The sequence below is a fragment of the Zea mays genome, chromosome 2 (assembly GCF_902167145.1).
Source record: "Zea mays cultivar B73 chromosome 2, Zm-B73-REFERENCE-NAM-5.0, whole genome shotgun sequence".
NCBI lineage: Eukaryota > Viridiplantae > Streptophyta > Magnoliopsida > Poales > Poaceae > Zea > Zea mays.
In genome coordinates, this window is record NC_050097.1 from 194,893,763 (window position 1) to 194,963,725 (window position 69,963).

A 69,963-nucleotide genomic window follows, 5' to 3' on the forward strand; every position below is an offset into this window, starting at 1 on the left:
GTACGTTACCGCCATCACGGCAGCAGGTGGAAACACCGTTGTGATGGCAACATATTTTCATGTGGCCTTGTCCGGACCTGCCCGGACCTGGCTCATGAACCTCACCCCAGGGTCAGTCTATTCCTAGGAATAGCTCTGCACGCGGTTCGTTGCGAACTTTGCCAGTGCTTACCAATAGCACGGCGTGGAGGCCCACCTCCATGCGGTGAGGCAGGAACCCGGGGAGACCCTCCGAAAGTTCATCTCCCGCTTCACCAAGGTGCGAGGTACGATACCTCATATTTCTGATGCTTCCATCATCACGACCTTCCGACAAGGAGTACATGATGAAAAAATGTTGGAGAAGTTGGCCACACATGACGTAGAAACTGTCCCCACGCTCTTCGCTCTGGCCGACAAGTGCGCCAGAGCCGCCGAGGGCCATGCATGGCACTCGACCCCACAAACTAGAGCTGCCCAGTCGGGCGGCTCGGGGGCCGTCCTCCGGGACGGAAAGAAGAAAAAGAAGAAAGACCGCGACTACCAGAGGCCGCGGTCCACCGCTATGGTGGTCGCAGCCGCGACCGGAGGCCAGCGCGATCGCAACAAACGCTCGCGGCCGCAAAAAGGTAGTATCGGTTCATGCCCCATACACCCGAACGGTCGCCACAAGCGCCGCGGAGTGCCGTGAGATCATTGACCTCGCAAAACGCGTCAGCAAGCGACACGAGCAGTCTTCCAAAGACGGCTCCTCGCCTCGCCGTCGTCCCGGCAAGGAAAAGGTGGACGACGGTGAGGCGGCCGCGGCTGAGCAGGACCTCGGGTATCAGTCGCCCGAGGGGGACTTGAAGTATATCTTCACCGGAGGCTCCCACTCCGGTGAAGACAACTAGACGGACCCCAGAGGGACCCCGGGTTCCTCGGTCCACAACACTGAAGCACACCTTCCTCCAGAGGCCCTTCCGGATCCCCCGCAGATCCGGGCTACAGACAGATACATGCAGAAGTAACCACAACTAGGGACGAGGGCTCCCGTGTCAAATGCAGGAGGGAACCCTAGGTTGGGAGCCAGTCCCACGGCAGGTACCGTACCAAGGAGGGCTCCGCAACTCTCCCCCAGCTGGGAAGGACCCTTCGAAGTAGCGGGAGTGCACCGACCCAGGGGAAACCATCTAGCTGTGACAAGAGGAATACCTTACTCCGATCCCAAACATCTCTGTAAGTTCTATCCATAGAGCAAGCTAAGGGGTCGAGTCTGTTTCCCCTTTTTTGTAACTAGATAATGCATACGTGTATGACAACCCGGTGGGGTCTGCCCCCATGAACCCGGTCTATTGATCTGCACACATGCACGACAAGTTATAATAAGGAACTACCCCCCTCAGCTGTGCTCTTGTGATAGTTCCATCTTGCTGCACCATGGTCCTACCCTGCAGTCTTTCAAATAATACTTTTTAGCTAACCCACCCGTACGGTTTCCATCTGTCTGACATGGCGACGTCCGAATTGAACAGCCAGGCTTGCAGTTTAGGACCCCTGATACGAAAGTAGGGAGGTCCGGCAGCCTAGGGGCCGGCTCTAGAGAATGGGGGCCCGTTCCATAAGGTGGTCCGGAGCCCGTGTAGCCGCTCAGCCAGGTCCTGTACCGTGGGCCTACATGCTCTGCCACCCTGTGACGGGAACTTTGTACCTAGAGTTATAAGTCCTGCGGATCCGACAACCTTGGGACCGGAGCTAGAGAACGGACATTAGTCTCCTGGGGTGGTCCGGAGCCCATGCAGCCGCTCAGCCTGGTCCCATACCGTGGGCCTGCACGCTCCACCGCCTGCGACAGGTGTCCTAGTATCTAGAGCCGCGACCCAAGGGGGTCCGGACACGCAACTTGGCCACCTGGACTAAAACCTGCAGGTCCTGAGCACGTATCAAAGTGCGACTAATATCAGACGGAGAACCCTATGAGGTGTACTACTAATGCCTCCTAGCTAAAAGTTGTGTACAGATCCAGATCCTGGCGAGTTTGCCTCCCAATGATTGTTGACAACCTTCTCAGAAACGCTGGTATCCAACCTCAATACATCAGGCCTGCATCCCAGGCGAGGGGTCAGGTACAAAGAAGAAGTCAACAACATCGCACACAACAGTAACAGGCGTTACACAGATAAGTGTTAAATGCTGCTTAAAAGACAAATATTTATTTATTTACAAAAACAGGGGAAGGCCTGGGGGCCTATTCTAAAGAACGGATGCCCGTCCCACAGGGTGGTCCGGAGCCTGTGTGGCCGGTTAGCCTGGTTCCGTACCCAAAATCCTACACGCTCCACCACTCTGTGGCAGGTGTCCTAGTATTTAAAACTAAAGTCCTGTGCGTCCAACAACCTGGAGGTCCAGCTCTGAAGAACGGGCACTTGTCTCCTGGGGGGTCTGGAAACCATGTAGCCGCTCAGCCTGGTCCCGTACCGTGAGCCTGCATACTCCACCGCCCTGCGGCAGGTGTCTTAGTACTTGAAGCCACCATCTAGGGGGTTTGGACACACAACTTGGCTTCCCAGGCTAAAATCTTGCGTACATACGTTATTACATTTTGCTTTCAAGCAAATGTCATTACATTCCCTTACAAGCGGGACCCTAGCTCCATTTCTGCAGGAATGGACTACGCTGCACCAGCAACAGTCGCGCTGGAAGCTGGATCCGAATAGCCCCTCCAACGACGGCGACCACCTCTGCACCAGCAGCAACAACGACCTCTGCTCCGAGCGGCTCGCCAGTGGCAGCGGTCACCTCAGGGTGAGTGCTACTGTGATAGGTCCTCGCCCTCGTCCTCCTATGGGGGGTGACAGCGAGGCCATTAAAACCAAAGAGTCGGAGGTCTGGCGGTAGGTGGCGCTGACGGACTCGCCAGCGGAGGCAACCACCTCTGCAGTGGGCAGCCTCACCAGCAGAGGCGACCACATCAGCCCCACCAGAGGCAGCGACCACCTCTGCACCAACGAGCAGCGGCTGCACCAGCGCACACGAAGAGGTCTTCGCTCCCGTCCTCACTACAGGGGTGAGGACAAGACCATCCAATAACGCCGCCGCCGCCCCCGCGGCGTACGACATCTTGTACAACCTCCCGGTGCGACCGGTGGCGCGGGAGAAGCCGTGGATGTGGCCAACCCGCGCACGGTGCAACCGTCGCCCGTGCGGTGGACGGGCAGCCACGCTCCGCCCCAGCGGCAGGAGGCAGCTCCGGAGGCAGCACCAGAGCCGCACAGGCCGGGGAGCTAGGCACGCGGCAGCTGACGGCGCCACAGACGGCCAGCTCCGCGTACCCGGAGTTTGCCTCCTTCGCAAAGCCGGCGAACGCCCTTCTCCCCCGAATGCTGGAGGAAGATGCGGACCGCCAGCCCATGCGGAAGGCGAAGCTCCCACTCGGCTTGTCCTCCTCCCCAGCACGGATGATGAACATCCTTGAAGCTGAGGGCAAGGGGGAGGTGAAAGTCGCCTAGAGGGGGGTGAATAGGGCGAATCTGAAATTTATAAACTTAAGCACAACTACAAGCCGGGTTAGCGTTAGAAATATGAACGAGTCCGAGAGAGAGGGCGCAAAACAAATCGTGAGCAAATAAAGAGTGAGACACGATGATTTGTTTTACCGAGGTTCGGTTCTTGCAAACCTATTCCCTGTTGAGGTGGTCACAAAGACCGGGTCTCTTTCAACCCTTTCCCTCTCTCAAACGGTCACTTAGACCGAGTGAGCTTCTCTTCTCAATCAAACGGGACACAAAGTCCTCGCAAGGACCACCACACAATTGGTGTCTCTTGCCTCGGTTACAATTGAGTTTGATCACAAGAAAGAATGAGAAAAACAAGCAATACAAACGCAAGAGCTCAAATGAACACAAGTCACTCTCTCACTAGTCACTATTTGATTTGGAATGAACTAAGGACTTGGGAGAGGATTTGATTTCTTTGGTGTGTCTTGTATTGAATGCTATAGCTCTTGTAAGGTGTAGGAAGTTGAAAACTTGGATGCAATGAATGGTGGGGTGGTTGGGGTATTTATAGCCCCAACCACCAAAAGTGGCCGTTGGGAGGCTGTCTGTCGCATGGCGCACCAGACAGTCCGGTGCGCCACCGGACACTATTCGGTGCGCCAGCCACGTCAGTCGACCGTTGGGTTCTGACCATTGGAGCTCTGACTAGTGGGGCCTCTAGGCTGTCCGGTGGTGCACCGGACAGGTCCTGTAGACTGTCCGATGCCCCTTCTGCGCGTGCTCTGACTCTGGCGCGCACTGTAGCACATTCAATGCGGTTGCAGTCGACCGTTGGCGCGAAGTAGCCGTTGCTCCGCTGGCACACCAGACAGTCCGGTGTGACATCGGACACTGTCCGGTGCTTCACCGGACAGTCCGGTGAATTATAGCGGAGCGACCTCCCATTTTCCCAAAGGTAGCGAGTTCAGTGTCAAGTTTCCTGGTGCACCGGACACTGTCCGGTGGCACACCGGACAGTCCGGTGCGTCAGACCAGGGTGCCTTTGGGATGTCTTTAGCTCTCTTTATTTGAACCCATCTTTGGTCTTTTTATTGGCTTGTTGTGAACCTTTAGCACCTGTAAAACTTATAGACTAGAGCAAACTAGTTAGTCCAATTATTCGTGTTGGGCAATTCAACCACCAAAATCAATTAGGAAAAGGTGTAAGCCTATTTCCCTTTCAATCTCCCCCTTTTTGGTGATTGATGCCAACACAAACCAAAGCAAGTATAGAAGTGCATAATTGAACTAGTTTGCATAAGGTAGGTGCAAAGGTTGCTTGGAATGAAACCAATATATTCTTATAAGATGCGCATGGATTGATTTCTTTTTCATTTTCAACATTTTGGACCACACTTGCACCACATGTTTTGTTTCTGCAAATTCTTTTGTAAATTCTTTACAAAGTCCTTTTGCAAATAGTCAAAGGTAAATGAATAAGATTTTGAGAAGCATTTTCAAGATTTGAAATTTTCTTCCCCTGTTTCAAATGCTTTTCCTTTGACTAAACAAACCCCCCCCCCCCCCTCAATAAAATCCTCCTCTTAGTATTCAAGAGGGTTTTGGATATTAGTTTTGAAAGGGTTGTTCCAATTTGAAATTCTATCAAAAATAAGATACCAATTGGAAACACATCATTGAAAAACTCTTTTCTTAACTCAAATTTTTGAAAATTGGTGGTGGTGCGGTCCTTTTGCTTTGGGCTAATACTTTCTCCCCCTTTGGCATGAATCGCCAAAAACGGATACTTGAGTGAGATATAAGCCCTTTGTAACTAATTTCTTCCCCTTTGGCAAACACAATATTAGTGAAGATTATACCAAAGTTGGAGAGTGGCTCGGAGCGACAGCGAAGGATGAGTAATTTGATGGAGTGGAGTGGAAGCCTTTGTCTTCGCCGAATACTCCAATTCCCTTTCAATCTATGACTTGGTTTGAAATACACTTGAAAACACATTAGTCATAACATATAAAAGAGACATAATCAAAGGTATATTAGTGAGCTATGTATGCAAGACATCAAAAGAAATTCCGAGAATCAAGAATATTTAGCTCAGGCCTAAGTTTGTTAAAGGTTTGTTCATCTAGTGGCTTGGTAAAGATATCGGCTAATTGTTCTTTGGTGTTAATATATGCAATCTCGATATCCCCCTTTTGTTGGTGATCCCTTAGAAAATGATACCGAATGGCTATGTGTTTAGTGCGGCTATGTTCAACGGGATTATCCGCCATGCGGATTGCACTCTCATTATCACATAGAAGAGGAACTTTGGTTAATTTGTAACAATAGTCCCTAAGGGTTTGCCTCATCCAAAGCAATTGTGCGCAACAATGGCCTGCGGCAATATACTCGGCTTCGGCGGTAGAAAGAGTGACAAAATTTTGCTTCTTTGAAGCCCAAGACACCAGAGACCTTTCCAAGAACTGGCAAGTCCCCGATGTGCTCTTTCTATTAATTTTACACCCCACCCAATCGGCATCCGAATAACCAATTAAATCAAATGTGGATCCCCTAGGGTACCAAAGCCCAAACTTAGGAGTATAAACTAAATATCTCAAGATTCGTTTTTACGGCCGTAAGGTGAGCTTCCTTAGGGTCGGCTTGGAATCTTGCACACATGCATACGGAAAGCATAATATCCGGTCGAGATGCACATAAATAGAGTAAAGAACCTATCATCGACTGATATACCTTTTGATCTACGGATTTACCTCCCGTGTCGAGGTCGAGATGCCCATTGGTTCCCATGGGTGTCTTGATGGGCTTGGCATCCTTCATCCCAAACTTGTTTAGAATGTATTGAAGTTACTTTGTTTGGCTAATGAAGGTGCCCTCTTGGAGTTGCTTCACTTGAAATCCTAAGAAGTACTTCAACTCCCCCATCATTGACATCTCGAATTTCTGTGTCATGGTCCTACTAAATTCCTTACATGTAGATTCGTTAGTAGACCCAAATATAATATCATCAACATAAATTTGGCATACAAACAAATCATTTGCAAGTGTTTTAGTAAATAGAGTAGGATCGACCTTTCCGACTTTGAAGCCATTAGTGATAAGAAAATCTCTTAGGCATTCATACCATGCTCTTGGGGCTTGCTTGAGCCCATAAAGCGCCTTAGAGAGTTTATATACATAGTTAGGGTACTCACTATCTTCAAAGCCGGGAGGTTGCTCAACATAGACCTCTTCCTTGATTGGTCCGTTGAGGAAGGCACTTTTCACGTCCATTTGATAAAGCTTGAAGCCATGGTAAGTAGCATAGGCAAGTAATATATGAATTGACTCAAGCCTAGCTACGGGTGCATAGGTTTCACCGAAATCCAAACCTTCGACTTGTGAATACCCCTTGGCCACAAGTCGGGCTTTGTTCCTTGTCACCACACCATGCTCGTCTTGCTTGTTGCGGAAGACCCACTTGGTTCCTACAACATTTTGATTAGGACGTGGAACTAAATGCCATACCTCATTCCTAGTGAAGTTGTTGAGCTCCTCTTGCATCGCCACCACCCAATCCGAATCTTGTAGTGCTTCCTCTACCCTGTGTGGCTCAATAGAGGAAACAAAAGAGTAATGTTCACAAAAATGAGCAACACGAGATCGAGTAGTTACCCCCTTTTGAATATCGCCGAGGATGGTGTTCACGGGGTGATCTCGTTGAATTGCTTGGTGGACTCTTGGGTGTGGCGGCCTTGGAACTTGTTCATCTTCCTCATCTTGATCATGGGCATCTCCCCCTTGATCATTGCTCTTCTCTTGAGGTGGCTCAACTTCTTGATCTTCTCCTTCATCATCTTGAGCCTTATCCTCATCTTGAGTTGGTGGAGATGCTTGCATGGAGGAAGATGGTTGATCTTGTGCATTTGGAGACTCTTCGGATTCCTTAGGACACACATCCCCAATGGACATGTTCCTTAGCACGACGCACGGAGCCTCTTCATCATCTAGTTCATCAAGATCAACTTGCTCTACTTGAGAGCCGTTAGTCTCATCAAACACAATGTCACAAGAAACTTCAACTAGTCCAGAGGACTTGTTAAAGACTCTATATGCCCTTGTGTTTGAATCATATCCTAGTAAAAAACCTTCTACAGCCTTAGGAGCAAATTTGGATTTTCTACCTCTCTTAACAAGAATAAAGCATTTGCTACCAAAGACTCTAAAATATGAAACATTGGGCTTTTTACCGGTTAGGACTTCATATGATGTCTTCTTGAGGATTCGGTGTAGATACAACTGGTTGATGGCGTACCAAGCGGTGTTGACCGCCTTCGCCCAAAACTGATCCGAAGTCTTGTACTCATCAAGCATGGTCCTTGCCATGTCCAATAGAGTTCGATTCTTCCTCTCTACTACACCATTTTGTTGTGGCGTGTAGGGAGAAGAGAACTCATGCTTGATGCCCTCCTCCTCAAGGAAGCCTTCGATTTGTGAGTTCTTCAACTACGTCCCATTGTCGCTTCTTATCTTCTTGATCCTTAAGCCGAACTCGTTTTGAGCCCGTCTCAAGAATCCTTTCGAAGTTTCTTGGGTGTGAGATTTTTCCTGCAAAAAGAATACCCAAGTGAAGCGAGAATAATCATCCACAATAACTAGACAGTACTTACTCCCGCCGATGCTTATGTAAGCTATCGGGCCGAAAAGATCCATGTGTAGGAGCTCAAGTGGCCTGTCAGTCGTCATGATGTCCTTGTGTGGATGATGAATACCAACTTGCTTCCCTGTCTGACATGCGCTACAAACCCTGTCTTTCTCAAAATGAACATTTGTTAGTCCCAAAATGTGTTCTCCCTTTAGAAGCCTGTGAAGATTCTTCATTCCAACATGTGCTAGTCGGCGATGCCAGAGCCAGTCATGTTAGTCTTAGCAATTAAGCAAGTGTCGAGTTCATCTTTATCAAAATCTTCTAAGTATAGCTGACCCTCTAACACTCCCTTAAATGCCACTGAATCATCACTTCTTCTAAAGACAGCAACACCTATATCCGTAAAAAGACAGTTGTAACCCATTTTACATAGTTGTGAAACTGAAAGCAAGTTGTAATCTAAAGAATCTACAAGAAAAACATTGGAAATGGAATGGTCAGGTGATATAGCTATTTTACCCAATCCTTTGACCAAACCTTGATTCCCATCCCCGAATGTGATAGCTCGTTGGGGATCTTGGTTTTTCTCGTAGGAGGAGAACATCTTCTTCCCCCCAGTCATATGGTTTGTGCACCCGCTGTCGATGATCCAACTTGAGCCCCCGGATGCATAAACCTACAAAACAAGTTTAGTTCTTGATTTTAGGTACCCAAACGGTTTTGGGTCCTTTGACATTAGATACAAGAACTTTGGGTACCCAAACACAAGTCTTTGACCCCTTGTGCTTGCCCCCAACATACTTGGCAACTACTTTGTCGGATTTGTTAGTCAAAACATAGGATGCATCAAAAGTTTTAAATGAAATGTTAGAATCATTTGATGCAATAGGAGTTTTCTTCTTAGACAATTTAGCACAGGGTGATTGCCTAGAGCTAGATGTCTCACCCTTATACATAAAAGCATGATTAGGGCCAGAGTGAGACTTCCTAGAGTGAATTTTCCTAATTTTGTGCTCGGGATAACCGACAGGGTACAAAATGTAACCCTCGTTATCCTGAGGCATGGGAGCCTTGCCCTTAACAAAGTTAGACAATCTTTTAGGAGGGGCATTAAGTTTGACATTGTCTCCCTTCTTAGACAATCTTTTAGCACTAATTAATTCGTTCAACTTTTCTTTTTGTTGCATGTTTAGGTTGGCAAAAAGGGTGCACAAATTATCCTCCTCATTTTCACTAGAATTATCTTCATCACTAGAGGAAGCATATTTAGTGGAGGATCTTGATTTTACCTTGTTCCTTTTGTCGTCCTTTGCCATGAGGCACTTGTGGCCGACGTTGGGGAAGAGGAGTCCCTTGCTGACGGTGATGTTGGCGGCGTCCTCGTCGGAGGAGGAGTCGGTGGAGCTCTCGTCGAAGTCCCACTCGCGGCACACATGGGCATCGCTGCCCTTCTTCTTGTGATACCTCTTCTTTTCTCTCCTCTTGCCCTTCTTGTCGTCGCCCCTGTCACTGTCACTTGATAATGGACATTTTGCTATAAAGTGACCGGTCTTACCACACTTGTAACACACTTTCTTGGAGCGAGATTTGTAGTCCTTCCCCCTCCTTTGCTTGAGGATTTGGCGAAAGCTCTTGATGATGAGCGTCATTTCCTCATTGTCGAGCTTGGAGGCGTCGATGGGTAGTCTACTTGATGTAGACTCCTCCTTCTTCTCCTCCGTCGCCTTGAATGCGACCGGTTGTGCTTCGGGCGTGGAGGAGCCATCTTGCTCGATGATTTTCTTTGAGCCTTTGATCATCAATTCAAAGCTCACAAATTTTCCTATTACTTCCTCGGGAGACATTAGTGTGTATCTAGGATCACCACGTATTAATTGAACTTGCGTAGGGTTAAGAAAAACGAGTGATCTAAGAATAACCTTGACCATTTCATGGTCATCCCATTTTTTGCTCCTGAGGTTGCGCACTTGGTTCACCAAGGTCTTGAGCCGGTTGTACATTTCTTGTGGCTCCTCCCTTTGGCGAAGCCGGAAGCGACCGAGCTCCCCCTCGATCGTCTCCCGCTTGGTGATTTTGGTCACCTCGTCTCCTTGAGAGCACCTAGAGGGGGGTGAATAGGTGATCCTGTAAAACTTGAACTTAATGCCACAAAAACTTGGTTAAGCGTTAGCACAGTAATGCCAAGTGGCTAGAGAAGAGTCTTAGCGAAACACAATAACCACAAGAGAATCAACATAGATAGACACAGTGGTTTATCCCGTGGTTCGGCCAAGTACAACACTTGCCTACTTCCACGTTGTGGCGTCCCAACGGACAAGGGTTGCAATCAACCCCTCTCAAGCGGTCCAAAGACCCACTTGAATACCACAGTGTTTTGCTTTTCTTTTCTATATCCCGTTCGCGAGGAATCTCTACAACTTGGAGCCTCTCGCCCTTACACTTTGGTGTTCACAAAGAAGCACGGAGTAAAGGAGGGATGAGCAACTCACACAAGACACAAAGATCACAACAAATACGCACACACAAGACCCAGACTTGAGCTCAAGAGACTATCACAAGTTTCACACTAGAACGGAGCTCAAATCACTAAGAATGTCGAACAAGTGCGCAAGAATAGAGTGTGAGTGATCAACAATGCTCAAGGGATGCTTGGTGCTCTTCTCCATGCGCCTAGGGGTCCCTTTTATAGCCCCAAGGCAGCTAGGAGCCGTTGAGAGCAATCTGGGAAGGCAATTCTTGCCTTCTGTCGCCTGGCGCACCGGACAGTCCGGTGCGGATTTCCTTCCTTATTTGGCGAAGCCGACCGTTGGCAGCCTTGGAGCCGTTGGCGCACCGGACACTGTCCGGTGCACACCGGACAGTCCGGTGCCCCCTACTAGCCGTTGGCTCGGCCACGTGTCCCGTGCGGATCGCGCGACTGACCGTTGGCCTGACCGACCGTTGGCTCACCGGACAGTCTGGTGCACACCGGACAGTCTGGTGAATTTTAGCCGTACGCCGTTAATTACTTTCCGAGAGCAGCAAGTTCGCCTGAGTCTGCCTGGCGCACCGGACACTGTCCGGTGCACCACCGGACAGTCTGGTGCACCCAGACTGAGCAGACTTTGGCTGAACAAAGCCATCTCTTTTCCAATTTGATTTCTCCTGTTTCCAGCACTTTAGACACAATACATCAGTCCATAAAACAATGTACTAGGTCTAGAAACATACCTTTTGACTTGATTTGCACTTTGTCCACCACTTTGCATAGATCAACACTTAGGCACTTGTGTTGGACACTAAATCACCAAAATACTTAGAAATGGCCCAAAGGCACATTTCCCTTTCAATCTCCCCCTTTTTGGTGATTTATGCCAACACAACATAAAGCAAGTAGAACAAGTGCAAAATCAGTTCAAATAAGAACTCAAAATTGTTTTGATTCAAATTTGACATATATGGATCACTCTTTGCCACCACTTGGTTTGTTTTTGCAAATCAAACTCAATTTCCTATCTCTAAGTCAAACACGCATGTTGAACCATAATGAGAGCTGTTTCACGAGAAATTTATCATGGATTCAAAAACTCCCCCTTTTTCCCATGATTAAGCCTTCTCCCCTCAAGAGACCAACTTTTGACAAAAGAGACAACAAGAGAGTTTTGACAAATCAAAAAGCTCTATTCTACTATTTTCAAAATTTTGACAAATCAAAAAGCTCTATTCTACTATTTTCAAAATTTCTCAAGTGGTAGCTGATCCATTTATTGCTTTGGCCTTATTTTCTCCCCCTTTGGCATCAAGCACCAAAACGGGATCAATCTTGGCCCTTTAACCCCATTGCCTCACCAAAATCTTCAACTAAGACTAAGAAGGCAATAAGAGTATACGAGATGAACTTGGAATAAGTTACCCTCTCATCGGAGTGCAGTGAAAGTCTTGCATGGTCCAAGTCCACCTTTTCCCTTTCTATCCTCCTTCGAGACTAAATCAAGCAAACTTAAGCACATAGTTAGTCTCAAAGGGTCAAGTTGTAACACATCTCCCCCTAAATGTGTGCGTCACTTGCACAAGGACTTGTGAGGTCCGGGGAGTGCTTGTACAACTTGAGAACCATAAATAAGCGACAAAATGCAGAAGGAACATGATCAAATGCATAAACACAAGTATGCTATAATTCAATCCAGGTTCCGCGAATCTAAGACATTGAGCTCACTACGCAGCCTGCAAAAGGTCTTCTCATCTAGAGGCTTGCTAAAGATATCGGCTAGCTGGTTCTCGGTGCTAACATGAAACACTTCGATATCCCCCTTTTGCTGGTGGTGTCTCAAAAAGTGATGTCGGATGTCTATGTGCTTTGTGCGGCTGTGTTCAACAGGATTTTCTGCCATGCGGATAGCACTCTCATTATCACATAGGAGTGGGACTTTGCTCAGATTGTAGCCAAAGTCCCGGAGGGTTTGCCTCATCCAAAGTAGTTGCGTGCAACACTGTCCTGCGGCAACGTACTCGGCCTCAGCGGTGGATTGGGCAACGGAAGTTTGTTTCTTAGAATTCCATGACACCAGGGACCTTCCTAAGAATTGGCACGTCCCCGATGTACTCTTCCTATCGACCTTACATCCGGCATAGTCGGAATCTGAATATCCAATCAAGTCAAAAGTAGACCCCTTTGGATACCAGATCCCGAAGCAAGGCGTAGCGACTAAATATCTAAAGATTCGCTTCACCGCCACTAGGTGACACTCCTTAGGATCGGATTGAAATCTAGCGCACATGCATACGCTGAGCATAATATCCGGTCTACTAGCACATAAATAAAGTAAAGACCCTATCATTGACCGGTATGCCTTTTGATCAACGGATTTACCTCCTTTGTTGAGGTCGGTGTGTCCGTCGGTCCCCATCGGAGTCTTTGCGGGCTTGGCGTCCTTCATTCCAAACCGTTTTAGCAAGTCTTGTGTGTACTTCGTTTGGGAGATGAAGGTGTCGTCCTTGAGTTGCTTCACTTGCAACCCAAGGAAGTAGTTCAACTCGCCCATCATCGACATCTCGAATTTCTGCGTCATCACCCTGCTAAACTCTTCACAAGACTTTTGGTTAGTGGAACCAAATATTATGTCATCGACATAAATTTGGCACACAAAAAGATCACCATCGCAAGTCTTAGTAAAAAGAGTTGGATCGGCTTTCCCAACCTTGAAAGCATTAGCAATTAAAAAGTCTCTAAGGCATTCATATCATGCTCTTGGGGCTTGCTTAAGTCCATAGAGCACCTTAGAGAGCTTACACACGTGGTCGGGGTACCGTTCATCCTCGAAGCCAGGGGGTTGCTCTACGTACACCTCCTCCTTGATTGGCCCGTTGAGGAAAGCGCTCTTCACATCCATTTGGAACAACCTGAAAGAATGGTGAGCGGCATATGCTAGCAAGATATGAATGGACTCTAGCCTAGCCACAGGAGCAAAAGTCTCTTCAAAGTCCAAACCTGCGACTTGGGCATAACCTTTTGCCACAAGTCGAGCCTTGTTCCTTGTCACCACCCCGTGCTCGTCTTGTTTGTTGCGGAACACCCACTTGGTTCCCACAACATTTTGCTTAGGACGAGGCACCAGTGTCCAAACTTCATTCCTCTTGAAGTTGTTGAGCTCCTCTTGCATGGGCAACACCCAGTCCGGATCTAGCAAGGTCTCCTCTACCCTAAAAGGCTCAATAGAAGATACAAAGGAGTAATGCTCACAAAAATTAACTAATCGAGACCGAGTAGTTACTCCCTTGCTAATGTCACCCAAAATCTGGTCGACGGGATGATCCCTTTGAATTGTAGCTCGAACTTGGGTTGGAGGTGCCGGTTGTGCTTCTTCCTCCATCACATGATCATCTTGTGCTCCCCCTTGATCACACGCCTCCTCTTGATGAACCTGTTCATCGTCTTGAGTTGGGGGATGCACCATTGTTGAGGAAGAAGGTTGATCTTGCTCCTTTTGTTCCTGTGGTCGCACATCACCAATCGCCATGGTTTGTATTGCGGCCGTCGGAACATCTTCTTCATCTACATCATCAAGATCAACAACTTGCTCTCTTGGAGAGCCATTAGTCTCATCAAATACAATGTCGCTAGAGACTTCAACCAAACCCGATGATTTGTTGAAGACCCTATACGCCTTTGTATTTGAATCATAACCTAGCAGAAACCCTTCTACAGCTTTGGGAGCAAATTTAGAATTTCTACCCTTCTTCACTAGAATGTAGCATTTACTCCCAAAAACTTGGAAATACGAAACATTGGGTTTGTTACCGGTTAGTAGCTCATACGAAGTCTTCTTGAGGAGGCGATGAAGGTAGACCCGGTTGATGGCGTGGCAAGCCGTGTTCACGGCTTCCGACCAAAAGCGCTCGGGGGTCTTGAACTCTCCAAGCATCGTCCTCGCCATGTCGATTAGCGTCCTGTTCTTCCTCTCTACCACACCATTTTGATGTGGTGTGTAGGGAGCGGAGAACTCGTGCTTGATCCCTTCCTCCTCAAGGTACTCCTCCACTTGAAGGTTCTTGAACTCGGACCCATTGTCGCTCCTTATCTTCTTCACCTTGAGCTCAAACTCATTTTGAGCTCTCCTTAGGAAGCGCTTGAGGGTCCCTTGGGTTTCAGACTTATCCTGCAAAAAGAACACCCAAGTGAAGCGGGAAAAGTCATCAACAATAACTAGACCATACTTACTTCCTCCTATGCTTAGATAGGCGACGGGTCCGAAGAGGTCCATATGTAGCAGCTCCAGGGGTCTTGATGTGGTCATCACATTCTTGCTGTGATGCACTCCTCCCACTTGTTTACCTGCTTGACAAGCTGCACAAGGTCTATCTTTTTCGAAATGCACGTTAGTTAAACCTATCACGTGTTCTCCCTTTAGAAGCTTGTGAAGGTTCTTCATCCCCACATGTGCTAAACGGCGATGCCACATCGAGCCCATGCAAGTCTTAGCAATTAAGCATGCATCTAGACCGGCCTCCTCTTTTGCAAAATCAACTAAATAAAGTTTGCTGTCTAGTACACCCTTAAAAGCTAGTGAGCCATCACACCTTCTAAAGACAGACACATCTATATTTGTGAATAAACAATTATATCCCATATTGCATAATTGACTAACAGATAACAAATTATATCCAAGTGACTCAACTAAAAACACATTAGAAATAGATTGCTCTTTTGAGATTGCAATCTTGTCTAAGCCTTTCACCTTGCCTTGGTTCCCATCACCGAATATGATTGAATCTTGGGGATCCTTGTTCTTGACGTAGGAGGTGAACATCTTCTTCTCCCCCGTCATGTGGTTTGTGCATCCGCTGTCGATAATCCAGCTTGAACCCCCGGATGCATAAACCTGCAAGGCAAATTTAGGCTTGGGTTTTAGGTACCCAACTCTTGTTGGATCCTACAAGGTTAGTCACAATGGCTTTAGGGACCCAAATGCAAGTTCTATCTCCCTTGCATCTTGCCCCTAACTTCCTAGCAATTACCTTCTTATTCTTTCTACAAATAGCAAATGAAGCATTGCAAGCATGATATATTGTAGAAGGTTCATTAATTTTCCTAGGAACATTAACACCATTTCTCCTAGGCATATGATGAACAACATTTCTCCTAGACATATCTCTATCATGCATATAGGAAGAACTAGAAGCAAACATAGCATATGAATCAAAAGTATCATAACTTCTATAGGTATTTCTAGAATGTCTCCTATCATGATACATAAAGGCATGGTTCTTTTTAGCACTACTTGCCATAGGGGCCTTCCCTTTTTCCTTGGCGGGAATGGGAGTCTTATGGCTTGTTAAGTTCTTGGCTTCCCTCTTGAAGCCAAGTCCATCCTTAATTGAGGGGTGTCTACCAATCGTATAGGCATCCCTTGCAAATTTTAGCTTATCAAATTCACTTTTGCTAGTCTTAAGTTGGGCATTAAGACTAGCCATTTCATCATTTAACTTTGCAATAGAAGCTATGTGTTCACTACAAGCATCAATATCGAGATCTTTACACCTATTGCAAATCATGACATGTTCTACACAAGAGTTAGATTTATTTGCTACTTCTAGTTTATCATTTAAATCATCATTAACACCTCTTAAAGTAGAAATGGTTTCATGACACGTAGATAGTTCACAAGAAAGCATTTCATTCCTTTTAATTTCTAGAGCAAGAGAATTTTGCGCACTAACAAATTTATCATGCTCTTCATATAAAATGTCCTCTTGCTTTTCTAATAATCTATTCTTATCATTTAAAGCATCAATCAATTCATTTATCTTATCAATTTTGGTTCTATCTAAACCCTTGAATAAACATGAATAATCTATTTCATCATCACTAGACTCATCCTCGCTTGAAGAAGCATAAGTACTAGTATTACGAGCGCTTACTTTCTTTTCCCTTGCCATGAGGCAAGTGTGATGCTCGTTGGGGAAGAGGGCCGATTTGTTGAAGGCGGTGGCGGCGAGTCCTTCGTTGTTGGAGTCGGAAGAAGAGCAATCTGAATCCCACTCCTTTCCAAGGTGCGCCTCACCCTTGGCCTTCTTGTAATTCTTCTTCTTTTCCCTCTTGTTCCCTTGTTCCTGGTCACTATCATTATCGGGACAGTTAGCGATAAAATGACCAATCTTACCACATTTGAAGCATGAGCGCTTCCCCTTCGTCTTGGTCTTTTTGGGATGCTCCTTGCGTCCCTTTAGCGCCGTCTTGAAGCGCTTGATGATGAGGGCCATCTCTTCATCATTGAGCCCGGCCACCTCAACTTGCGCTACCTTGCTAGGTAGTGCCTCCTTGCTCCTTGATGCCTTGAGAGCAATGGGTTGAGGCTCATGGATTGGACCGTTCATTGCGTCGTCCACGTACCTTGCCTCCTTTATCATCATTCGCCCGCTCACGAACTTCCCAAGAACTTCTTCGGGTGACATCTTTGTGTACCTAGGATTTTCACGAATATTGTTCACAAGATGTGGATCAAGAACAGTAAAGGACCTTAGCATTAGACGAACGACGTCGTGGTCCGTCCATCGCGTGCTTCCGTAGCTCCTTATCTTGTTGATGAGGGTCTTGAGCTAGTTGTATGTTTGGGTTGGCTCCTCTCCCCTTATCATTGCAAATCTCCCAAGCTCGCCCTCCACCAACTCCATCTTGGTGAGCATGGTGACATCGTTCCCCTCATGTGAGATCCTGAGGGTGTCCCAGATCTGCTTGGCATTGTCCAAGTCGCTCACCTTATTGTATTCGTCCCTGCACAATGAAGCTAGAAGAACAGTAGTAGCTTGTGCATTTTTGTGAATTTGCTCGTTAATGAACATAGGACTATCCGAGCTATCAAATTTCATTCCACTCTCTACAATCTCCCATATGCTTGGATGGAGAGAGAACAAGTGACTACGCATTTTGTGACTCCAAAATCCGTAGTCCTCTCCATCAAAGTGAGGAGGTTTGCCAAGTGAAATGGAGAGCAAATGAGTATTTGTACTTTGCGGAATACGAGAGTAATCGAAAGAAAAGTTCGAATTGACCGTTTTCCGTTTCTCGTAGTCGTTGTCGTCGTTGTCCTTTTGGGAAGAAGTGGACTCGTCGCTGTCGTCGTAGTAGACGATCTCCTTGATGCGCCTTGTCTTCTTCTTCTTCTTCTTCTTCCCATCTCTTCGTTTGTGGCCCGAGCCCGAGTCGGTAGGCTTGTCATCTTTAGGCTCGTTGACGAAGGACTCCTTCTCCTTATCATTGAACACCATCCCCTTGCCCTTAGGATCCATCTCTTCGGGCGATTAGTCCCTTACGTGAAGAGAATGGCTCCGATACCAATTGAGAGCACCTAGAGGAGGGGTGAATAGGTGATCCTGTAAAACTTGAACTTAATGCCACAAAAACTTGGTTAAGCGTTAGCACAGTAATGCCAAGTGGCTAGAGAAGAGTCTTAGCGAAACACAATAACCACAAGAGAATCAACACAGATAGACAGTGGTTTATCCCGTGGTTCGGCCAAGTACAACACTTGCCTACTTCCACGTTGTGGCGTCCCAACGGATGAGGGTTGCAATCAACCCCTCTCAAGCGGTCCAAAGACCCACTTGAATACCACAGTGTTTTGCTTTTCTTTTCTATATCCTGTTCGCGAGGAATCTCCACAACTTGGAGCCTCTCGCCCTTACACTTTGGTGTTCACAAAGAAGCACAGAGTAAATGAGGGATGAGCAACTCACACAAGACACAAAGATCACAGCAAATACGCACACACAAGACCCAGACTTGAGCTCAAGAGACTATCACAAGTTTCACACTAGAACGGAGCTCAAATCACTAAGAATGTCGAACAAGTGCGCAAGAATGGAGTGTGAGTGATCAACAATGCTCAAGGGATGCTTGGTGCTCTCCTCCATGCGCCTAGGGGTCCCTTTTATAGCCCCAAGGCAGCTAGGAGCCGTTGAGAGCAATCTGGGAAGGCAATTCTTGCCTTCTGTCGCCTGGCGCACCGGACAGTCCGGTGCACCACCGGACACTGTCCGGTGCGGATTTCCTTCCTTATTTGGCGAAGCCGACCGTTGGTAGCCTTGGAGCCGTTGGCGCACCGGACACTGTCCGGTGCACACCGGACAGTCCGGTGCCCCCTACTAGTCGTTGGCTCGGCCACGTGTCCCGCGCGGATCGCGCGGCCGACCGTTGGCTCACCGGACAATCCGGTGCACACCGGACAGTCCGGTGAATTTTAGCCGTACGCCGTTAATTACTTCCCGAGAGCAGCAAGTTCACCTGAGTCTGCCTGGCGCATCGGACACTGTCTCGTGCACCACCGGACAGTCTGGTGCACCCAGACTGAGCAGACTTTGGCTGAACAAAGTCATCTCTTTTCCAATTTGATTTCTCCTGTTTCCAGCACTTTAGACACAATACATCAGTCCATAAAACAATGTACTAGGTCTAGAAACATACCTTTTGACTTGATTTGCACTTTGTCCACCACTTTGCATAGATCAACACTTAGGCGCTTGTGTTGGACACTAAATCACCAAAATACTTAGAAATAGCCCAAAGGCACATTTCCCTTTCACTCCTTCGTGCGCGGTCTTGAGTACGTCCCAAATCTCCTTGGCACTCTTTAATCCTTGCACCTTGTTATACTCCTCTCGACTTAGAGAGGTGAGTTGTATAGTGGTGGCTTGTGAGTTGAAGTGCACAATTTGGGCCACCTCGTCTTCATCATAATCTTCATCCCCTATGGATGGTACCTGTACACCAAACTCAACAACATCCCATATACTTTTGTGGAGTGAGGTTAGGTGATATCTCATCATATCACTCCACCTAGAATAATCTTCACCGTCAAATGTCGGTGGTTTGCCTAATGGGATGGAAAGTAATGGAGTATGTTTAGGAATGCGAGGATAGCGTAGGGGGATCTTACTATACTTCTTGCGCTCTTGGCACTTAGAAGTGACGGACACGGCGTCGGATCCGGATGTAGAGGGCGATGAAGAATCGATCTCATAGTAGACCACTTTCTTCATTTTCTTCTTCTTCTCGCAACTCTTGTGCGATTGAATGCGTGAAGGGGATCCATCCTTGTTGTTGTTGGCGGACTCCCTCGATGGAGCCTTCCCGTGGCTTATAGCGGACTTCTCCCCGCCGATCACCATCTTCTTGGCGTGATCTCCCGACATCACTTCGAGCGGTTAAGCTCTAATGAAGCACCGGGCTCCGATACCAATTGAAAGTCGCCTAGAGGGGGGGTGAATAGGGCAAATCTGAAATTTATAAACTTAAGCACAACTACAAGCCGGGTTAGCGTTAGAAATATGAACGAGTCCGAGAGAGAGGGTGCAAAACAAATCATGAGCAAATAAAGAGTGAGACACGGTGATTTGTTTTACCGAGGTTCGGTTCTTGCAAACCTACTCCCCGTTGAGGTGGTCACAAAGACCGGGTCTCTTTCAACCCTTTCCCTCTCTCAAACGGTCACTTAGACCGAGTGAGCTTCTCTTCTCAATCAAACGGGACACAAAGTCCTCACAAGGACCACCACACAATTGGTGTCTCTTGCCTCGGTTACAATTGAGTTTGATCACAAGAAAGAATGAGAAAAAGAAGCAATCCAAGCGCAAGAGCTCAAATGAACACAAGTCACTCTCTCACTAGTCACTATTTGATTTGGAATGAACTAAGGACTTGGGAGAGGATTTGATCTCTTCGGTGTGTCTTGTATTGAATACTATAGCTCTTGTAAGGTGTAGGAAGTTGAAAACTTGGATGCAATGAATGGTGGGGTGGTTAGGGTATTTATAGCCCCAACCACCAAAAGTGGCCGTTGGGAGGCTGTCTGTCGCATGGCGCACCGGACAATCCGGTGCGCCAGCCACATCAGTCGACCGTTGGGTTCTGACCGTTGGAGCTCTGACTGGTGGGGCCTCTGGGCTGTCCGGTGGTGCACCAGACAGGTCCTGTAGACTGTCCGGTGCCCCTTCTGCGCGTGCTCTGACTCTGGCGCGCGCTGTAGCGCATTCAATGCGGTTGCAGTCGACCGTTGGCGCGAAGTAGCCGTTGCTCCGCTGGCACACCGGACACTGTCCGGTGTGACACCGGACAGTCCGGTGAATTATAGCGGAGCGGCCTCCCATTTTCCCGAAGGTAGCGAGTTCAGCGTCAAGTTACCTGGTGCACCGGACACTGTCCGGTGGCACACCGGACAGTCCGATGCGCCAGACCAGGGTGCCTTTGGGATGTCTTTAGCTCTCTTTATTTGAACCCATCTTTGGTCTTTTTATTGGCTTGTTGTGAACCTTTAGCACCTGTAAAACTTATAGACTAGAGCAAACTAGTTAGTCCAATTATTCGTGTTGGGCAAATCAACCACCAAAATCAATTAGGAAAAGGTGTAAGCCTATTTCCCTTTCAGGAGGCCGCAGCCCGACTCGCTTCTCTCCACCACAAGGCTGGTAGTCCTCCTTGTGGATGACCACCGACCGAAGGTTGCGACCGGGCTGCGTGATGAAAATCCTTGAAGCCGAATGATGGTGGAAGGATGACAACTCCTAGGGGGTTGCACCCTCCAACAGCAGCAAGAAGGAGACAAGTCCGACGACACCACCACGAGCTCGCGCTCTCCGACGGTGAAGTCGCCGGAAGGGACGACCTTGACGCGGATCCCTCTAGGGAACACCGGTGCACCCCATCTGGACGCCCGGAAGGCAAAAGGGCGCGATGGTCGCAAGAGGAGCAAGGCATGAATACTGCCCGGGAGATCGATCCCTTTTTAAAGGCAGATCCCCCACTCACGCCCCTGAAGCATCACGGGTGAAGTCTCCCACGACGTGCACCAAGGATCCCACCTTATGACATGGGGCCAGGCCCCACATGTCGTACAGACTAACCCGAAGGAAGGAGCGTGCAACTGCCCTGCGGTTACGCGCCCCTTCATTTTCGGGGTAACCAGTGGTCAGGAAGGCGAACCGCCGTGCAAGGGGCATGCAACCGCCCCACGGTTAAAGCGCCCCTTCATCTTCGCTGTATCCAGCGGGCAAAGAGGCGAACCGCCGCACAAGAAGCGTACAACCGTCCTGCAGCTGTGCGCCCCCTCAGCTCCGCTGCAACTGGCGGTCCAACTCGGGGGCCCAGTCCCACATGTCATACAACCGGCGCGCCGATTACCGTGTGCGAAAGAACCGCACCGCCGCTTGCACCAATGCCACGTCTTCTTGTGGCCGTCACGGGAGTCTGAAAAGGTAAAATTTTCAGAACCAGTGCATCGACTCGAGGCAGCCCCGCGCATGGCCCAATAATGCCATTAAGTACGATGGTCACGGGCCAGTCAGCCGTGGAAATAGGCGCAGCAGTTGGCAAGGCCATAGGCGAGCCGACAGTAATTGCCGCAACAGTCGCGCGGGAGCAGCGTCCAACTGCCAACCAGACTCTAGTCCCACCTGCAGGCTCGCATCCTCCCCTGAGGCGGGCCCGGGGGCCACTGTCGGTACCCTAAATCAGGGGTACCCTCTTCTACAGCATGAAGACGTCGCGCCCATGCGACGACTCCTAGCCACACGGGGGATGGCGCCTGACCCCACCACATGGGCAGGACAAAGGGCGCCACATGGCAAGGAGAGACAACACATCCCAGTAAGTCCGGACCACCACAGAAGGACACCGGACCCCTATACATATAAGTCCGGAGCCTCCAGGTAGGTCCGAACCCTAGTAGGATCCCGGAATGAGGAGGACCCTGTTATGAGCGGGGGTCTGGTGCTGACACGTGTCCGGACCTTGCTCTCCACTTCCCGCTCAGGCGGAGGCCCGCTGCTTGTGGCCCATGACATAAGCTATCGGGCCGAGCCTGACGTAAAGTTGTGCAGCCCCTGCATTTATTGATGAAAGGACGTGTCGCCTGCCACTACATTGATGGGCGACGTGCCCTCTCAGCATTTATTGTGTCCCGTCCCATCCGCTGGCAGGCGGCGTCAAGGTCATCCAGCAGGCAGCGCGCCTGCTGGGTCTGCTGGCAAACAGTGCGCCCGTGCCGAGCGGCGCGCTATACTCATCCTCCCTTCTACAAGAAGCTTCCCCTGCACGCCGAAGATACGGAGATCTTGGGCGCTAGGGCACAAGAAGATTGTCTCGGCAACAGACATTAGGAGGCTCCAAGCACTATATTCTTTATGTCCCTGGGCCCACATGTCGGGGCCCAGTACCTTTGTGCATGCCCCCCTTCAGCTATAAAAGGGGAGGCATGCGACGTTACAAAAGGAGGACTCCAGACACAATCTCAAACTCGCTAGCTCATACAAGCTCCCAAACAATACAACTCACAGTGGAGTAGGGTATTATCTCGGGCGGCCCGAACCACTCTAAATCCTTGTGTGTTCTTGAGTTCTTCCCGTTCATTCCAACGATCAAGCAAAACACCGAAGCCCCTCCTCATCTTAGGATTTAGGGCGGGTGCACTCCGCCACCCCGACCAGAGATTTACTCTCCGACAGTCCCTATAGCCATGCTTGAACAGGCTGACGTACCTACAAGTATTATAAAGTATATGCACTACACGGGTTACGAACTACGCTATACCTAACTATATAGACTATAGTACTTGCCACTATGACAAGACATATCTACCACTACAACATGATCAATTCAACATTGTGGCATAGTCAAGATGAGTCACCACGTATGACTTCAAACTCTATGACAATATAGGAGCAGTTGACCATCTACTATATAGGGCCCACTACCCAGCGCGCTGGGTAAGTGGATATGTACCTCGTATAGAACATATCCACATACTCACAAGGTGGGCCCTATATAGTACTCCATCCGTCCACAAATGTTTGTCGCTATGGTATTCGTGCTAGTCAAACTTTCTTATGTTTGACTGGATTTATAGAATATATAAGCAATATTTGGAACTTTGAATAGTTTTACTACAAAAATAGATTCAAAGATCTATCTAATGGTACTAATTATGTAGTACAAATATTAATATTTTCTTATATAAATATGGTCAAAGTTAAAAATATTTGACTCCTCGAAAAGTGAGAACGACTAACATTTGTGGACATAGGGAGTAGATGGTAGTGGGCCTTATATAGTATATGGTAGGTGGACCCTATATAGTAGATGGTTCGTAGGTGGGCAGTATATAAGAGGTACATATTCCAATAAAACATATCCACGTAGCACATGCACTTGGCATGGCCAACGTGGCTTCGCTCCTACCCTATATAAGAGGTATCCACGTGCTCATAAGGTAAGTGTATGTTCTCTGGTTTGTCCTAACTTCACCTTGATGTCCTACCAAATTAGTAGGAAACCATAATAATATCAATCGTCCTATTATCACAATTGTATCTAATTAATATCAATCGCCCGTTCAGAGAGAAAGAAAGAGAGAGTGGGCGTGGAATATATAACCACAGTATCCTGTTCTCTTCTCATCCAAATAGCGAGGTCAACCTCTTGATGAATGGTACTGGTACCTGTACGAGCCAGCCGGTGTCAAACCCAACGGCATCGCTCCCTATTCCCACACTTTTCTCTAGGGCTTTATTTCCTGAACTCGAAAGATCTGCATGCCCACGGTTCTCTTGTCTCTTGTCGGATCAGCTAGCGCAACGAAAAGTGACCGACGCCCTTTTCGTGTGGGCTCGCTGCTTCCATGGATAAAAGGATCGTTGGTAGAACAATGAAGCCGAAGCTTGGCACGGAATAATGTAGTAGGCAGTGCCATCGAATTCCGTTCAGGGAAACGGCGCCGGGTTAAGCATGGGAGGGAGGAGGATCCGGTGCAGGTGTGGAGCCACGGCGTTCACAGGGCCACATGTGACCGGCGAAAACTATGGTGGGGATTTGGCCCGCTTCCTTCAGTCTAGTCCTTCGGATGGAATATATATCTTGCATGAGTTCAACCTGATGCTACTTATCCTGGCTCCGTTAGGGCATCCTGGTTAGATTGATACGGCAACCAATCAGACGCACTCTGACTCCGTTACGGGGCGACTGATCCTCGCACTAAACAAAAGCGAGAGCATCCACTCCCGTGACTGATCTCCAGCCTGATAATAAGAAAATACTACGCGGTACAGTCCCCATCAGCATCAGCACGGGAGTAGTACTAGTTTCTAGTGACTCGTATCTACTAGTTATTTATTTATTACTAATCTCGAGACGAACTTTTAGCAGCTGCCTATCTTTTTTCAGGTGTCAGCGAACACAGGGAGATGATTGGCGGAAGCCGGGACGCTACAGGCGGTCAGATCGCGCAGCACCAGCACCGCTTGCGCTCATGTGCGCGCCCTCGTGAACGGGGATTTTTCTCTCCCCTTTCAGTTTTTTTCGTTGTATATAATACTAGGTGAGTGCCCGTGCGTTGCGACGGAGGTTTCATATTTTATGAAACATGTAAACAGAACGACAAATATCATTATGATATGCAAAATCCGTGTAGCAAACATTATCATACCAGACATTATTTCTAAAGAGTCAATTTAGAATTTTGTAATGATAGATAAATGTGTCGACAATCATACACTAATCTAATCCTTTTTAGCGATATACAAAACGGAGGACAATTCAATCGAGCATCTATACAAGAAAACATTTGTCTCTCTCTCTCTTTGTCGTGCTCGTGCGTGTATGACCGTGGTGCCCCCGCGACCGCGGCTGAGAGAAAAACGCGAATTGTACTCTGCTCGTAGTAGCGCATGAAAACCAGCACGGCGACGACAGAATAGCACCGGCACGTCCACGACCACGCGACCACAGCGTGGTGGGCGGGCGGAACGGAAGGCACACATCACCTGTCATCCAGCGAATAGTCAAGGGAATAAAAATGGTGTCTCACATAGTCAAGGGAATAAAAATCACAAGAAACATAAAATAGATCACAAATTCAACACAATTACCTGAGAAGCTGTTGTGATAGGTGACAAATTCTGGAGGCGCGAAAAGGGGGAGAGCAGATAGAAACTGGGGGTGTGGCTACATTTATAGCCGGTGAGGACACTGCCGATTTCCAACTTCCATCAATAAAGAAAGTTGGAAAGGAAAGAGATCCACAAAGCAGAGGAAAATATAGGAAGGGATCCACCTCGGCTAAAATTACGGAGGTAAATATGGCATTCGCACTACAGACATAAGGCAGGCAATAACGTGTGAAGAGAAACTCGTCTACACAGGCGTAGGCGCGATTGGTGGCTTTCTTTCCAACCTGGCCGATCAGATCTACAAAGGCATGATTTGTTGCTTTCTTTAGTCTGGTCGCTTGCCTGGCCGGGTATATGCATGAAAAGGCTTCGGCCAGACTTCACCAGAGATCTCGCGGGGCAGGCTTCACCAGCAGGCTTCACCAGCAGCATGCCAGCGCGCATTGTCAGTAGCGCTAACGACAACATTCTCTATTATGTCGATTTCATTCTTCAAGAACTCGCCGTACCACAACGCAGAGAGTTTTGGCATCCTCGGCAGCTCCGGGTCCTGGAAATCGACATGGTAGAGGTCGTATCGTGAGTAGTAGCCTGCCAACAGCTCAAACACGTCCAGGAACGACCAGACGAAGTACCTCTTCCAGCACTTCACCAGTGCGCCAGCCAGCCCCCGGCGCGCCGCGGCCATATACGCGCACGTCGCAGAGGGGAGCGGCAGCGACGACCAGGAGTTTCAGCCGCGCCGCCGGCTGTACGCCACAGGCGGATCGTCCGTGTCGTTCGACTGGGAGGAGAGGCCTGGGACGCCGAAGAGGGGGCTCGGCGGGGGCGTGCCCGCCGCGGACGTGGCGGCATGGGACACGGGATTCGAGTTCGGCAAGGCCGCGCCGGCAGAGACGCTTACGGCGGCCGACGAGCTCTTTGAGAAGGGCAAGATCAGGCCTTTGAAGCCGAGGCCCAAGAAGACGGCCGACGACGAGCCCAAGATTCGTCCGTTGAAGCCGCCGCCGGGGCTGCTCGACGGCGGGAGCGTCACGCCGTCGCCGCGGTCTCCGGTCGTGGCCAGAGGCGCAGGCGCCACGTGGTCGCCGCGGCGGAGGAGCAGGGTCGGCTCCGGCGTCGACTTCGACCCGTTCGCCGCCGCGCTCCTAGAGGCAACCAAGGCGCCATCGCCGCTCGGCGGCAAGGACGACGAGGGCGGTGTTGCTGTTGCCCCCCATGGCTCGCCGCCCACGAGACCGGCCACGCGTCCCGCGTCGAGGAGCGCCGGGTGGAGACGGTGGCGGCTCAGCGATCTCCTCCTGTTCCGGAGCTCGTCCGACGGCGGCCGCGTCAACAGCTCGACGTGCCCGTCAAGAGGGCGAGCGCAGCAGCCGCCGGTGATGACGATCAAAGCCAGCGCCGCAAAGCGCGAGGACATGGGCAAGGGCTGGAAGCACGGCGACGGGGACGCGGCCGCGGCGGCGGACAGCGTCGCCGGGTGCGCCCGGTTGAGCCCGCTGCAGCGGCTGGCCAAATCTCAGCCCCGCTCCTTCCCAGTCCCAGTCCCAGTCCCAGTCCCAGATCCAGGATGTCCTCCTCCGACCCGGACGACGCCCCCGACGGGGGCGAGGACTCGCCCCTCTTCCGCCGCAGCGGGGGGCCGTCCTCCGGCGGCACCGTTGGCGACGTCCCCGTCTCGCAGTCGCTCATCAAGGCGGCAAGCAACGTGTGCTTCTCCCTCTTCGTGCTCGCCGTCCTCGTCGTCACCGTCGTCGCCGTCACATACTAGCCGCCGGACCCCTGGCTCCAGTCCTCGGCCGCCATCACCACCTCGCTCTCCCGCGTCCTCCCCAACTCCACCTTCCTCGTCCCCGACGACTCGCTCCTCCCCACCGGCGAGGATTTCAACTCCTCCACCGCCGTCCCAGCCCCGGTGCGGGATGAAGATGACGCGGCTGCGGCCGTCAGCGCCGCCTCCGCCGCGGCCGCGGGCAACAGGACCTGCGACCCGGACCTGCGACCCGGATTCGCGGCGGGGGGGAGTGCTTCGCGCGGGCGCTTCGTGGCGGGCGGCGTGCGTGTGGTAGGTGAGGAGTTCGGTAGCGGCTGGCGTGCGGGAGTCGCGGCGGCTGGCGTGCGGCGGGCGGTTCGCGCAGGCGGGGGCAGTCTACAAATGGGTCTTAATAGTTGTAGAGATATCAAATGCTCTGGGTGGTCTCGCGGTGGCTCCTGGCTGTGTGGTCTCCACGTCGTCATGTGGAACGGGCCAGGCGCCGGGCCGCAGGAGGTTTTGCCTGGGCCTTGAGATAGAGAAATACTTTTGTTCTGATTTTTCTGTTTTTTTCGCGAGCTGAGACAGGTTCTGCTCAAATTATTTCCACGGTTTCACCGTCGTCAGGCAGGTCGACCATTTGTGCACAATAATAATAAGCACTGAAATTACCGAGCCCTCGTTTTATTATTTTAGAGAAAATTATTTTTAGATACCCGTCATAAATATCCCTACCGGCTGCACTGCACTGTTCTGCCCCGCATGGCCGCGGGCGCGTCGACGAGCGCCCCAGCGACGAGGGCGCTTCGTTTCTTCCGGTAACTTCCGCCTCCGCCGTTATTATTATATAAATAGCGCCCAGCTCTCACCCCACATGTTAAACTGCTACGGCTACACACCTCCCCAGTCAACACAGCTCAGCTCGGCTCGGCTAGCGAGCTCCTCTTATCTACACAGTCCCCGACGCCCGCCCGCCCGCACCGCTGCGACTGCGAGCGACGCACCGACCCCCTTCGCTGGTCCCTGCCTGGTTCTGGCTGCCTTCTTCCCCCTCCCGTCCGATCGGTTTCACCATTCACGGATTCACCCGTCTGCGCGCTCCAACCGCCGCAGTTCGTACTGGCGCGGTGGACAGGGAGCTAGCTAGGCGGGGTTGATTGCAGTTGGGGAGGCGGGAGTGTGTGTGTGATGTACGGCGCGCCGGTGCCCAAGGACCTCAACCTACCAGCAGCCCTGCCGCAGCCGACCAGGGCCGGTGCGAGGACGCCACCGCAGCAGCAGCAGCAGATGAGCTCCGCGGGGCTGCTGCGCTACAGGTCGGCGCCGAGCACGCTGCTCGGCGAGGTGATGTGCGGGGATCAGGACTTCCCCGCGACGGATGGCGGCGGAGGGCACGGACCACCGGACCACGCCGCCACGGACAACGTCCTCGCGCTCTTTCTCGCCGGGCACCACTCAGAGGCCCGGGACTGCAAGCCTCCCCGCCCCGCCGCGGCCGCTCACTTCATGGACGAAGCTGCCGCCTCGCAACAGCAGCAGCTCATGTACCAGTCGCAGCAGCAGCAGCAGATGGCCGCCATGGAGGGGCTGTACCACAACGTCAGCTCCGGTGGCACGGAGCACGGTGCGGGCGTTGGCGCTGGTAATAACAGCCTGATCCGCCAGAGCAGCTCCCCCGCCGGCTTCCTCACCAACGGTAATTGGTGGCCTCTGCCTTGTCTTGTAGTACCGCTACCTTTCCGTGGTCTCACCAGAAGTAGTAGCATCCCAATCACGCTCTAGGCGCCTAGCTTTCCATTTGCGGAGTGAGCTGATCGTGAGCGATTAATGCGCCGCCGCGGCTTTGCAGGGTACGGCGGCATGCTCCGTGCGGGCATGGGCATGGCCGGCGGCTTCAGGAACGGCGTCAGCGACGCGCGGCTCAAGGGGCAGCTGAGCTTCCCGTCCCGGCAGGGGTCGGTGATGTCGCAGATCTCGGAGGTGGGCAGCGAGGAGCTCGACGGCGGAGGCGGCGGCAGCCCCGAGGCGGCCGGCAGCAACGCCAGCGGCGCGCCGCGCGGCTACGTCGGCATCCCGGGGTACCCGATGGGCGGCGGCACGTCCGGCGCCTGGTCGGACGAGCCGTCGCCGTCGCCGACGTCCGGCGCGAAGCGCCGCCCCCGCGACTCCGGTCCCGCGCCGCAGAACGTGCAGCAGCAACCGCTGGCGCCGCAGCTCAGCCTGCCCAGCGGCGGCAAGCCGGCCTCGGCGGAGATGGCGGCGATCGAGAAGTTCCTGCAGTTCCAGGACGCCGTCCCCTGCAAGATCCGCGCCAAGCGCGGGTGCGCCACCCACCCGCGCAGCATCGCCGAGCGGGTTCGTTCGTGCCTGCATCCAGCCAGCCAGCTGCATTCCTTGGCTGATACTCTTGAATTCTCGCTTGGGTTTTCCAGCTAGCCCAATCCGAGAAAAGAAAGAGAGAAGGGGGCCGGGTGGGGAATAAAACTCGAAACTGATTCATGTCGTTGTCGCTGTCAGGTGAGGAGGACGAAGATCAGCGAGCGGATACGGAAGCTGCAGGAGCTCGTGCCCAACATGGAAAAGGTAACCAAACCCAGCCCAAACCCCAAGAAAGATGGATAGAACAGTGAAACGTCACGCCATTCCCGCTCACCTCCACTCCTGATTGGTACTACCAGTACCAGAATAGAACAGCGAGAGATTGATAGATAAACTGACGACCGGTTTTCGTTGATGGCTGCAGCAAACCAACACTGCCGACATGCTGGATCTGGCTGTGGACTACATCAAGGATCTTCAGAAGCAGGTCAAGGTATATGCCCACATCCAAAACCACATTCTTTTCTGCCGAGACCGCTGGTAGGAACTTGAATACACGATTGAGTTAAGCTTTACTAAGGTAGTGGTAGGTTCAAGGGGGTGATTTGAACGATCCCACCCTAAAATGGGATATCCATGTTGAGCTGCTTGGTCAGAGTCACGTAGAGACAGGACCATCCCGCTATCCCTTCAGATTCAGGCGCCCTCGAAAAAACGACGGTCAGGGACAGGGACATCCGTAGGACGAGCGTCATCAACGCTCGTGTGAGGAGCATGAGGAAGAGAGACCGGCAGAGGATGGGAGGAAGAAGGGCGCGTCCGGCCCGGTGAGCTTCGGCTCCGTCCTAACCCTAGCGTGCGCGGCCGGCCCCGATGAGCTCGCCTGCGGAGGCGCGGGGCGCGGGCGGAAAGAGATAAAGGGAGGAGGAGGAAAAGGAAGAATAAAAAAAAACTGACAATAGGCCCCATCCGTCAGTAGCCAAACAGAAAATAGGTATCTCGTCTCTCTTCAGGCAAACCAAAAATAGTCATCTCGCCACCATAATAAACCCAGAGACAGCACTATCCCCATTCCAGCACTTTTTTTTATCTCGGGTGGGTCGCCCTGAGCCATCAGAAACGCTTCCATCACGTAGATTTGCCCTATGGTTGATGGCAGGGGTAAACTACGACAAGGCTTATCCAACTACATGCTCCCAAAAAAGAATATTAATTCAAGCCATAGACCGACACTCTTGATTAGCTTATGGTCGTCCAAATTATTGCTCCCTTAGTCTTAAATTGAAATTCGTTTTAGGAAATTAATGGATTCGAACCATACTTGATGTTTATACTTTATATACATATCTAGATGTATCGTCATCCATGTAACATAGACATAAAAATAAAGAGCATAAAAATGAAGAGCTAAACAAGTACTGCCTCCATTTTCTTTTGTTTGACGCATGATAGTTTAATTTTACATTAGCAAACATCAAATAAAAAAAGATCGAAGCTAGTATTATTTTAGGGCGAAAGAAAAATAACAATAATATAATATACCCGAATGCACAGAGGCATATCCAGTTCTGCTCAACGTTGTTCATGGTGTTCTCGTTCGTTGCAGGTGCTGAACGACGGCCGCGCCAACTGCACCTGCTCCGGCGGCGGCAAGCTGCAGGACCCGTTCACCAGTTAGAAGGAGCAGCAGCCGGCGCGCGCGTAGCAGTGCGCGGCCATGCATGGCCCGCCGCAAGGCCGGCCTGACTGACGCCTCCGTGCCGGCCGGCGGCTAAGCTCGCTTCGAGCGCTCCTCCTCGATTGGAGTAAGAGTCGTCGAAGTATAGTAGTATCAGTGTACGTGTTCGGCTTTACATAGTTAACTGAATGAGTAGTACGTAGTCTGTTATACATGCAAGTTCATTAGCAGGCAGGCCCCACGTACGTATACCAGTGACACAGCTGCGTCAGTTATCTGTGGCTCTTGCAGCATGTGTGTCTCTGTCATCGTTTGCACTTACTGCTCGGATCCTACGCGACACGTACATGCATATGTACGCATGCATGCACACGCACCTGATCCAATCCGACTGGATGCATTGCGTCTGTTGTGTCTGCCTGCCGGCTGGCTGGCTGCGTGCGTGCAGGCAGTGGCAGTGTACGTAGTCGAAAATGCATTTCCCTTTACATACGGCAAGCCACGTAAAGAATTTGCAACCACGTTTTTATCACACAGAGAGAGAGAGAGAGAGAGAGAGAGAGAGAGAGAGAGAGAGAGAGAGAGAGAGAGAATTTGCAACCACGTACTAGTGCGTTTCTACATTTTCAAGCGCCAAACAGTAAAAAGGTTTGTTTGTTTCGGGTAGGAGTATTTCTGGGTGGAATGGGCCCGAAATGACAGGTTCAGTGAACCATAGTAGGAGTAGGACTGTAGGAGTACTATACGGATGGCTCGTGCCTCGTACGATGGAGTTGTCCTGTCTCTACCGTCACTTGTCGCTGTCCGGGTCCGGGGCTGTAAAACCGCATGCCCCATCCATCCCTGCACCCCGAGAAAACCGCGGGCGCTTGCGTGGCGGCTCTAGCCTGTTCCCCACGTCGATCCGTCGCGTGCACGCTGCCTGCACGGCGGCGCGGCCTTTTGCGTCCGGCTCCAGATCCTCACTTGACACTTGACAGACGGGCCAACCCGGGAGCGGGGAGAGTGACGGCCTGGCGTGGTGGTTGGTGTGGATGAGTGGATCGGGCCGACCGAGTGAGTGTGAGAGCTGCAGCTTGCTGCCCCCTCCCTCTCCCGGAAGTCCGCTTCGGGACCTCAGACTCGAAGAACAGCGACGGAAGTACAAGTATGGAACGAACCAGCCGAAAAAGAAAAAGAAACGGCAGCGGCCCCCCGGCCCCGCGCGCTTGCTCTCTCTCGTCGCTCCCGTTCGTGCTCGCTGCCGTGCCGCCACTGTGACTTGCAACGCGATAGAGCACGCTCCATGCTTTGCTGTTGTTAGCTAGCACGCACGGGATTGTACCTATACAGACTACCAATTTTTTTTAAAAAAAAAAACTGGGCTGGGACCTAAATTAAAGATGACACGACACATGAACGTGACGGAATGGGTCGAGCGGGCAAGATCGACACAGATCAGAGATGGTATCACAAAAAAAAAATCCTTTGTATGCTTTCTCCCGTCTCGTCGTACGCGCACTCTCTGGACCGATTGGCGAATCGGCGGCCATGCTCTGACGGTTTCCGTTTACTTTTGCTCTCCTCGATGACGAGCCTTTTTCAATGCAGACGGAGATTTAGATGCGCAGCTTCTTTTTATACCTCAAGGGTGTGTTTGGTTGCGGGACAGCCAGGAGCCCAGGACAGGGACGTCCCCTGGCGTCCCCTCTCGTCCCTCTAATTTTGAGGGACAACTGGGGACAACACTGGATAGTCCCGTCCTAACCCTTGACCCTGAACCAAACAACCTTATTTGAGGAATCGTCCCATCCCGTCCCGTCCTGTCATTGCAACCATTGAGGTGGAAATAAAATAATTTTCTTCCCAATTCCCTTCAATCTGGAAGGGAATTTCAGTTTTCAAACTAGTCTTTAGCAAAATTAAATCCCCTTTATTCAATCTTAACTAGACAAAAAGTAATCCACTTTAATCCTCTCCTAGCTGAACATGTCCTTGAGGCAGCGCTGGGCAATAGGTGCGCAAGGTCGTGGATCAATCGGTGGAACTCCACAACATTGAAGAAAAATCGAGTCTATTGTTGTTATGATACTCGTAAGCAGTCGTTTCAATACAATAGTACTTATAAAATAGGCTTATCTGTAATGATATTTATAAGTGAGGAATTTCTCCATCACGGTATTTCACCAATTCTTGTTGTCTTTTCTTATTTTCTTTTCCTATTTTTTATATTCTACCATCTAAACAAACTCTAAAACAGCCTTGATCGTTGCGGCTTCAAATATTACTAGGTAGGTGCCCGTGCGTTGCGACGGCACATAAATTGTTGAGGGAGATCTATGGCTGCTCGTCTAAGTCGATGACATGCTATCGTTGTTGCTAGGCACCATCATCCGAATAAGGATATAAGTATCCGAATAGGAAGGAGCGTGAAGTTCTACATAAAACCGAACAGGTGTTTGGCGGCTTCTATCTTGCGAAACACGATAGAGATCCTCTTGCATGGACGACAAAGATAACATTAATTAATTAAAAACATACAAGATCCTCTTGCCGAAATAGGTTGCAACCAATAGCTAATCGAAATGCTTTTTTGCAAATTATTCTGGACTGGATTATTCCCATCCACTCTCATTTGTACTAAAAACAGAAGCTGGATCAGAGCAGCTTATTTTGACAGTGCTTTTACTCTATTTGTGCAGCTTATCTAAGAAGCACTTCCCAGATAAACCTATATTTACAATTAAATCTTAAGAGAAAGTAGATTATAGAGTTTTCAATCACAGTCCTTTTACTCTGATCTTCACATGCAAGCTAATCTTCACATCTTCATGATAACTTTTAGCAATAAAGCTGTCAACCTGAAATGCTTCTGAGGGGGGCCTGGAATCACGAAATAGTTACCAGAATCAAATGCAACATACATCAGCTGCAGGGAAATATTTAATTATAATTTTTGGTCAGAGGTTCTTCATCCATATGACAATGACTCAATGATTGTTGAAATAACAATCAGATCAGAAGTAAATACCGGTAATATATAGTTTGGGAAAATTATAACATTTGTCCTGCTGAATACATCTTTCCAAGCTTTTATGAGCTGAATAATTCCACTCACATTATATTCTTTAGCACGATGTGCAAGAGAATATTCATGCAAAGTCCAAATGATAGGTATAGATTTGAAAGGCTCATGCAGAAGACTGTAGAAAGCCACAGACACATGGTCCAAATCAAACATCTGACATTGAGAAAGTATTCTATCAATTTCAAACAGAACAAACTATGGTCATACAATTCTAGGTATCTGATAATACCTTGAGAATACTGGTCTTGCCTCAATAGAATTGACAAGTATGCCATCATAGCTGCAGAAATAATGCAAACAAACCTGATGAGAATTGAGATAAAATTGAGTTGAATCACGCATCAGTCAATAAGGCAACATATGAGTCGTTTTATACCTCTAGAACCGCCAATGCCGTTGGCGATGGAGAGGACAAAGCCAGCGAGGTTAGTGCCAAGCAGCATGCGCCCCTCACGAGCGCAACAGCGGAGAGAAGCGCTACGTGGAGGATCACTTCGACCATCATATCACCCTCGAGCCCAATGAAACGCAACGGGATGACACTCCTGAGGACGATGACCGTCACCAGGGCAGCGGCCTTGCGCCCATCATCATCACCCACTGGCGCTCCCGCCGCCACTTACTGAATCTCATTGTAATCCGTGGGTTAAACAATGAAATCATATAGGATTAAACAAAAGTGATTTCCACGTACGCACAGTTACATAAAAACAAGAATATATATCCTCGGCGTGATATACCACAAATCATTTGCACAAATGAATACCACCACAGCTATAGATAGACAAATCACACACTACAATCCATCAGATTTTTGTCGCCTCTTGCAACAATACAAAAGTTGTTTGATAACATTATAGTGTGCAACGATTACATAGAAATAAACAACATATGTATTCTCGACATCAATATATCACAAATCATCTGCACAAATGAATGCCACCACAACTATAGACAGACAGATCACACCCTACAATCCACTGGATTTTTCCCTTCCCTATGCGTCCAATGTAACACAACAATAATATAGGCTTGATATGGCAATACACCTATGCGACCTGTGTGATGGCCGATCCGGTCGATCAGATGGTCACCTTGGTCCAAAGAGCTCCATGGCTTCTACACCAAGCGAGCATTCGTCCGCTGCAAAATCCATGTACTTTTGAAGTAGGAGCTCCGATGAGACGAACTCTGGCGTGTCTACGTTCTACGACACCTCCCATCTCTGTGTGAGCCCGTCTCCTTCCACCTGATCACCTCGAACATTCTAGGCCAGTGAGACAAGTGGTATTGACTCAACCCTGTCCTAGTTGCTACCCAGGCCTTTGTCCATCAAAGAAAGGTAGCTTCTTTTCTTTATGAAGTTTCTTAACCTAGAAACATGGTCGTGACAAGAACTCTCAAGAGACTAAACTGAAGGGCAAAGCAAAACAAGGTATAAAATATAATAAAGGAAACATAGGCAATTTTCATCTAAATGTTTTAAAGAAAATCTGAAATTGGATAAGTAAACACAAGATGCATGCTTACCTAGTCGAGCATTCCACCTTTCTGATTTGCTACTCTTCCAAAATCCAACGCCTTCTGACCAATGATCAACTTGACTAACAGAACCCCAAATCCAAACACATCATATACTTCTTTGATGACTGGCCAATGAAAGTTGAAACATGATAGTACGGAAAATGAAATCCTTCAGTCACTCATAGCTTCCTCAAGCATAGCTTCTTCTATGACCTTGTCATTGGCACGTCCACTGGATCATTATCTCATGAAAGTTGATGCACTCCTGTTTCAACACTCCTATAACAAGAAATAGATTGTTTCAATTAATTGACCATATCCTTAACTGGTGTTTCTCGTAAGTATATAACACCAAAAAAAGAACATACATTCTCCTCCGGATCCCATTGTAAACTTGGCAAGTAATAAGACTGAAGGATTTTGTTTTTTAATAAGGCTGAAAGACATGTTTACATAGCAGCAAGCCAACAATCCAGTTAACAAAATCTTGAATGTAGCGTGAAGTTACTATTTCTTGAAATGATGTTTTCTTTTTTAAATGTTCAGTATGTCTTATCTATGGGGAAATCCATAAAATTGCTAGCAAGTATTGTTGAACTTAAAAGATTGGCACATTAGGTTGTAGACAAAGGAGTTATGTTACCAGCTGGGATCAGAAGCATGATGACATTGGAGCAGTTAGAAGGTGTTGATGTCTTCAAGCAAACAAATGTCTTTGCCCAAGAACTTGGCCATCTCACATATCTTAGGAGAATAAGTTTTTTTTGCGTCATAAGGATCCCAAGGAATTTGATACAGTGGGAAGTGAAGATTTGAGGTTTCCATATGATCACAAAGACAGAACCTAAGAGAAACATTTGGCCAAGTTGTTTACTAAATAAACATTCAAATCAAGTACATAAAACATAGAGTACATCACTTGAAGACCATGGCTGTTATAGAAATTCCTCAAACTACTAAGCTAATGAGGAAATCCAAGATGAACCAGGATGAATAAAGAATTCCATATCCCAAAGTCATTAACTGTAATATGAATTATATGTAGCTTCAAGCTAAAATAAACAGTATGGTAGCAACTAAAGAAAAATAGAATCAGCCAAAACTGAAATACTAACATCCAACTAAAGAAAAATAGAATCAGCCAAGTTGTTTACCAAGATTTAATTGAAACTAAATGCATGCTGAGATTGACTGTATGCTCGTGTTTCTATCTCCAAAAGATAGAACAATAATAATACATTTAGTTCAAAATACAGCAAGACATTTAGTTCTAGTTTTAGCTCGTGGTCGTTTACAAGATGACTTATTTTACCTTATTTCCACTGACCCTCTTTTGCACAAATAAATCTAAATGATCTCAGTATTCCAATAGATTTTCTTTTGTTTGCATCTCTCTTTCTAACCTCAAAACCGTGTTAATCCATATGTATTCCAAAACTTCCAAGCCTCTACCTCATCCTGAAACTTCATGCCAATTTCAGGCACCATAACAGGAAGTACGCCATGTCTAAAACATCAAGAGCAGGGTCTCAATTTTCCTTATGAGCGATAAAAAAATAGAAGAACAACAAACATGTGAGTTCTATCTTTGACATGCTGCCTCCAGGATCATCTCCTACCTCTCCATTCTTAACAAGAGGTGTATATTGTCTAAAAACAGATAACAAGCTAGCAGCTTAGCAGTTTGCACAATATTATTGTTCTTCGTAAACTATAAAAAATCAGAAGAAGAATAAGTATGGGTGTTGTATTATTTACCTTTTGTCTTCTTGATAATTCTTGTTCGGATCTTCTTCCAATAGGGATGTCTGCACATCTATGGCTGCTCGTACAGTAATGAGAAAAAAATTAATTATCTAGGCACTACACTGAAAGCAAATATGGCGGGTTGGTCTTAATGTTCAATGATTTAACATGTCCCTAGCACCATAACATCAAGATAACACACGCTTAAACAAGTATCCAACAGTTTTGGACAATGAACAAGAAGAAATTGGAGAAAATGGAGCAGAAATCACAACAGTATTGCATACCTCATCATACTAATTTTCTTTTGATGCATCACATTACATTTCATACTCATGTTGCGAGTTGCGACGGCACATAATTGAGGTTGGTCAAGCCGATGAGAGCACGAACACCACAAGTGGCACCAGACCGGGGGCATCGCATCGTAGGGGCCCCTGCAACGGGCGGGCCGGCGACAAGGTGGGTGAAGTTACACTTCACAAAGAGTGACAACAAAGTCATTTAGTACTTTAATGTGACATGGATGCCTACTTATAGCAGATACAAATTCTATAACAAGGTTGTATAACAGCATCATGGAATACATTCCTAGCATGCTTGTGATCATGGAATACATTCCTTGCATCCTTATGATCATATATTCAATTATAATTGATCTCAGGATCAACACAATTGAAAAAAATGTGGCATATTGCAATTGCAAAACCTGCGGGCGAGGAGCAGATACATGCGGTCTATCATGTACATATAAGAAATGTTGAATAAATTGGACCAAATGTAACATTTTATTCTGACATCACAAAAGATGAAATGAAAACGAAGTGGCCACATCATTTAGTGAAAGGACCGATGAACAATTTGACCCAAAGGAATACACTGCAAAAGCTCTCACACGATTGAAGCCGGTAGTAGGATCACCATCCATATAGGTAAATTTGATTTAATGGCTACATTAATTCCTAGAGAAAAAAACTCAATCATGACATTTATATTTGTAGCAAACCTCAGGGAAATTGAGCACAAAAAAAACACCCCCACCCCAAACCCACACCACCATTTTAGCTCGGCCTTAGCGCCGACATCGGCGGCGCTCCCGTCACCGTGACCTTGTTCTCTTCCCTGTCCACCTCTATTGTCTCGACACCTAGACAGAGATGACGAAAGGTCGTTAAGAGCACGAGAAAACTCATAAGTGAGCTGAAGTGTTTTCTTCTAGCTCATACACTTCACTTTCCTTTCACAAGCGTCAATGCATGTATTCTTTCATTTCTATTGTGATGCTATGTGCAAGAAAAAACATACCATGTGTGTGACTGGACATGACAGGATAGAAAATGAAGTTACACGGTACCTTCGTATAGCCATCATTTTCTTCATCCATGGCCCCTACTTATACTGAAACCTGATGGTAATAACAAGTGACACAAGAGATGGCCTGAAATGCAACACGGGACATTCAGATTCAGACAGATAGACAATGACTGAAGACATTCAGACCGACAGAGGTCATAGAACACATCACATGTTCTTGATTAAGGTTTCAGAGCAGGAATTACGAGGAGCAGCCAATAGTGTTGTTTCTGAACCAAGAAACAAAGGAATTGGTCCCCAAAGAAGGCTGCAGTAGATGCATATGGACTTGAGAGAGAGAGGCAGCAAGTTAAGGCCCTGCTTCATTCTAATCAAGCTTATTAAAACGATAAAACATTGGAACGCTCATGGGTGAAATTTTGACTTTTAAACGTTTAAACTTTGTTTAAACGTAGTTTTAAACAACATAGGAAAAATATCAATATATCATAATTTCAGACAATAATATGAAGTTAAATACCAAAACAGAGCGGTTAGTGGCTTACCAAAACTTCACCCATGAGCTGGATTGAACCCCAAAAGTAACTAATAGACCAGGCCCAAAAAATAGCTAATGGTCTAAAATGCATAAAACACTGTGTTTTACAGTTTAGAACACCAAAACACTAAAACGTGATTTCAACCTCTAATTAGAGTTTTGACGTTTAAACGTAGTTTAAACATCGTTTGAACGTAGTTTTAATAACACTGATTCTAATCATGTGATTTGCAGCAAAAACAAATGGTAAAGTTGTTTGTAGTACTAATTTGTTGTAATTCTCAACTATTAAAATTAAATATAATATTTCTACTCCTATTAGCATTTCTAGAATATTCATGCAACACCCTTTAGCATCTTCTACTCATCTATCGTGCATGATCTTTACAGCGCTGTTATGATCTCTAATTCAAAATTTGCCCATATGGTCTATACTGTAGCTGCTAAATTAGTTGAAATTGTTAGATAAATAGTGTTACAGGAAGGTCAGACATTTCCAGTGTGCTACAGTTCATCAGAGATAACATAGATTAATATGTGATGTAAATAGCCTTTTCCACAATGTGCTAGGCATTTTATACAGATCCAATTGATGAAATCACTCACACAATAGATAGAAAGGAAACATTTTAATTTACATTGTGGCCTCGAACAAGCTGCTGGCATGATTCCACCCCTCAATGTGTCCACACCATCCATAATTCTGTCGGTCCAAACTTTTGCTTGGTATACGCTCGGTGGGTGGTGCATGCATCTCCCACCAAGCCATTCCTTGTGCACCGTGGACAGCCACTTCGGTACTGAAATAAAAAACATGGACTATAGATACCGAGCTGAGGTAGGTATGTGTGATCGATTGAGAAAAAAAGATCCAAACATGTGCCTATTGGTAGCTAGTTGTGGGGTTGGGATGACCACTGCTAAAGGCTAAAGCTTTCTCCCACATTTAGAATCTGATCCCAGACCAACAGCACTTGACTCACCCCCATTAATTCCACTGGTCATTATTCAGCAGAGCAACAACTAATGTAACCCACAAGCATCCAGAGAGGAGATCAGGATGGCATCAGTCTGCCAGCACTAAACCAATAAACCATGAAGTTTCTTTATTTCATAACTGCTGGGCGCATCAATCACAAAGCCTCGCCAGAAAAGAAACAATAGCACAGGGTGCCTGCCATGGAATAGCCTGACAGTTGGTAGAATCAACATATTGTAACCAAAATCTTGATTATTGGGTCGCTAGGTTCCATGGACAACCATGTGGTGATAAAGTTCACTTTTCAAGAATGACCGCTATGGTACAAGTTCTAGAAAAAATAACATCGAAACAATTACATGGTCGCATACCTGTTTCAATCTGATGGATATGGATCACACACAATAACTCATTGGACAGCATTTCTCGTATCTGACCCCCTACTTCGAGTTCCCTGTGCCCAGCTGTTACTGGTGCAGCACGAAGAAGTTGGGCTAATCATCCCAGGTGCACAAGTCTTGGTCAACAAGAAGGACGCCGCCACGGCGTTGTACGCGCTCTGCAGCGGCGCGCGCGAGAACTGACAGCGCGGCGTGGAGACCGGCGACGTGCGGCCCCTGCTGGACCTCATGGCCGACCCGGAGTCCGGCATGGTGGACAAAGTCGCGTACGTCCTCCACTCCATGGTGAGCTCCGGCAGAAACCGCGCCGCCGCCGTCGAGGAAGGCGACATCCCCGTCCTGGTCGAGATGGTGGAGGTCGGCACCACACGCCAGAAGGAGATCGCCACCCTCTCCCTCCTGCAGATCGGGATCGATCGCGATGGGGCGGATGACGGGGATCAAGGAGCAGAGGGGGATGATGTCGGCGGGGTCGATGGAAGGTGGCGGACCTACCATGGACGGCGGACCTCCCAGTAATGGGGAGAGTAGATCTGCGCGGGCGCGGGCACGGTACTGGGAGGAGTCGAAGTGGCGGATCCACGACGCGTAGAGAGCGACGAATGGTACAGAGGACCTTCCATTGAGGTGGCTATAGCGGGTGCGGGGAGCGTGTAGATAGCGGCGATGGCGGGGGCGAGGAGCGCGTTGATCGCGGCGGCGGTGGGGAGGAGGGTGGGCGCATCCGCGTGGGGTAGGAGCGCGTTGATTGCGGCGGCGGTGGGGAGGAGGGTGGGGGATCCGCGTGGCGGAGGAGCGTGTTGATTGCGGCTGCGGGGAACCGAGGCAGAACCGCCTAGTGTGGACGCCTACGTAAGGAACTTAAGGAGTAGTAGAGATAAAATAAAAAAAATAGAAATTGATGAAATAAGAGTGAGATACCATTTTAGAGAATTTCCTTATTTGTAAGTATTATTATTATAGTACTATTGTAGAGAAACCACTGCTTTCGACAAAATCACATCCGCTTTTATTTTCTGGGTGTTGGGGCTTGAGATGCGAGAAATACGAAAACCAAGTGTCGGGTAGAAGAGTCTCTCTCAAAGTAATAGCTCGAACGAACTAGCATTTACCAGCAAAACAAAGCTTTGTCTTATGTTAGATAAAAAAATAAATGAGAACTATATTAATTTGATGTTCAATTGATGTGATATGTCAAATTGTGAGCATAATCGATATTTTATAGTGTTAAATTGGTCTATAATTAATTACCAATTAATTATATTATTGTATAATATATGTGTATTTTTTTTTATTGTGGCTCGTGAGCTAAACGACGAGTCGAATCGGTTCTTTAGCTCGGTTTCTTAACGAGTCGAACCAACTTGTTAGCTTAACGAGCCACTTGAGCTCGTCTAAACTGAGTCGAGCTAGCTCGATATCTAGCACTACTATCGATGCATCAGTGGGCGTTGGGCCGGTGGCTTGGCTCGAGTTATTGGTGCTAGGCCGAGCCATGGAGCGCTGGAATCCATCCTGTATCGACTGTATTGACCTCCGCAGAGAAATTTAGAATTATGCCATTACAAGTCATATTTCGCCACTTTGCCATTAGTTTAGTGGCTTCACTTGAATGTCATTATCACTACACCACACACGCTATAATACCATTTTATCATTAAATAATAAAAAAAGGAGGATTGAATAAAAAAGGATCGAACGAGGGCAGCTACTTCCGTGCAGTGCAGTTCCTTTGCTCGGCTTCTCGTCGTCGTCCTCCTCGGTGTGCGCGCGAACGCGGGAGGAGCAGAGGGGGCGAGGTGCAGCAGCGCAGGCGGTCTCGTTTATGGAAAGCGAAGAATGATGTCGTACATGTACGTCCGAAAGAAATGATGGAAAATATTTTTTATTTAATGATAAAGTGACATTATAGCGTGTATAGCTTGCTCGATAATAACATTCAGACTAGGCATGACAACGGGTCGGATTCGGATCGGACATTGGAAATATCCACCCGTAGATATATCCATGGTTATAGATAATATCCGCCGTGACTATATCCGCGGGTAGATATTCATATCCATATCCATGCTCATCGGGTTTCGGATACCCATTGGATATCAATCGAATATGATAAAGAACCATTTTCAGCAATTGAATAACATAATTAATCAAATTTCTTCCTAATTCAACATCATACACAACTTAAAATTTAATAAAAATTTAAACAAATATACATGTCCTTCAACAAGCAACATTCTCAACATGACAAAAATACATGTCTACATGTCTCAACATGAAACAAATACATGACAATCAATATTGATCCGATCCGAGTGTAGTGTTGAGCACTTGAGCTAGCGCGATAGTAGCTGTGTTTGAATTTTTTAGTCAATGATAGTAGAATCATGTTCATCCTGGCAATAATGGACTAATGGTTACTTTCGGATATCCAACAGATTACCCGCGGGTGAGATTTAATATCCAAATCCATGCCCACTTTATCTCGGATCGGATACGGATCTAACCCGCGGATCAAAAAACATATCCATATCCTTATCCGTCGGGTCGGATATCCGATGGATATCCAAATCCACGGATTAAATTGACATCCCTAATTCTGACCAAGCCTTCTAACATACCTTATGGCATCCACGTCGATGGGAGCGTGCGACTGTTCCATGTGTATGGGCTCTGCTAAGAGGCTCAGATGGCAGTTCACACGATACGGGCCTGACTCTCGATCCAATAGTTTCATGGGCCGTTAGATCGTACATTTTCAAGTGGGACGAAACATTTGCATATTACTAACTATACACTCTCTATTGTTTTTTATTTGTACTTTCTCTGTTTTTTTATTTAACGTATTTTAGTTCATAATGAACTGAACGCAGGTAGTATATTTTTTCTTTTTTAAAGCCGAAAAAAAGGAAATTGAAAAGCCCCGCCCAAATGCGCAAATTTCCCGAACCCAAATTCCAACCCCCAAACGGCCAAACCCTCTGCAGTTCGTCGCCATGGTTGTCGGCGCCTTCGGCGAGGCGACACCGCCACCGGACCTCCCACCTTCCCGCGTGTCCGTCTCCTCGCCCTCGCCCCACCCCCGCCGACGCTGCGCCCTCGCAAGCCGCTTCCAGGAGCCGGCGGCCCCGCGGCGGCACGCATGGGTTTCCCTCCAGGGTCGCCTTATCGGTGCCGACGAGGCGTCGTGTGCCGCTTCAGCTGCACCGGGCCTCCTCCCGGATGAAGCGGTAGCGTGGGAGCTCTTCAGCCCGCTCCATCGCGTGCTTCTCGTCGCCACCGTCGCCGCCGCATCCTCCCGGTCCCACGCCGCCCGCCGCATCGAACAGCTACAACGCTCGATTCATCTTAGGGTTTGGCCCTATTGACATTCTCTACCGTATTCGTATCAATGTCTTGATTGAATATATGGTGAGTGGTGACCATTCGCGAATAATGTTTTTGGTGTGCAGGATGAGGTGCTAGAAAGCATGCAGCAGAAGCTGGATGATCTGCTCGTCGAAATGAGCTCCCTACAACAGCAGTACGTCAAGTGCGATAGTTACATTTCCGAGGAAAGGGAAATTAATGAGATTGAAACAGGTAGCAAAACGATAGGATATGGAGAGGAATCTAGATGTTGTGTGTGCACGAAGCTAGAGGCTGCCACTCCTCAGAAGGCGAAGGTAGCACTTGTTGACTTGTAGATGTTCTTTCTCAAATTAAGAAAAAGAGGACATGTTTACTGAAGAGTATGCACCAACTGTGCAGGATCTCCGTGGGACAGATGATGCTAGGAGTGATATGGTTGATTGTTCTAGTCTAGTTTTCATGGATCATGAAGAGCGCCGTTTGTCAGACCTCTCAGACTTCTGCCGGAGTGTTGTGTCATCAGTTGATAACCAGATAAATTGGGATAGTCAGGTAGATATGCTTGTGCTTTTCTGGAGCTAAAGGGTCTTCTGTTGTTTTGTGTGAAATTTTATTTCCACACACACCTATTGTTCACATATACCTGATTGTATCCATGTCACAGTTCTTGACAATGCATTTCTTTTGGCCTTTTCAAGTCACTATAGGGTTTCTTTGATCAAAGTCTACACACTCTTGTTCTTATCCTCAATTGTTTTGTGTGGTGATACTATACTAAATTGTGTCCAGCTAAGTTTCCTGGCAGCAGATCAACAATTGTACAATCTTCAGAAGGAATGTGAAGAGAAAGATGCAACCATCAAGGAACTAGCTGCAGCAGCACATGCATCTAGTACTTCTGATGCAAAGGTTAGAATCTCATTACTTGTTACTGCCAACATTTCAGGTAATATACTATTGGAGTATTGATAAAATCTTCCTTTCTGGCATGCAGAGAATTGCAGAGCTGCAGGAAGTTCTTAAAAGGAAAAACATGGTGATCTCTAAATTGAAGAAAGACATGTCTGCTCTGAAGCATATGGTAAGCAGTTCTTTGAAGTTCTTACCAATCCGCTGTGGTCAGGCAAAACGTTAAGAGTGTGTTTGGTTTAAAGAATCACTACATCCAAATTGAGGTGATGCATCATGGGTTCATTCCTTAAATTTGGTGGGATGACCCCATTCCTTATTTTAGTACTAACTAACTATGAGTAATGAGGTGGTGATGGATCAACTCATTCCATTCCATAAACCAAACAAAAATAGTGAGGAGTGAGAAGATGATGGAGTAGCTCGTTCATCAAACCAAACACCCTATAATTTCTTATGTTCTTTTGATAGGTTGTTGAATTGTCAAGGGCTAAAAGAGTCTCTTCTGCCATAAGTCCAATCTGCACTGATCTGCCAGTGATGTCAAACAATGTTCTGTATGATATGAGCAGTTCTAGCTCATCAGATCCAGAATCCCCAGTTGCACTACGAGAATACCTTGATGAGCATCTTGTTGATAGCACTCCAGGAGATGGTGATTCTAGACGGAGTTGTGAAGTATCTGTAGCAAAAGCATCTCTTCCATCAAAAACGTCATCTGTTCACAAGCTGCGCTCAACTAGCCCGTTAAAAGAGATCCATATTAATCCAAAAGTAGAAACAAAATCATTTGGCAGACAGAAGCAACCTACATCTTCTAATGGAGATTTTAAAAGGATTAGACGACAAAGTCAGCAAGATCCAAGGAATAAAGCTACAAGAAGATGGATGTAGAGTTTAGCCATCTAGAAGTCATTACCTGATTGGTAAACTTGTCATTAAATTGACCTGCTGTTCTTATCCGAGCAAAGCTATGAATCATGTTTTTTTGCTTTAGTCAATCTTTGTATAAGTAGTTAAGTACTCTAATGTTTATTTGTTTTATCCTGTTTCTCTTCTTTATTCATTGCCATTGGTGCTTCTATTCATCACTAGTGTAATTAAACTTATTTTTAAAAAGAAAAAGGAACATGATAAACATAATGGGAAATACTAAAATAATAGCGATGTCAAAAATTATTCGATAGTGAATTTGTGAGGTAGATTATGTAATCTAGAACTGAAGGTAAAAGCACGAAGATTTATATAGGTTTGGCCTCTCGGCTTGAGATAATATTCTACGCCCTATTTGTGACAGTGTCTATTGCTATGCAATATCATATGATGATTTGTTCTCTTTGGTGCTTGTCGGCCCTCCTTTTATAATTGACATTTACAGAATATGTATCTATGCTGATTACAAGATAGATAATGGTCAAGACTAGGTGAGTACATCCTGAGTTATTAGGTAGCTTATTTCTGTCTATACATGTGCTTTACCCTTATTAACCGGGTTTTGCCATATCTACATCTACATGGATATCGATATCATCTTTTAATCTGATAGAAAGTTTTGCCATCTTTATCTTTTTAGAATCTCTCTAGAGGTAGGATCGGTCACGCGAGCCGAGTCCCTGTGCTCTCGGTTGAGCATATAGACCCACCTATCATAACCTTTTCTGCTAAGCTTGTACTTGATACCCCTAATATATATCTTTAACAGTAGTCCCTCGAGTCTTATTTGGTCGAGTCATTGGCTCATGCATATAACTCTTATCTTGAATCTTCTTGTTTGGCTTGTCTTTATTGTGTCTAGTTGTTCTGACCCCTGGCGAGTCCACAACTCGGTCATGCATCCCTTAAGTATATGTGTTGACTCATTTTTAGGGCGTCAATCACTCAACACGAACCAGCGGCGGTGCTCTCTGCACAGGGGTGGACGGCCCGCGGCTAGGGGCCGGACGGTCCGCGGTCCGCGGCCTGGCGCGAGGCTATGGTTTCCTGCCTGACGGCCGGACGGTCCGCGCGTGCGCAGGGGCGGCAGAAGATCGCCGACGGCGCCTGGATCTCGCTCCCGGGAGGGACCACGTCGGGGAGGAGATCCTAGGTGATGTCTAGGCTCGGCAGGCCGACCTAGACTCCTCTAATCGACGTAGAGTCGAAGAGAAGCGGAGAATTTGATGATTGAGAGACTAAACTAGAACTAGACTAGAACTACTCCTAATTGTACAGGAAATAAATGCGAGATAAAAGTGTTATTGATTCGATTGATTATTCCAAATCGGTCGTATACCTCTCTATTTATAGAGGAGGGGGACTAGACCTTTTACAAACTAATTTCCGAGGTAATTCCGCGAATCTAGCTAACAACCGTAGCACAAAATTCGGAACCCTAATCTGTTCTGTGCACGCGCAGACCGTCCGGCCCACAGGCACGGACCGTCCGGGCTTAGAGCCGGACCGTCCGCAGCTCAATTTGATGTCCAACAATATGGACTCGATTTTTTACTGTTCAAAACTTGTAGGTAAAAACTCCATGACGCTTCAGCTTTTGCAACTGGTTATAAAAGGATATGCACTGCAGCCTTTGGACTTCCACAAACCATCAGTTCGCAGCTTTACCTTCCAGGCTTCCAGCGCACACTTGCATTCTCGCTTCATCTTCTCGGGCGCTCTTCTCGTCCTAGCCTTTTCTGTCGTCGCTGGACCTAAGAATCACAACCATGGCTGCCTCTCATCCATATGAATTTGAGGCTTCGGTCATTGAGAACAAGAATATGAAGTCCCTAACGTTAGCGGGGCTGCTCCAGCCGAAGAATATAGGGGTGTTTAGCGTGGCTATGAAGCAAAACTCCAAGGGGAGCTGATCAAAGCTAGCCAAACATTCCAACTCTGAAGTTGCAAACTGCACGGAGTTTTAGGATCAGCACTACAAATTTTTGAAGTACCTCCTTTGTTATTCCTTGGAGTTTTAGAGCAGAGATGGTTCAGGTGGAGCAGAACTGTGTCGAACACCCCTTAGGCCCCGTTCGTTTCTCTCGGTATGGCCCTGGAATTTTTCAGGTTGATTAAAACTTATGTAAATTAGAACAACAATAAGGCTTGGAATTGTTCCAGTTCACCGTTTAGAGAGAACCGAACGCCCCATTAGGAATCTCAACCCTATATTGCATTTTGCTAGTTTTGCCCACTTCTGTTTCAAGGAGCAACCTTCTGTAGTTGGGGGAGCTGAAGTTCAACTCCGTGCAAACCGTCAATATCTTAATTGCCCCCTAAAAACATCTAGTGCCAGCCCTGGGGGGCGATCACTAGGGAGAGACATGCAGTGAGCGTCTGCATCTGTGAATTCAAGTTCATTATGTGATCCGTCAAACCTTAATAAGATGGTGTTTGGTTTATAGGGACTAATTTTTAGCGCCTTCATTTTATTCAGTTTTAGTCTATAAATTGTTAAATACAGAAAATGGAATAAATGGAGGAACAAAAAATTAGTCTATAGAAACCAAACACCGCCTAATGTGTTGCCTTTGGCTCAAGACAAAAAAAAAGATGTTACACGTGGAAGTTGACACCATACTAGCTGTTGGTCAAAGAAAGCTCTGAAAAGAGACACAATTATGCTGCTGATCTGGTTGTGAGGACCCTGCATTTAAGCACTCTATCTTGGACGTAAAACCCCGGCATCACCATGATCTTCACTTGACAAGGACCCTGCACTTGCTGCCTGTCATGTAGGATGTCTTCCATGTACATCTCATCAAATGCGCGGCCGTCTTGGATGCGCAGGATCGTCAGCGGCGGGCCGAAGGAGAAGGCCAGCAGATGGAGCAGCCAGACGCACTTGGTGGCGACGAAGAAGCTCTGCAGCAGCTGCTCGGGCCACGGCCGGGACCAGCCAAGCGTCGCCACGACGCCGCTCATCTTCCGGTCGCAGAAACGGCTGAAGTCCTCGCTGTAGTACTTGGTACCCTTCCGCAGAACCTCGTTCCAGCTAAGGTTGCGCAGCGCCACGAAGGCGGCGAAGCTCTGCTGGCGGTCCTCCGCTGGGTCGAGGCACCTTGGCGAGCCGTTCCGCTGGAACGCGGGGTTCTCGAAGTCCTGGAACATGGCCTGGTTCATGATCGCCTCGAGATGGTACAGCGTGGCCTTCGAGCAGTGCTTGCCAGTGCTGCCGCTGAGCGCGAGCTGGTACGGGCGCAGGAGCAGGTTCAGCCTGTCGGACAGGCCGTCACAGGATTCTTCGTTCCCCTGCTGGATCAGCGCCTTGCAGAGCTGCTTCACCGAGAGCCGTGCCTCCGACGCGATCTGCAAGAAGCCTTCCACCATTACCTCGTGGCTCACCGGCGTCGGGAGCTCTCGTCTTGCTTCGACTGATCTCGTCGATCTCCGCGAGACGGACGGCGAGTTGGTGGCCTGCCGCAGTGCCTTCTTGAGCTCCGAGCAGTACGCTTCCACGCTCACCAGCTTGGTGGCCAGCTCCCCCAGCGACGACCTCACCTCGGCAGCTTCGCGCAGAGCGGCGTCCCGGTGCGCGTTGGCCTCTGCGAGCTCTTTCTTGAGGGACTCGAGAGAAAGCGCCCCCCACTCGGTCAGCAGCTGCGGCATGTTGCCGCGCTCGATGGCCGTCGGCGACGCCATCTCCGGCGGTTTGGCTTTCTTCCTCGACTTGGGGAAGAGCCACGAGAGGATCTGCGGCGGCCCTCTTTGCTTCGTCCGCGAGTGCGCCGATTGGGGTGGCAGTGGCACCCTGGTGCTGCTGATCGTGGTGGGTCGGAACGCGTTACCGCACGTCGCCGGCGGCAGCTTGAACTCGGTAGTGTAGGCCGCCCGACCGGTGGGCGGGAGGAAGCGGTCGGCCGATGGCGCCGAGTGCATGAAGGCGGGGTGGATCTTGTACACCGTGCCTCTGTTCCGAATACGGTGGTCGTTGGAGTAAGGGAGCAACACCTCGCTGTTGGAGGACGAGAAGGCGTGGAGGCCGTCATAGTCGGACAAGGCCGCGTCGTCGTGATCCAGGGCGACCCCGGTCCAGTTTTCCGACCGGCTTCGGTTGTCCTGGCAAATGTGGTTCAGTGCAACTGTAGCTACGCGCTCCTCGTCGTCGTAGGCCTGACCGAGACCGGCAATCAAGCAAGAGACGCCATTGTCAGTTACAGTGAGCTCGAGGACTTAATCCATATAGCTAACACACGTTTAAGACTTAAGAAGCTAGCTCACCGTCACCGGAGTAAACACGGGGTACTCCTCGTCCGCTGCTCTGGAGCGCGTGGGGGACGCGACCGGCGGGAGGCGGATGACGGCCGGGCTGCGGCTGGCGCAGGCTCTGGCACGGGCATTGGGCGCGCCGCGCTGAAGGAGGGTGGCGCGGAGCTGGCGCAGCTCGACGGCCTTGGCGATGGCCGCCTGCACGTCCTGGCGCGAGGCCGGAGCGCGGGGCGGGGAAGGCGCCGCGGGGTCAAAGGCCTCGGCGCCGGCGGCGACCACGGCCATGGCAGAGGAGGAGGGTCAAAGGCTGCCTGCCCCTTTAGCTCCAAAGCTGCCGCTGGTGTTGAGAAGAGAGGGAGTTCTTGCCTTCTTGGGAATCTGAAACGTTGTGAGAAGGAAGCAAATGGGCGAACAGTAAAGCCGAGAGGGTGATGACCTGGGACGTGAAGTGGTGGAGGGAACAACACATTTGAAGAGATTGACAGTGGCTGCAGCGTCGATTGGGCAATTTTTAAATCCTTTTGTCTGGACTACAGCTTGTTGCGAGGTAGTAACCCTCTAGTCCATGCAAGGTGCCAAGGACAACGCTTGCGGGCTCCTGTATTTAGGTCTCTAGGTGAGTTTATATGATTAATGACAACGCTAGATCATATGACTAATATATGTTTTTGTATAGACAACATGAATTAGGCCATGACAGTAGAGATTGGTTGGATTTATATAGATTTCATGCTCATACTGATGGTATTAAATTTTAGGATCAATATAGTTAATAGACATGCATGATTAGTGTTGGAACTTGCTCTCTGCTGCAAGTGGGCCAACGGGGGTGAACAATGGCGACAACAGGGTTACGTGCACGGGGGCAATAGCTCTGTTGATCTAGCCTCTCACGGGCACTGTGCGGGGGTATTTATAGGTGTCTGAGTGCCCAGCGTCTTGTCTCAAGGACGCATGTGCCCTCAGACGCCTAGTTTATCCCCGGAATATTCCCATAAAGCAGGGTTACAAGCTGTAATTACAAGTATGCCTTTACAAGTCAGGCCCGTAATACAGAGGCGGCCACGCGGGGCCCGTTACAATGGGCCAGATCACACGTGGGCCTTGGGGCTGAATGAGGCCGCGCCGTGTGAGGACGTCGCCGCAGGTCTTCGTCAAAGTGTCGAGTCCTGCGAAGGGTGTCCCTGCCCGCTTTGCCTCCGTCGGACCAGCGGCTGCAGCGAAGGCCTGGAGCGAAGGGTGGCGTCTTTGCCTTCGCCCCAACATTTGCCCTCCGAGGGACCAGTTCGACAAAGTCACCTGGTGCCGAAGACGTCGCTAGATGGCGGAGACGCTGCCCTCGCTCGAAGTGGTTCCGCGGGGGTTTTTGATGTGACCGTTGATGGACGGCGTACTGTTGGATTGCGGGTTTCCCGAAGCGTCGCGGCCTGTCGGGTTGTGGGTTTCCCGAGGAGCCACGCCCTGCCTATAAAAGGGGGGCGGGGGCGGCGCTGTTTGAATTCTGCTTTCCGCGCTCCGTAAAACCCTAGCCGCCCGCCGCCTTGCTGCTCCTTTTCCTCCGCTGCTCCCTTTGCTCGCCGTCGTTCTGGCTCGAGTGAAGCAAACCGCCCGCCGCCGCCGACGGTACGTAGCCATGCCATCCTCTTCTTCTTCCGCCACCGCCACGCCGCCGGCCGCCGCCTCGTCTGAGGAGACGTTGAGTGACGCGATGGTGGAAGAGTTGCGCGCCGGCGACTCTGTTGAATTCGGTGTGTCACGGATGACGTCAGGCCGTATTGAAGATATGCAGCGGTTGGGCTACTTTGGCGACGGAGTCGCTCGGGCCCCGGGGACGGAGGAAGTCCCCGAGCCGGAGGGCGAGTTGGTTGTTTTCGAGGCGTTCTTCGCCGCCGGACTCCGCCTGCCTGCGCACCGGTTTGTCAGCGAAGTCCTGCGCAGATTCAGTGTTCAAATACATCAGCTTACGCCGAACGCCATAGTGGCGCTGGCGAAGTATGTCTGGGCGACGACTTCGTACGGCGGGCAGCCGTCGGTTGAAGTTTTCGCGAAGAATTATTGCTTGCATTGGCAGAAAAGGGTGGTTGAGGGCGGAGTTGCGCAGTTCGGGTCGTGCACTTTCACGCCGAAGACCGGCAAGACCACGATGCCAGTAGTGGAGTTGGTCCCGTGCGCCCGCAACAAGTGGGGCAGTTGGAATGAGTTTTGGTTTTATGTTTCTGAGGCGACTGTCGAAGGCCATCAAGGGCTCCCCGTGTCCTTAATGTGCTCTCACTATTACTCTGCGTATCCGCCTTTCGAAGTGGCAAAAGAGGATACAGACGAAGAGGCCCTACGGTACGCCGCCGGACAGAGCAGCGGGCGTGATTTGGTTGAAGAGTTTGCGGCGTACGGGGTCTGGCCCTTGGCGCACGGCTGGGCGCTGGGCGAAGTATGCCCTCGCCAGATGCCCTTTCACGGAGGAAGGGAGGTGCGAAGTCCTGCCTTCGCACTGAGTTTGCGGAACCGTGACCCGGCCGCCTTCGTGCGCGATGCAGAAGACTTGGCGGTGCGACTCGTGGGGCGCTACGTGCCGAAGACGGAAGGCCAGCGCAGTTTCGATATCCGTGGGTCGAACGATCGCTTGAACAGGGTCTTTGAATTAAATCAACTGCCGTACGACGGCTACCCTGGTCAGGACGAAGCAGACCGCTGCGGGAAGAAACCGGCGGTGGAGGCCGGAGGCGACCCTGCGCTGGCGGCCGCCACCTCTTCGAAAAAGAGAAAATTAGGTACTGCGATGGGAGGGCTTGGGGTGTCTGATAGTTTCGCTAGAGAATTAATGAGGACGTGTGCGGCCCCGGGGGAGAGGATGTCTTCGCCCGAGCTCCGGGAGTCTTCGGCTCGGATGCTGAGGGTTACCGGGGGTTGCTGGCCTAAAAACATTCCTATCCCCTGGGATGAAGAGGACTGTTTTACATCTCGTATGGCTCGTCGGTGGAAAGTTTTTCCTTATGGGCGAAATATCGGTCATGTTGTGTGGGCAGTTATGGACAAGGATCGCCAAGCGGCGGCGCGGAAACGCCAGGCGACCGTGAGGGTTCATGAAGCCCGGCCGAAAAGGCAGCGGGGAGCATCGAAGGCTGAGGCCTCCGGCGGAGGCAAGCCGCCATTGCCGGCGAAGGCGGGTGCCTCCGCGCCTGGCAAGGCGCCGGAGGCGACGGTGGGCGCCGGAGGCCCCAAGCTGTCGAAGGTGGTGCCGTCCGCCAGCGGAGTGGCGGAGGCTGCGAAGGCGGCCCGATCGCTACCGCCGCCCGGCAAACGCGTTGCCGACTTCGGCACTGAGATTGATGTGGAGGATTATCTTGGGGGTGAGTCTGTATGTATACACTTTTTTTTTTTTTTTTAATCTGTTGATGCGTTGCAGGGTTGGACGAGGGCCCGCTCGCTCTAGTTGTGCCTGGCGCGGCGGTCGCGACGGCTGCGCCAGCGCCGAAGGCGGGGGTAGAGACCCTTGGCGCTGGAGGCGAGGTGACTGCCCTCGCGTTGGTCAGAGACGAGGCGGACGCGGCGACCCGCCGGCTGAAAGAAGCAATGGAGGCGCTGAGTCAGGTCTGCCGAGCTTCTCTCTTTTTTTTTTTTTTTTTTTTTTTTAACACGGGCCTTATGTGTGTTCTGCAGGTGGCTGACTTCACCAGCCGTACTGCGTCGGGGGCCCTTACGGCGACGTTGTCTGCCGAGGTCGAGAGACTTCGGACGCAACACGCGGACGCTGTCCGTGAGAAGTCGGCCTCCGACAGCAAGTGCCGCAAGCTGGCGGAGAAGGTGGCCGCCCTTGAGAAGGAGAAGGCAGACCTCCGGCGCCAGCTGATGGAGGAGAGAAGGGAGGCCAACGAAGCCATCGCCAAGGAGCAGTCTGCGCAGGCGGAGGCCAGGCTGGCGCGGGCGGAGGGCAATGTCGCCAAGGAGCTCGCCGGGGAGCTGCAGCGGCGGCTTGCTGCCTTCGAGAGCCGCGCGGAGGGGGCCGAGGCCGCGGCGCGAGCGGAGGCCGAACGGACGCGCACGCAGCTCATGACTTCATATCGCGAGCTGGGTGTGCGGACGAGCGACTTCGAGGTGCCGGAGCGAGAGGCCGGACTTCGCTGTCTGGAGTGGGTGCAGGAGGAACTGCAGGAGCTCCCCACTGTCTTGGCGGGGTTGATGTCGTTCACCTCCCTGGTCACCTGCGAGGCAGCGATGAACGCGCTCTCTCGCGAAGGCTGCCGGCACTTTGAGGCCCTCGACCAGGTGGATGAAGATTTTGGGCGAGATATCTTTGAGGTCGAAGACCCCGTGGTGAAGGAGTCCGGCGGGGCCCTCTTTGACCGGATGTGGGGTTCATACGGTCGAGAGGTGGTCCGGGCGCGGGCCGAGGCTGCAAGGGCTCAGGTAACGTTGTCGTTTGCTCGGTGCTTGCTGGATGCGGTTTGTGCGTGTGTTTGCTGAATTTTTTGTACGTTTTGTCTTAGGCGGAGCGCGGCGAGCGGGTGGACGATTTTGGGGCGCTGAACAGCGCGCCGCCTGAGCCGGAGACCACCCCTGCGGAGGCCGCCACTGGAGTCGCCCCGGTGACCGCGGAAGATGCACCAGGCGTCCTTGTACCTGCTGCGGCCGGCGAAGGCCTACTCCCAAGGGTGGCCGAGGGCGCGTCTGATGCCCCCGCAGCTGCTGTGCCGGGCGTTGAAGATCCAGCGGAGACGACGGCGGAGGCGGCGGCGGAGGCTCCCGCAGCGGCAGGGCCTTCGCAGGTGGCGTAGGTGGTGTTTAGGGTTGAGGGATTTTTGGATGATGTACTGAATTTTGGCTGCTGCGCAGGTTCAAGATTTTGGGCCTGCGCACGCAACCGCTACTACTGGTTTTTTGGCGGCTTCGACCGCGGAAGGTGGAAATGAGTGTGGTGGGTCTGTTTCTGAGTTTTTTGATTTTACTGACTCTGGGAGCTCGGCTGAATGGACCGAGGAGTCGTCCGAGGAGGACTTGGACTATTTTGCGGCCCTGGACGAGGCTGCGGCGGAGGCTGCGCTACATGCTGTGGACGCGCCAGGCGTGCCCGGTCCTAGCACCGGGCACCGACGACGAAGGGCGGTTGCGAAGCGTAGGATTAGTGCGGAGGAAGGGGCTCGTCTTCGCGTTAGTAGGGTTGGTCGGCAGGGGCTGCTGTCTTTGCCGGCCGTCTCGGGTGTGGGGGAAGGGGAGCTGCGAAGCCTTTTTGCTGGTGAGGAGCTTAGGATAATGTTATTTAATTATAGAGAGATGGGGATTATTCCTAAGGTTGAGCCGATGTAGGGCGTGGTGCCCTCGCTTGTGTATGTGCAAGGGTTTGTAAAATGGAGTGGTGTGCCCTCGCGTGCTTGTGCCTGCGAGGGCGCTGTGTACTTTGACTGGTGTGATTGATTGTGCTGTGCCAGTGTGATTATAATTGGTCTTGCTGTCGCTTCTGCTTTTGTCATACTGGGTCGGCTGCGCCCTTGGGCGGTTTTTTGCGGTAGGCTCCGGCTGCGCCTTTTAGGCGACTTCTGCGCGAAAAGCCTTCGCGATAGACTTTGATTTTTGCGCACTTGTGGAGCTAAGTCCGGCTGCACCCTTGGGCGACTTCTGCGCGGTTAGTCTTCGCGATAGACTTCGATTCTTGCGCACTTGTTGTGCTAAGTCCGGCTGCACCCTTAGGCGACTTCTGCGCGGTTAGTCTTCGCGATAGACTTCGATTCTTGCGCACTTGTTGTGCTAAGTCCGGCTGCACCCTTAGGCGACTTCTGCGCGGTTAGTCTTCGCGATAGACTTTGATTTTTGCGCACTTGTTGTGCTAAGTCCGGCTGCACCCTTAGGCGACTTCTGCGCGGATAGTCTTCGCGATAGACTTTGATTTTTGCGCACTTGTTGTGCTAAATCCGGCTGCACCCTTAGGCGACTTCTGCGCGGATAGTCTTCGCGATAGACTTTGATTTTTGCGCACTTGTTGTGCTAAATCCGGCTGCACCCTTAGGCGACTTCTGCGCGGATAGTCTTCGCGATAGACTTTGATTTTTGCGCACTTGTTGTGCTAAATCCGGCTGCACCCTTAGGCGACTTCTGCGCGGATAGTCTTCGCGATAGACTTTGATTTTTGCGCACTTGTTGTGCTAAATCCGGCTGCACCCTTAGGCGACTTCTGCGCGGATTGGTCGCACGCGAGGGTGGCTAGCGCTTAGCCTCGCGGTGACTTCGAATTGGTCGAATGCCGAAGACCGTTGTCGCGGTCTTTTTTCGACACAGGCTTTTGCGGGGGATTTTTCTCACATATATTACATGGCTCCGCCTCGTTAAAAACCTCACCCCCCGGGAGGAAAAGAGTGCGGGCCGGTACAAGATTGTTTGCGGTGAATTACAAGGGCGAACTCAGCCCTAGGAATTAAACAAAAAATTTACGAAGGTTGTCAATGTTCCAGGAGTGCTCCAGGTCCTCGCCATCTGGCGTTGCGAGCCTGTAAGCGCTGGGGGAAGCTCTTGTCTTGACTATGAAGGGGCCCTCCCACTTGGGCTCCAGCTTGCCCTTGGACTCCGTCCGAGCTGTTCGGATGAGTACGAGGTCCCCCGCGCTGAACTCCTTTGGGATGACTGCGCGGTCGCGCCATGCTTTGGTCTGGGCTTGGTATTTGTTCAAGGCCTGCAGGGCGAAGACCCGGTCTCCGTCAATGAGATCTTTGGAGGTTGGCTCATCGACGTCGGGGGTGGCTGACGGAGCTGTGCGCGGAGACCCATGTTTTATTTCTTGCGGAGTCATTGCCTCTGATCCGTATAGAAGGCGGAAAGGAGTGAACCCGGTCGCCCTGCATTCGGTTGTGTTTAGCGCCCAGACTGCCTCCGGTAACAAGTCGGTCCATCTGCCTTTTTTCTCGTCGAGGAGCATCTTCTTGATGGCTGTGAAGATTTTCCCATTGGCACGCTCCACAACTCCGTTGGACTGCGGATGATAGACTGAAGCGAAGGCAAGCTTGGTGCCGATGGAAAAACAGAAATCCTTGAAATCTTGATTGTCAAACTGCTTGCCGTTGTCAACTGTTAGCTCGGACGGTACTCCGAAGTGGCAAACAATGTTCTGCCAAAAGAATTTTTGGGCAGTCTTTGATGTGATTGTGGACACAGCCCTCGCTTCAATCCACTTGGTGAAGTATTCGACGGCTACGAAGGCGAACTTGAGGTTTCCCTGAGCGGTGGGCAAGGGCCCGACAATGTCCAGGCCCCAGCGCTGAAGAGGCCATGTATGGGCGATCAGCTTTGTGTATTGCGAGGGGTTGCCTGACCGAGGAGAGAACTTCTGGCAAGCTTCGCAGGACCTCGTGACTCGATTTGCGGCGCAGATCATTGCAGGCCAGTAAAACCCTTGTCGGATCACCTTAGCAGCCAGGGCCCTTGGCCCCGCGTGCGAGCCGCAAGTTCCACTGTGGACCTCGCGCAAGATTTGGATGCCTTCGGTCTCGGTGACGCATTTAAGCATTGGCTGACTGACCCCCTTCTTGTATAATTGGCCCTCGATTAGTGCGAAGTCCCGGCTCCGATGTTCGAGGCGCTTCGCCTCACTGACGTCGGTTGGGTGATAGTATCCCTGTAGAAACAGGGTTATTGGGGCCCGCCAGTCTTCGGTCATGATTAGGTGGACTATACGGTGGCCCTCGCTATCATTTGTTATTTGGAGCCCTTCGGGGCTCCGGACGGCTGGCGTGCCGATGGTGTGAAAGAATACGTCGGAGGGCAGGGGCTCGCCCCTGGCGGCGGCCTTGGCTAATGCATCAGCCTCCTCATTCTTGGCCCTGTCCACATGCTGTAGGGTGAATCCCTTGAACTGCCTCTCGAGACTTCGGATAGCCGCGAGGTATTGCATGAGCGCGGGGTCTTTTGCTGCATAGTCTTTTTCGACCTGACCGGCGACTATCTTGGAGTCTGTTTTGATGATACATGTGGTGACTCCGAGGGCCCTTAGCTTGCGGAGGCCGAGGATGACTGCTTCATACTCTGCTATGTTGTTTGTACATTTGTCGGATTCCAGAGCGAAGCTGAGGCGTGCTGCATATCTGTGTTTGACTCCGGCTGGTGAGGTGATGACTGCAGCGACGCCTGCCCCCGCATGACACCATGCACCGTCGCAATGGATAGTCCAGACCTTTTCTGTGGATGGGTCCGGCTGTGTTACTGGCCCAGTCCAGTCGACGACGAAGTCTGCCAGGACTTGCGATTTGATGGCTGTCCTGGGCTCGAAGCTGATATGGTAGCCGGAGAGCTCGGCTGCCCACTTGGCGATTCTCACTGATGCCTCCGGGTTCCTGAATAGTTCGCCGAGTCCCCTGTCCGAGGTGACTCGGACCTTGAATGCTTCAAAATAATGGCGCAGCTTGCGCGAGGACATAACAACTGCGTAAGCAATCTTCTCCAGCTCTGTCATGTTGCATTTGGATGGTGTCAGGACTTCGGAGACATAATAAACAGGGCACTGTCTGACTGCGCCTTCGACTGTCTGCTCCTGCACTAGTGCCGCGCTGACCGCGTGCGGCGAAGCCGCGACATAGAGCAATAAGGGGAGCGAGGAGTCTGGGCTTGTGAGGATGGCCAGCTCCGCCAGGTACTGTTTTAATGAAGCGAAGGCCGCTGCTTGCTCCGGTCCCCAAGCGAAGTCCTTCGCGCCGCGGAGGGTTTTGAGGAAGGGGAGACTTCGCTCGGCGGACCTGGAGATGAATCTATTGAGGGCGGCCATCCTGCCTGTCAGGCGCTGGACGTCCCTGGCGGACTGCGGAGGCGACATGTCGACGATGGCCTGGATCTTGGTTGGGTTGGCCTCGATGCCTCGGCGGGACACCAGGTAGCCCAATATCTTGCCCTGGCGGACACCGAAAACGCACTTTTCCGGGTTTAGGCGGAGTCGTGCATCTCGCATGCTCGCGAATGTTTCCGCCAGGTCGGCGAGGTGGTCCTCCTTATTTTTGCTGGCGACGACGATGTCGTCCACATATGTGAATACGTTTCTGCCGACCTGCCCTTCGAGCACCGTTTTGGTGAGTCTGGAGAAGGTGGACCCGGCATTCTTGAGACCCTCCGGCATTCTGACAAAGCAATAAGTGCCGAAGGGTGTTATAAAGCTGGTGCTGGCCTTGTCTTCCTCCTTCATGTATATCTGGTGATAGCCGGAGAAGCAGTCGAGGAGGGACATGACCTCGCATCCGGCCGCGCTATCGACTATTTTGTCGATCCGTGGCAACGGGAAATTGTCCTTTGGGCAGGACTTATTGAGACTGGTGAAGTCTATGCACATGCGCCATTTTCCGCTTTTCTTCTGCACCATCACAACATTGGAGAGCCACGTGGGGTAAGCCACCGGCTCGATGAATTTAGCCTCCAGGAGGCGATGCACCTCCGCCTTGGCGGCTTCTGTCTTTTCATCTGACATCTTGCGAAGTTTCTGCTTTTTGGGTCGCACCGAAGGGTCAATCCCCAGGCTGTGTTCGATTATGGCTCGGCTGACTCCGACCAGATCGAGGGCAGACCAGGCGAAGACATCTTTATTCTTGGCCAGGCAGCAGAGAAGTTTCTCTTCTTCAAGTGACGTGAGGTCTTCGCTGATAGTTACAGTCTGTTTGGGCGTGGCCTGATCGAGGGGGACAGTCTTGGTCCCGTCTTGGCACTGCAACTGTGCCTTGTCGTGCTGCTTGTCGGTTGGGCTAGCCGGCGCAGGGACTTCGCGCTGGGTCGTGAGACAGTGTACATTTCTCTGACCGGGCACGAAGTCCCGCTCTATGTTGCGCGCCGTCTGCTGGTTGCCGTAGATTGTGATGGCGCCCAGCGGGCCTGGTATCTTCATACATAGGTACAACCCGTGGATGGCGGCTTCGAATTTGTTGATGGAGCCTCGGCCCATGATGGCGTTGTATGGATATACCATGTCGACAATGTCGAAGGTTATTTGCTCACTTCGGGCATTGGGTGCTACACCGAAGGAGAGGGGCAACTCTATCTTGCCAACTGGAAAGGTGCCCTTGCCGCCGAAACCATACAACGGGTTGTCCGAAGGCTTCAGCAAGCTGTGGCTTATGCCCATGCGGTCGAAGGCGTGGAGGAAGATGATGTCCGCCTGACTGCCGTTGTCGACGAGGACTTTGTGTAAGTCCCAGCCTGCCACGCTGCAGTTGATGACCATTGCGTCGATGTGGGGGGCGCTGCGCAGGTCGACGTCTCGCGCGTCGAAGGTTAGCGGTATGTGGGACCACTTCGTCTGCACGACTGGGCCAGTGACGGCGACATGGTTGATGCTGCGGTAGTGGTCCCGCTTCTGCCGCTTGGTGTCGAAGTCGGTGCTTGACCCCCCTGTTATCATGTGAATGACTCCGCGATAAGGTTGATCGGCGAAGTCTTCTTGCTTTGGGGGATGGGGAATGTTTTGGTGTTGTTGGTGTGGTGGTGGGGGTGGAGGAGGTACGATTTGTACTTCCTGATGATGTTGGTAAGCGTGGTGCGGTGGATGCGGAGCGGGGGCGTGGACGTATGGTGGAGGGGGTGGCTGGTAGTTATGCGCGACAATTCTGGGATTGTCGGCCGGCTGCGCCCTCGCCATTCTATCTCTGGTGGCCTTCGTCTCGGGGCAATCTTTGGTCTGGTGGGCGCAGTCTTCGCCGTGGAAAAGGCAATAGAACCGGCGCGGCGGCTGCTGCGCCCGCCCTCGACCCCTGCCGCGCGTGCCATTTCCGCGGCCTTGTGGGGGATATTCCTGGCGGCGAGGGGGGTCAGCAGCAGGCTGTTGGTTGACGATGTTGTGGACTTGCTGCTGACTGCGGCTGTCTCGACTGGAGTCTGGCTGCGAAGTCCTTGTCCACGTGCGGCTGGACTGCGGAGTCTGACTGTTGGGTTTCCGTTGCGACTCGACCTTGCGCTGGTGGAGCTCTTCGGATTTGGCATATTTTTCGAAGAGCTGATATAGCTCCTGCAAGCTCTTGGGTGGATCCCTGATACAATGGCTGTAGAGGACGCCGGCCCGAAGGCCATTGATGGCGTAGTGGATAGCGATCTGATCGTCGACAGAGGGCAGCTGTGACTTGAGTGTTAAGAACTTGCGGTAGTACTCCCGCAGAGTCTCCTTTTCCAGCTGTTTGCAAAGCGAGAGCTCGGCCAAAGCGTCGGTGTCTGGACGGTACCCTTGGAAGTTGAGGAGGAACTTGTCCCTGAGACTTCGCCACGAATCAATGGACAGCGGGGGCAATCTGGTGAACCAGGTGAGTGCTGGGCCCTCTAGGGCGATGATGAAAGACTTTGCCATTGTGGCCTCGTCCCCTCCGGCTGATGCAACGGCGACTTGGTAACTCATGATGTATTGCGCCGGATCGGTGCTGCCGTTGTACTTGGGGTATGCCCCCGCTCGAAAGTTGGCTGGCCAAGGCGTCACTTGCAGGTGTGGCGCCAGGGGACTTCGCTCGTCGAGGTAGTTGATCCCTTGGAATGGCGCGCCGTGCTGGGGGGCGTAGTCATGCTGGGGGAAACGCGGGTTCTCCGGCTGCGCCCGGTGCTGCAGGGGTTGGCCGTGCTGTCGGCCGAGGTAGCCTTCGCGCATGTCCTCCGGCTGAGCGCGTTGTTGGAGGGGTGGTTCTTGCTGCAAACCGAGGTGGCCTTCGCGCTGCATCAGCGCGATCTCGCGCTCGAGGTCTTGGGCTTTCTGCTCCTCGTCGCGTATCATTTGCCGCACTTTGGCTAATGCGGAAACACGTTGGCGCTTGGCCTCCAGTATCTCTTTCTGCCTCTGGAGATTGCGGTTCCTGAGGCGCAGGGCGCGCAGCTGCAGCTGTTCTTCTGTTGAGACGCCGAGGGCCTCACCATCCTCGGTGAGGTCGGCGCCTTCCAGTGGGGCGAAGCCTGGGGGCGGCTGCGACTGTCCTTCGGTTCCGCAGGTGCGGAAGGTGTCGTCTTCGCCGGTGTGGGGGACATTGTCCTCAATGGGCTCTTGGTGGGTGGATTGGGTGAGGGCGAGGGCCTTGCCCTTTCTTGCGGCCAGCAGTGCTGCCTTCGCAGCCTCGTCAGCCTTGGGGTTAGCTCTCTTGGGTGCCATCGCGGGTGGTTTTGTCGTAGCACGAACGGTGGGCGCCAAATGTTGGAACTTGCTCTCTGCTGCAAGTGGGCCAACGGGGGTGAACAATGGCGACAACAGGGTTACGTGCACGGGGGCAATAGCTCTGTTGATCTAGCCTCTCACGGGCACTGTGCGGGGGTATTTATAGGTGTCTGAGTGCCCAGCGTCTTGTCTCAAGGACGCATGTGCCCTCAGACGCCTAGTTTATCCCCGGAATATTCCCATAAAGCAGGGTTACAAGCTGTAATTACAAGTATGCCTTTACAAGTCAGGCCCGTAATACAGAGGCGGCCACGCGGGGCCCGTTACAATGGGCCAGATCACACGTGGGCCTTGGGGCTGAATGAGGCCGCGCCGTGTGAGGACGTCGCCGCAGGTCTTCGTCAAAGTGTCGAGTCCTGCGAAGGGTGTCCCTGCCCGCTTTGCCTCCGTCGGACCAGCGGCTGCAGCGAAGGCCTGGAGCGAAGGGTGGCGTCTTTGCCTTCGCCCCAACAATTAGTGGCGAGATCTTTTCTTTTTGTTTGGTCTTACTATAAAGAATATACAAATGGGTAGTTTAACTTAGATAAGTTTAGTGATGATTGGTGATCCATAGTTATAAAATTCAGTACTAGAAATATTTTTACCTATCAACTCAACACACAAGAAATATTTTTTTCAATGGCATAATGTATGTTTAATTGAAACAAATATACTTGAGTGTTCATACCATTGTAAATCTCATCCAGATCATCATAGCAAGGTAAGATTCTGTTTTTCCATTTCTGCAAAATTTTTGGCAGGTCATTCCATATTCCATCAATAGCGGTGGCCATCTTAAGATCATTGTCCCAACCAAAACCACTCTATTACACGATGGTCTTTGCAACATTATAATCCTTCTTCAACCTTTGCTCTCTATCCTTGAATTGAGAGATTACAAAGTTTGCATACGGAAAATTTCAATTTATACGTTTTGTCATACTATTCCAAGTTTTTTTTTGTCCAACCATTATAGACACAATAAAAGTTGGTGAACTGTACTCACCGTTGGCTTGGGATCTTGTTAAGCTTTTGCAACAATAAAACTATAAAAATATCTTGCTATTAAACAACCCCTTAGAACTAGTTTGGAACTCAAGTCTTTTCCAAGATTAGTAGGGAATGAGGAGGAAATTAGTTAATTTTCCCTCACAATTCTATCTAATCCGGGAGAGTATTTGAGTTTTCAAATTAGCCCTATAATTTATTACTGGGGTACCAATCCCTTGTTTGAAATACAATTGCATTTATATCTGAGATATAATATGTACCCCCTAATAAATTAATTCTTAAAGTTTCTTTAAGTTATTTTTCAATATTGGCCAAATTTTAGAATAACAACAACAATATTTATAACATCAAATGAACAAATCATGAAAATATATTTTATAATGTATCTATTGATATTAATTATGTGTTATTTTTTTATGTTTTTTCTTTATAAATTTAATCAAATTTTATAAAAGATAACTTATGGTAACTTTAGAAAATGATTTATTTAGAGACAGGGGTAGCTAGGAAAAATAGAACTTTTTTTTCATTACAAAAAGTAACCTTATATTTATGGTAAGTATTGTCATAATTCTGGAGTACTAGTTGGTAGCTGGGAGTGGGCCAAACAGTGATCAAGGTTCTCTCTTCCGCATTGGTTATAAGACCAGCTGAGTTAATGAACCTGCTGTAGTGATGCCCTGCAGGCTCTCCTGCTGTAGTGATGCAGGGGGCCGGCCAATTACGGTTGCCCAGGCCTCAGGACTAGCTCTGGACGTCTTATCAAAGGCCTGGATTAAGGTCCCAAAATACTCTTGCTTTAAAAAAATCTGAAAGGCAAATTGCTTCACTTTGGCACCTGGTGGTGAAGCTGACCAATTGAGAAGCCACTGCAAATTACAATTCTTTTCTCCACGATAGCAGAAACGAAGTCCGTCTGCCTGCCAGACATTCTCATTGTTCCTCAAAGAACTCAGAGTTCACTTTTTCTTGATTGTCTAATAGATGGGGGGAGGATCTCAAGGAGCCTGTTCTTCCTGGCACTGTCTTGAGCCTAGTGATTAGTCAGAAAAGGTTGCCGCAAAAGCTTAGGCCCTGTTTGGTTACTTTAGTCACTAGACTAAATTTTAGTGACTAAAGTTTAGTCACTAAAGTATTCCGTTTGTTTCCAATGACTAAACCGGACTAAAGAGCATTAATTGCTGTGAATAATGACTGTTTTACCCCTATTAATTAATGGATGTTTGCTATTAGAAGAAAGTGGAGAGGGCAAATAAGGTAAAAATACTACTTTAGTCCCTTTTAGTCACCCCCTTGGTGACTAAAGAACTAAAGTTTAGTCACCCACTTTAGTCACCATGTTTGCTTCTTTAGAGACTAAAAGTGACTAAACTTTAGTCACTAAACTTTAGTTACCCCAAACCAAACAGGGCCTCAGTAACAAGATCCCAAGCAGCCAGCAGTGATTAAATTAGAACCTTGGAACAAAGGTTACTAGCTCATATATAGCAGATGCGAAGCTCAAGGTCGCCTAGCTACCTACCTGCATGCATGGCAAATAATGAAGAAGAAGAAGAAGGTTGGTCACGGATCACAAGCCCGGATAAGTTAAAGTGGCAGGTTAATCATGGTTACCTTTTAGTCCTTAACCAGCCAATGCAAAAAAACCAGAGCAGTTGTAGGCAAATATTATCAGAGACCAGAGGGTTGGAAAAGCTCGGTTAGGGACAACAAAACCGACGAAAAGGTGATCTATCCTTTCTCTTTCTCTTTGCAACTTTGAGGGCTTTTCCAATGGCATCTAGCTAGCTAGATGGATTTTACTAGCGTTAGCGTGCATGGGGAGAACAGGGTGGGACGTCTCTTTTGTCAAGCCACAGGCCCAAAGGACACTGGCACTGGTAAAGCCTAGAGTCTAGAGGCTCTAAACCAAACAATTTGGGTGTGAATTGTGATGCGGTGGAGTTTCATATACATGCTTGGTATATTTGCATGCCTCCATGCAAGTATAAGTCTGTCCACCATTTTATTTTGTTTTAACTATTACTATTTTGATTTTTCCCCGCCCTAGTTCTTAGAGTGCATATATTTTTGGAACGGTAATCAACTCCAAAGTGTAGCACCCTGTGGTTATTATTGGTTAACCTGAAGAGTTTTTTTCCTTTAAAAAATGAACGCAAATATACCGTGCTAATACTTTGTGACCGCAGGAGATCATGATAAAGTATTTTGTATTTACAAGCAATAATTCTTCTTCGCGTTATTTTTTTTAAAGATAAGCCTTAGGGGACTAGCCTAACCCAAAGACCTTTGCGCGTATCTTCCCCTTTTATGCTTTGATGTGGGCCTCTTCCCTTGTCTTTATGCCCCCTATTTGTTTTTTTTTTATCTCCATTTTGCTCTTTCTTTAAAGCCTTAAAGGTAGTATACGCAAAGAGGTGGCCACTGAGCAAGAAAACGAAACCAGGTAGGCAAGCCCCCAAGGATGCCTTTGTCTGGGGTGGGCACAATAAACAAAGAAAGGAACAAAATAAACAGCTTGGAGAGCAGAGCAGGGCAGAGCCACGCAGGCTGCAGAATGTTCAGATGAGTCTTTCATATGCATTGCCTGGAACTGGAAGGATGTCTGTCTGTCTGTCTGTCTGTCTCTTGTTTTGTTCACGATGCAGATTTGTTCAATTTTCCAGTGCCCAGCACTACACTCGGGAGGCGTGTTTGAATTCTCTTACAAATCACAGCAGGAGCATATACTGTATATATATAGTCCTAGATAGCTAAAAGCCTAGAATGTAGTTTTTGTCTGGGCATGCATGCTGCTCAAGGTCACAGGGTGTGGTATTTAGAAGGTGGCTTAGCCCTTAAACTAATCGGGCGTATCAACAGGCACAGGCGCATGTGAACTCGTAGTCCTTTCTGTCCACCGAGGTTGGGTTGGGTACTTGGGTTGAGTTGGGTTACCTTAACCTGCTCACCCTTGGTCCAGTCAGGAAGTGTTTGAATGCACTAAAGCTAATAGTTAATTAGTTAGCTAAAAGATTACTAGTTGAATTAACTAGCTAACAATAACTAAAAATAGCTAATAGTTAAAATATTAGCTAACGTGTGTAGATGTCTCCAACTAATTTTAGTTACTAACTATTAGCTCTAGTGCATTGAAACACCCTCTTAATCTGATCATCAGTGTTGCTGGCTGCAGTAGCACCTCTAACGGCTAAGCAAGAAGTTTTTTTTGTTACCTTCAAAAAAAGCAAGGGTTTTACCGGTGTATAATTATTATATATACGGAGTATGGGTATGGCACACGGAAGCGGGCATCGTATAGATCACACACAGGCACACAGCAGTCAGTCATCACACGGAAGGATCGGTCGTCGGGGCAGTGGTGCGGTGCCGCGCCGTGCAGTAGGCGGCAGTGGTCCCCGCCTCCCCGGCTCCCCGCACGCAGCTTCTTTTCCGTGGCGCCTTTCGCGCAGCTAGCTTAGGCAAAAGAATTTGACGTAGATGCCCGTCTTTTAGCAGTACTAGGCTAGGCTAGGCTTTTCTCGGATAGTTGGATACAACAACATTTGCTTTGCTTGGATTTGGTCGCTCGACGCCACGCACTACTCTCTCGCGTCCGCTTTCCCTTCGCATGCAGTGGTTGTGCGTCTCAAGGACGAAGGTTCAGTGCTTTATTGAAAACCGTGAGGCGATGCAGGTGTTGACTGCTGCTGCTGCTGCCCAGTGCCCAATGCCCCAGTCTATGAGGTCACCGCATCTGAATGACTGTTGTTTGTTGCTTCCCAGTTTTTTTTTGAGCTCACCAACATCCGGAGGAAACTGGCATCATCTACCCTAGCTCCAACGTGCTCGTGCTCCTCTTTGGTAGGCTTTTTTAGGCTACTGTATGCAGTGCTTTTTATCAATCCATTTAGTAGAATTAGTTAAGAAACTTAGAAAGACCGGTAAAACGTAGCTCCACCTACTCACCAAGACATTTGTTTAACCTCACCGATCAATTCAATAGTTACTCTCGTTACATAGTGCCGGACAAGGTGTTGGAGTGTACGATAAACTAGTATCCAACTCCTTCACTAAAAGAAGAATGTAAACTCGATATTTTAAACTAAAAACACCTGTTAAGTTTAACTAAGTACATAAAACCGTTAATATATATAACTCTAAATAGGTAATTATTTTACAACCAGTTTAATGATACTTATTTAATACTATAAACATTATCAATTTTTTATAGATTTTTATTAAACTGGAAAGTTAGAATTGTTCGTTACTACATACAAATGGAATATCATCGACACATCGCCCCAACCCATGTCCTTAATTAGTCCTTAGATGCACAAGCTTGTCGCTACATAGCCCTTAGATGCTTCACTTCTCGCACGGGTGTCAACCTCGACACTGTGCCTTTGGAGTTACAAGCAATCGGAAATCCATCGACATAGTTCACCTTCGTCTGGAGAACCTTCACGCTCCATCTACACCTTGCAGGGCCATCACCCCTATTTCGGTGATAACCTCGATGGTTACTCCTTGCCCTTGCCAAAAGCATTGTTGCTTAAGTGTAAGTACTTGGCAATTGGCAGCGTCTACGTGTTGGCTGTAAAGGCTGTGAGTTGAAGGTGCATCGCGTGGATGTCCCAATCTCATTGTAAAGCCACTAACCTCCTGTCGGGGACCATAATTAGGGGTACCCTCAAGGCGCCTAATTCTCAGCTGGTAACCCCCATCAGCATAAAGCTGCAGAGGCCTGATGGGTGCGATTAAGTCAGGGATCAGTCCATACGAGCGACTCGATCACGCCTCGCCCGAGCCTAGCCTCGGGCAAGGGCAGCCGACCCCGAGGGATTTCCGTCTCGCCCGAGGCCCCCCTTTAACGGCGGACACATCTCCGGCTCGCCCGAGGCCTTGCCTTCGCTAAGAAGCAACCCTGACTAAATCGCCGCACCGACCGACCGAGTCGCAGGAGCATTTAACGCAAAGGTAGCCTGACACCTTTATCCTGACGCGCGCCCCCCGGCAGAGCCAAAGTGACCGCCGTCACTTCGCCGCTCCACTGACCGGTCTGACAGAAGGACAGCGCCGCCTGCGCCACTCCGACTGCAGTGCCACTTGGAAGAGTGAGACTGACAGGCGGTCAGGCCCTGCCAAAGGCGCCATAGGAAACTCCGCTCCGCCCGACCCAGGGCTCGGACTCGGGCTAAGCCCCGGAAGACGGCGAACTCCGCTCCGCCCGACCCAGGGCTCGGACTCGGGCTAAGCCCCGGAAGACGGCGAACTCCGCTCCGCCCGACCCAGGGCTCGGGCTCGGGCTAAGCCCCGGAAGACGGCGAACTCCGCTCCGCCCGACCCAGGGCTCGGACTCGGGCTAAGCCCCGGAAGACGGCGAACTCCGCTCCGCCCGACCCAGGGCTCGGACTCGGGCTAAGCCCCGGAAGACGGCGAACTCCGCTCCGCCCGACCCAGGGCTCGGACTCGGGCTAAGCCCCGGAAGACGGCGAACTCCGCTCCGCCCGACCCAGGGCTCGGGCTCGGGCTAAGCCCCGGAAGACGGCGAACTCCGCTCCGCCCGACCCAGGGCTCGAACTCGGGCTAAGCCCCGGAAGACGGCGAACTCCGCTCCGCCCGACCCAGGGCTCGGACTCGGGCTAAGCCCCGGAAGACGGCGAACTCTGCTCCGCCCGACCCAGGGCTCGGACTCGGGCTAAGCCCCGGAAGACGGCGAACTCCGCTCCGCCCGACCCAGGGCTCGGGCTCGGGCTAAGCCCCGGAAGACGGCGAACTCCGCTCCGCCCGACCCAGGGCTCGGACTCGGGCTAAGCCCCGGAAGACGGCGAACTCCGCTCCGCCCGACCCAGGGCTCGGACTCGGGCTAAGCCCCGGAAGACGGCGAACTCCGCTCCGCCCGACCCAGGGCTCGGACTCGGGCTAAGCCCCGGAAGACGGCGAACTCCGCTCCGCCCGACCCAGGGCTCGGACTCGGGCTCAGCCCCGGAAGACGACGAACTCCGCTTCGCCCGACCCCAGGGCTCGGACTCCCCCCTGGCCTCTGCCGAACAACCTCCGCCTCGCCCGACCCAGGGGCTCGGGCTCGGCCTCAGCCATGGAAGACAGACTCGACCTCGGATTCGGAGGAGCCTCCACGTCGCCCGACCTAGGGCACGGGCCCGCCACGTCAACAGGAAGCGCCATCATCACCCTACCCCGAGCCGACTCGGGCCGCAGAGAACAAGACCGGTGTCCCATCTGGCTAGCTCCGCCAGATAGGCAATGATGGCGCCCCGCTAGCCCTGTGACGACGGCGGCTCTCAGCTCCCTTACGGAAGCAGGGGGACATCAGCAAGGACTCAACCGCTCCGACAGCTGTCCCTCCGCCAGGCTCCGTTGCTCCTCCGACAGCCACGACATCACACCAGCAGGGTGCCAAGATCTCTCCGGCTGCCACATTGGCATGTACTTAGGGTGCTAGCTCTCCCCCCGCTAGACACGTAGCACTCTGCTACACCCCCATTGTACACCTGGATCCTCTCCTTGCGCCTATAAAAGGAAGGACCAGGGCCTTCTTAGAGAAGGTTGGCCGCGCGGGGACGAGGACGGGACAGGCGCT

General features: G+C 50.0%; 4 protein-coding genes and 1 long non-coding RNA gene across 7 annotated transcripts; 3 read left to right on the forward strand and 2 right to left on the reverse strand.

Annotated features, from left to right (window-relative positions):
• Positions 1–23,760: 23,760 nt before the first annotated feature.
• Positions 23,761–27,778, forward strand: LOC103649182 (uncharacterized). Its single transcript, XM_020549098.1, has 3 exons — positions 23,761–23,816; positions 26,108–27,029; positions 27,284–27,778. Exons 1-3 carry the CDS (start codon positions 23,761–23,763, stop codon positions 27,776–27,778), a joined length of 1,473 nt encoding a protein of 490 aa, XP_020404687.1.
• A 243-nt stretch (positions 27,779–28,021) lies between these two features.
• LOC103647540 (transcription factor bHLH130) lies at positions 28,022–31,611 on the forward strand. The gene is made up of 5 exons (XM_008672060.3): positions 28,022–28,940; positions 29,094–29,599; positions 29,762–29,827; positions 29,988–30,056; positions 31,170–31,611. Exons 1-5 carry the CDS (start codon positions 28,433–28,435, stop codon positions 31,239–31,241), a joined length of 1,221 nt encoding a protein of 406 aa, XP_008670282.1. The 5' UTR covers positions 28,022–28,432; the 3' UTR covers positions 31,242–31,611.
• Positions 31,612–35,132: 3,521 nt separating this feature from the next.
• On the reverse strand, positions 35,133–37,665 carry LOC103647541 (uncharacterized). The gene is made up of 4 exons (XR_562895.3): positions 37,591–37,665; positions 36,476–37,339; positions 35,839–36,111; positions 35,133–35,681 (listed from the first exon to the last, which is right to left on the reverse strand). It is a non-coding gene; the product is annotated as an uncharacterized lncRNA (long non-coding RNA).
• Positions 37,666–43,681: 6,016 nt separating this feature from the next.
• LOC100501411 (uncharacterized) lies at positions 43,682–47,386 on the forward strand. 3 transcript variants are annotated; one of them, NM_001196134.1, is made up of 7 exons: positions 43,765–44,163; positions 44,263–44,475; positions 44,561–44,713; positions 44,951–45,070; positions 45,156–45,242; positions 45,542–45,996; positions 46,937–47,327. In NM_001196134.1, exons 1-6 carry the CDS (start codon positions 43,807–43,809, stop codon positions 45,962–45,964), a joined length of 1,353 nt encoding a protein of 450 aa, NP_001183063.1. In that variant the 5' UTR covers positions 43,765–43,806; the 3' UTR covers positions 45,965–45,996; positions 46,937–47,327. The 3 variants fall into 3 exon arrangements, with proteins under 3 accessions (XP_008668542.1, XP_020403552.1, NP_001183063.1); XM_008670320.4 differs by lacking the exon at positions 46,937–47,327 and having other exon boundaries at positions 43,682–44,163; positions 45,542–46,150; XM_020547963.3 differs by lacking the exon at positions 45,542–45,996 and having other exon boundaries at positions 43,683–44,163; positions 46,937–47,386.
• A 1,248-nt stretch (positions 47,387–48,634) lies between these two features.
• LOC100193579 (IRK-interacting protein) lies at positions 48,635–50,667 on the reverse strand. Its single transcript, NM_001138686.1, has 2 exons — positions 50,267–50,667; positions 48,635–50,158 (listed from the first exon to the last, which is right to left on the reverse strand). Exons 1-2 carry the CDS (start codon positions 50,537–50,539, stop codon positions 48,665–48,667), a joined length of 1,767 nt encoding a protein of 588 aa, NP_001132158.1. The 5' UTR covers positions 50,540–50,667; the 3' UTR covers positions 48,635–48,664.
• Positions 50,668–69,963: the final 19,296 nt, after the last annotated feature.

Bases quoted from the DNA above. Each gene is read 5' to 3' on its own strand.
- LOC103649182 (XM_020549098.1), top strand. From the start codon at position 23,761: ATGGCCAACGTGGCTTCGCTCCTACCCTATATAAGAGGTATCCACGTG. The intron at 23,817-26,107 runs GTAAGTGTATGT...AAACACGTCCAG, and splicing joins GGTATCCACGTGCTCATAAG to GAACGACCAGACGAAGTACC. The intron at 27,030-27,283 runs GTCCCAGTCCCA...CCCTGGCTCCAG, and splicing joins CTCAGCCCCGCTCCTTCCCA to TCCTCGGCCGCCATCACCAC.
- LOC103647540 (XM_008672060.3), top strand. From the start codon at position 28,433: ATGTACGGCGCGCCGGTGCCCAAGGACCTCAACCTACCAGCAGCCCTG. The intron at 28,941-29,093 runs GTAATTGGTGGC...GCGGCTTTGCAG, and splicing joins CGCCGGCTTCCTCACCAACG to GGTACGGCGGCATGCTCCGT. The intron at 29,600-29,761 runs GTTCGTTCGTGC...TGTCGCTGTCAG, and splicing joins CGCGCAGCATCGCCGAGCGG to GTGAGGAGGACGAAGATCAG.
- LOC100501411 (XM_008670320.4), top strand. From the start codon at position 43,807: ATGGTTGTCGGCGCCTTCGGCGAGGCGACACCGCCACCGGACCTCCCA. The intron at 45,071-45,155 runs GTTAGAATCTCA...TCTGGCATGCAG, and splicing joins CTAGTACTTCTGATGCAAAG to AGAATTGCAGAGCTGCAGGA. The intron at 45,243-45,541 runs GTAAGCAGTTCT...TTCTTTTGATAG, and splicing joins TGTCTGCTCTGAAGCATATG to GTTGTTGAATTGTCAAGGGC.
- LOC100193579 (NM_001138686.1), bottom strand. From the start codon at position 50,539: ATGGCCGTGGTCGCCGCCGGCGCCGAGGCCTTTGACCCCGCGGCGCCT. The intron at 50,159-50,266 runs GTGAGCTAGCTT...GGTCTCGGTCAG, and splicing joins CCGTGTTTACTCCGGTGACG to GCCTACGACGACGAGGAGCG.